This window comes from Bombina bombina, chromosome 7 (genome assembly GCF_027579735.1).
Source record: "Bombina bombina isolate aBomBom1 chromosome 7, aBomBom1.pri, whole genome shotgun sequence".
NCBI lineage: Eukaryota > Metazoa > Chordata > Amphibia > Anura > Bombinatoridae > Bombina > Bombina bombina.
Window position 1 is genome coordinate 300848502 of NC_069505.1, and position 62064 is coordinate 300910565.

Below are 62064 nucleotides of genomic sequence, written 5' to 3' on the forward strand. Positions count from 1 at the left end.
GGAGCAGCTTTTAATTTTTTAGGAATATTCATTTGTCAGTTAAAACGTTAGCTTCAAGCAAAGTTTGCACACATTACTGGCTGCAGACTGGGGGACGAGGCTTGGTGTGGTTACCTAGGCAACCAGAAAGCGTCCCCCTAGTATCAAAAGTCAGTTATCAGAGTGCTTATACTTTTAATTAAAAAAACTTCATGTGTGTTATGTTCTGCAACGCTCCAGACCCCATTCCTGCTTCTGTCCCCCTCATATCATACCTTTGCTCAGTGGGGGGAGATGTCCCTCTTTTGGATTTTGAAATGTTGGGAGGTATGGGAACATTGAGATGAGTTCAGCGCCACTGCCCACACTTCATGCAGGGAATGGAGTCAGACCACCACGTTCAGTCACGTGCACCAACAAAAACATGTGACTGGTATTTACTGCAAATATTGGTTACAATTTTGTCACATGACAATGTAGTAAGGAAGACACAACACAAATTTAAAACAAAAAAGGCAAAAACAGTGCAGCGTGCCGGGGGACAATTCGGGACAGACAGCACTCAACCGGGACAACGGGACAGACGCCTAAAATCGGGACTGTCCCACAAAAATCGGGACAGTTGGGGGGTAATACATGTGTGTTGTGTGTATACATGTATGTATATATATGTGTGTGTGCCTGTGTGTATATTTGAGTATGGGCTTATGTGCTTGTATACATGTGTGTGTTGTGTGTATACATGTATATACATTATTACATGTGTGTGTACCAGTGTGTATATGTAAGTGTGTGTATGTTCTTGTATAGTGTGTGTGTTGTGTATATACATGAGTGTGTACCATTATGTATATGTAAGTGTGTGTATGTGCTTGTATAGTGTGTGTGTTGTGTATATACATGAGTGTGTACCATTATGTATATGTAAGTGTGTGTATGTGCTTGTATACATGTGTGTGTTGTGTGTATACATGTATATACATTATTACATGTGTGTGTACCAGTGTGTATATGTAAGTGTGTGTATGTTCTTGTATAGTGTGTGTGTTGTGTATATACATGAGTGTGTACCATTATGTATATGAAAGTGTGTGTATGTGCTTGTATACATGTGTGTGTGTTGTGTGTATACATGTACATACATGTGTGTGTGTATGCGCTTGAATATGTGTGTATACATGTACATGCATGTGTGTGTGTGTGTGCTTGTATATGTGTGTGTGAGTTGTGTGCATAATACATATACATGAGTGTGTACCATTATGTATATTTATGTGCTTGTATACATATTTGTGTGTTGTGTGTATACATGTACATACATGTGTGTATGTGCTTGTATACGTGTGTGTGTGTTGTGTGTGTGTGTATACATGTACATGCATGTGCGTGTGCTTGTATATGTGTGTGAGTTGTGTGTATACATGCATATACATGAGTGTGTACCATTATGTATACGTAAGTGTGTTTATGTGCTTGTATACATGTGTGTGTTGTGTGTATACATGTATATACATTATTACATGTGTGTGTACCAGTGTGTATATGTAAGTGTGTGTATGTTCTTGTATAGTGTGTGTGTTGTGTATATACATGAGTGTGTACCATTATGTATATGTAAGTGTGTGTATGTGCTTGTATAGTGTGTGTGTTGTGTATATACATGAGTGTGTACCATTATGTATATGTAAGTGTGTGTATGTGCTTGTATACATGTGTGTGTTGTGTGTATACATGTATATACATTATTACATGTGTGTGTACCAGTGTGTATATGTAAGTGTGTGTGTGTTCTTGTATAGTGTGTGTGTTGTGTATATACATGAGTGTGTACCATTATGTATATGAAAGTGTGTGTATGTGCTTGTATACATGTGTGTGTGTTGTGCGTATACATGTACATACATGTGTGTGTGTATGCGCTTGAATATGTGTGTATACATGTACATGCATGTGTGTGTGTGTGTGTGCTTGTATATGTGTGTGTGAGTTGTGTGCATAATACATATACATGAGTGTGTACCATTATGTATATTTAAGTGTGTGTATGTGCTTGTATACATATTTGTGTGTTGTGTGTATACATGTACATACATGTGTGTATGTGCTTGTATACGTGTGTGTGTGTTGTGTGTGTGTGTATACATGTACATGCATGTGCGTGTGTGTGTGCTTGTATATGTGTGTGAGTTGTGTGTATACATGCATATACATGAGTGTGTATCATTATGTATACGTAAGTGTGTTTATGTGCTTGTATACATGTGTGTGTTGTGTGTATACATGTATATACATTATTACATGTGTGTGTACCAGTGTGTATATGTAAGTGTGTGTATGTTCTTGTATAGTGTGTGTGTTGTGTATATACATGAGTGTGTACCATTATGTATATGTAAGTGTGTGTATGTGCTTGTATACATGTGTGTGTGTTGTGTGTATACATGTACATACATGTGTGTGTGTGTATGCGCTTGAATATGTGTGTACACATGTACATGCATGTGTGTGTGTGTGCTTGTATATGTGTGTGTGAGTTGTGTGCATAATACATATACATGAGTGTGTACCATTATGTATATTTAAGTGTGTGTATGTGCTTGTATACATATTTGTGTGTTGTGTGTATACATGTACATACATGTGTGTATGTGCTTGTATACGTGTGTGTGTGTGTGTTGTGTGTGTGTGTATACATGTACATGCATGTGCGTGTGTGTGCTTGTATATGTGTGTGAGTTGTGTGTATACATGCATATACATGAGTGTGTACCATTATGTATACGTAAGTGTGTTTATGTGCTTGTATACGTGTGTGTGTTGTGTGTATACATGTACATACATGTTTGTGTATGTGCTTGAATCTGTGTCTGTGTGTGTGTGCTTGTATATGTGTGTGTGAGTTGTGAGTATGCATGCATATACATTAGTGTGTACCATTATGTATATGTAAGTGTGTGTATGTGCTTGAATATGTGTGTGTGTGTTGTGTGTATACATGTACATACATGTGTGTGTGTATGCGCTTGAATATGTGTGTGTGTGTGTGTGTGTGTTGTGTGTGTGTATGTGTTTGTATACATGTGTGTATATACATGTACATGCATGTGTGTGTGTGCGTGCTTGTATATGTGTGTGTGAGTTGTGTGTATACATGTATATACATGAGTGTGTACCATTATGTATATTTAAGTGTGTGTATGTGCTTGTATACAAATTTGTGTGTTGTGTGTATACATGTACATACATGTGTGTGTACCCTGTCATGCGTTAGTGCTTTGTAGCTGACTTTAACAATGTAATTAAGCCTCATGTAGCACTCTCAGTAAGGGGTTAACATATGAGTATAATTACATATTTGTATAATACTGAAACTTGAGGATCAATTGGTCACTGGATGAATAAAACACAAGTCCTACAGCTGCACATATTCAAATAATTCAGAAATGTCTCCATATACTTAAAGAGGTGACTTTTCATAAAAATGTGAGAGGAGGTGTAACAATGAATTAGTTCAGACAGACGTCAGTGATAAACAGAGAGTGGTTCATTCCATTGGATGTAATGACAAAGAGCACTGAGCACGTTTACATGGAGACAGCAGCAAGGAAATTCTGTTTATTATTCAGCCTTTTGCAACAATGATAAATGGAATAAATGGGTGAATGGGAGAGGCAATTATGAGATTGTAATTGCAAATGAGTTTTCTTATTTATATATTTTTGTCCATGTAACATTCAACAACACAAGATGCTGTGTCTCTAATGTTAGATAGAACCTTTCAATTAATCTTTTATGTATTAAACAAAGTATCTATTATCCCACTAAAAAAGGTTTTAAACTTTAAATATTTGTTTCTGTTTATTGTTTTTTTTCCTTCCTCTTGTGATTGATGCAAAATGTTATAGGCTGTTTCTTAGCAAATGAAACAAAACAAAAAAAAACCATAGGAAGGTGACAAATTTAGATTTTGGGTATCAGTTTCAACCAATCACATGTTGCATTCAGTGTGTTATTAGTAAATATAGCTCACTTTACATTATTTCTCTAGATTAGTTACAGAATAGCCCCTCAGATTCCCATAAATTGTTACAATATTCCCCAATTGCTCTTTCATTGCTACAATATTTAGCAAATGAGCCCAACTGAACAACACAGAAAATGATTACTTGAGAAACTAGCTGACTTCCTAGGAGTAGTAAATTTGTGGAATTGAAGAAAAAGGATTTAAACATATATGAGTAACATATTTTTCAGTGACGCATTGACTTCCGTATGTAGTGACAGATCCTTGAGATAACTGATGTAGTATAACTGTAAAAAGCTGACAGGAAAATATCACCTGAGCATCTCTATGTAAAAAAGGAAGATATTTTACCTCACAATCTCCTCAGCTCACCAGAGTAAGTGCTGTGTACAAAGTTATACTTCAGCTGCTGCCCAGCTGCAGCTAAAAAACAAAACAAATGAAGAAATGAACAGCAGCCAATCAGCATCAGCAGTGCTGAGGTAATTAACTCTTTTACTGTGATCTCATGAGATTTCACTTAACTCTCATGAGATTTCATAGTAAACTTCCTTAAACTGAATAGGGAAATAAGATGAGAGTGCACAAAGCCTGCTCCTTTGCCTGTCCCAGGACAGACATACTGATTTGCTGCTTAGAAGTCCTTTACAATGGGATGTGGCTACTGAGTAACTTTTGAGGTAAAATATCTTTCTTTTTTACATAGAGATGTTCAGGTGATATATTCTAGTCAGCTTTTTACAGCTATGCTGCATCACTTTCAAGTGTTTCAACATTTGGGTATCATGGCCCTTTAAAGAGGGTATTTTAAAATATATATTTGTTTTGTTTGTTTGTTTGTTTGTTTTTGAAAACCTAATGTTCCTGTCCTGCATAAATCAATGTTTTCTTGTCACACTTGCAGGTGTTTCTGAATACATCAGTAACGTTGAGGCAGTTGTCCTTAAAGGGACATAAAGCCCTCAATTTTTCTTTCATAATTTATATAGAGAATACAATTTTAAACAACTTTCCAATTTACTTCTATTATTTAATTTGCTTCCTTTTCTTGTTATCCTTTGCTGAAAGGTTATTCTAGGCAAGCTCAAGGGCAGCAGAGAACCTTGGGTTTAGCTGTTGATTGGTGGTTGCATATATATATTGATTGTGATTGGCTCACCCATGTGTTCAGTTAGAAACCATTAGTGCATTGCTGCTCCTTCAACAAATGATACCAAAAGAATTAAACAAATTAGATAATAGAAGTAAATTAGAAAGTTGTTTATAATGAAAGAAATGTTTATCATGAAAGAAATGTTTTGGGTTTCATGTCTCTTTAACAGTCAATGAGGTTTAGAACGAAGTAAAAAAACAATACTGCAGTTTCAATTGAATTGAATTAGCTTCTACTTCATGTTATTTCAAGCAAAAATAAATGCAGCTCTTTCACAGTCATGGTATAATTGTTTGGGTACAATGCCCCTTTAACTCAGCCATTGTAAAATGTACAGGGTCTTGTTACCCCTCATTGGAACTCTGAGAATCCCTCTGAGAATAACTTGGCTAGATAGCATTTTAGACACCAAGTTTTGGAGTTATAAATAAGGGAGGATCTGAATATGTGACTCTTATTAAAGGAATAATCTCCTCTTTCAAATGAGGCATCACTCAACCCTTAACCCCTTAATGACTACAATTTACCCTATATGTCACTGGTCGTTAAGGGTTTTTTCAGGACATAATAGCACAAGTCTAACAAGAACACGCTATTAATTCCCTCCCTCCAGCAGGCTTTGTGGAATAGAGCAGTCTCAACGCTGGTGGCAAGACCGCGATATAAAACAATCAAGTCCCAAAAAAAGGCCAGCGACATACAGGGTACGTCGCTGGTCCTTAAGGGGTTAAATTTCATGTGGTCACTATAAAAATGTTAATAGCATGAAAAAGGAATCCTATATTTTGTGCAACTTTTAATAACAGGCACAAATAAAGTACAAACGTATGGTGAGATAGCAAAAAAATTTCAGCTACCCCAAAATAATTTCTATGCCTTCCTGCAAGCTAGAAGTTTTATGACAGCACTTGACCATCCAAATGAGTCAGGTTGGGACCTACAAGAGATGGAGGCGGGACTTACCTTGTATAAAGCAGGTATTAGATCATTAAGATATTGGTATAACATCCTATTTGACAGGCTAGGCTCTAACCATATCAAGGTAATCACACAGAAGATGCAAAAATATGTTCCTAATGTGAAGGAAGAAGATGTAATGAAAAGTATCAGTTTAAGTACCTCAGTGACGACAGTAACTAGCTGGAGGGAGACGCATTGGAGAATCATTAACAATTATTACTTAACACCGGATAGATTAAATAAATGGGCTACTACAAATTTGAATACCTCTTGCTATAAGTGTAGTGCAGGGAGAGCTGACCTTTTGCATTGTTTATGGTCATGTCCCAAAATTAGACAATTCTGGGCAAAGGTAAATTATTGGTTAAATAAATATATTGGGTCACGGATTGAATTTACCCCTTTTATAATCTTTTTCTTGTACCAAGGTCGTTTAGAACCAGGTGAGAGTCAGTTAATACTGGTATAATGGCAGCTCGAAATCTGATAGTTAGGAACTGGATAGGAAGAAGACCCCCTGTGTTAGGGGAATTTATTAAGCTAATGTATTGCCAGATGAGAGCAGAAATTTATGACCATAATTTAAGAAAGGAGACAAAGCTTAGGAAGTATTTTAACAAATGGTTAAAGGTACTTCGGCAATGGCCGCTAGATAAACAAAGACAATTTATCTCCCCTCTTAAGAATTTAGTATCCTTCTTAAATCTGATAGCAGAGGAGAGGTTACCCTACCAGTGGGGAGAGGTTAGGGAAGGAGTCAATTAAGTTAGGTAAATGTGTTTGGGGTTTGTTTTTTTTTTTGTTTGTTTTTTTGTCGTTACGAGTGTGGTGCGGTATGAGTGGGTGTATGTTTAAAAAAAGGTGTTATGAAAATAGTAGTGTGTATAAAGAACATTAGATTTTTTGGTATAAACAGGAGTATAAGAATGTTAAACAACCTATAAGGTTCCCTTTGGTTTCGACATGTACTCTATTTTTCGTTTAAATTTTGAATGGGTGCGACGTACAACAAGAAAATGTTGTCCTGACATACTTTGTTTTTTTTATAGAACTTTACCATTGGCCCTGCGTGGCGCAAAACAAGTAATATATTGTTGTTTGACATTATGACACATTCTTGCTTGTAATATACACTACTGGTTATAAATAAACAATTTAAAAAAAAAAAAAAAATGTTAATAGCTTAAAATGATGCTAAACTTTAGCTAATCAAATGCCATATAAGTAACCTTTGCCATTTAAAAAGTATATGTGTACCTTTTTAAAAATAAAATCAATCCATAAAAAGGTTTAAATCCATGCCTATAGTAATGATTCTATCACAATATTATTCCATCTCACTACCACTGGGATGAACTCTTTTTTTCTTTTATGACAATTCCAATGAAGATCCAATCAGTGTGTGTGTCATATGACACTTGAAGTCCGGCCCTTTGAAAGCCCTTAGGAAACCTATGTACAGAGTGGGTGGGACTGCTCTCTATGTCACAGCCCAGCCAAAAGAGGAAATGAAGTTGGGCGAAGGAACAGAAGATACCAAGTAGGATTATAAATCTGTATTATAAAATTGATAGAAACTTTTTAGAAAAAATAATGGTGCGGTTTTGCTTGTACATTAATATATTTTTCATTGCAACATTCTTAAAGTCTGAAATTTACCATCATTTTAACCCATTATATACCAGGCTTAGAGAGTAATAGATGGAGTAGGGTGTTGAAACTGTCTCTTTCTCACCAAATTAAATCCATACACCCTAGTTTTATCCATGCCACTAAGTCCCTAGTGATACAGGGTAGAGACATCTCTTTCAAATGAGGGCATTAAAGGGATAGGAAAGTCAAAATTAAACTTGCATTAATCAGATAGAACATGTCATTTTAAGACACTTTTAAATTCACTTTTTTTTCAAATGTGCTTCGATCTCTTAGTATCCCTTGTTAAAAAATTAATATGCCCATATCATACACTAGTGGGAGCTGCTGCTAATTGGTGCCTGCACACATTTGTCTCTTGTGATTGGCTAAATAGATATTTTCAGCTTCCTGTCAGTAGTGCAATGCTGTCCCTTCAGCAATGAATACCAAGAGAATGAAGAAAATTTGATAATATAATTAAATTGGAAAGTTGTTTAAAATTGTATGTTCTATCTGAATCATAAAAGAAAATTTTGGGGTTTACTATCCCTTTAAACACTTTTAGGTATTAATATAGAATGTTTATTATATGTAGTAAAAAAAACTTTGCATTATATTTTCATTATTTATTTTGTTCCATTTCCCTTTAATTTAATTCTGAATGTTGTGGACTTTACAGTTCCTGTTAAAAGTAAAAGTGCAGACACAGCTGTATTACACACAGCCATTGGTTGCACACTCTAGTGAGATATTTATAACCGTCCCTAATTGGCCTAAGCAGAAAAGGAAACCTAAGTTACAATAAGGTGGCGCCCAATGCTTTATGGACATTAAAATATCACCCTTTTTTTATCCAGTGATTACATAAGCAATATTATTAGAAAAAATACATGTGCATATTAGTCTCAGGCTAATCTTTGGTCTTAATACACAATTCTATCAAATACTTATTTAATGTATTTTTAAGGTTAAAATGGGGTGGGTGCTACAGGGACACTCAAGTCAAAAATAAACTTTTATGATTCAGACAGAGCAGCAGTTTTAAGACACTTTCCACTTTACTTCCATTATCAAAGTTTGCACAGTCTTTTTATATTCACTCTTTCTGGGGAACAAGATCCTACTGAGCATGTGCACAAGTATACGTATAAACGTATACTAGACTGTGATTGGCTGATGTCTGTCACATGATGCAGGGGGCCGGAAAATGGGAGAAAAATACATTTGCCAGAATAAAATATACTGCTTATTTGAAATTCAGAGAATTCAGGCTCGCTGGAAACAGCAGTTATGAAGCAGCGGTCTAAAGATAAAGTAGAGAAAATATACATTCACTTTAGCTGCTTGGCTGCCAGAGAGGAGACGTTTACTGCTATAAATTAGGGGGTTAAAAATATTTATTTTTTTGTCCTTTTTTTCAATTTCTAAATTATTACCTTATTTCTGCTCCCTGTATTGCCACATAGAGCCTGTCTGTCGGGCAAATCTGGGATCCGAGGACTCAGCCATCAGTATTACAGATAGAACCAATACAAACCCACAAAGGATGCTCTCAGTGAATAAAGCAAAAGATGCACTTTATTCTATAAAAGAGTAAAGCCAAACCAGCTTATTTCAGTACAATATATAACAGGACAGTTATTTGCATTAGGGATTATCTCCAGCCGAAGGGGAACTTGCTGTTATAACACAGAGCATAATATCCAGCTTTTACAGTTAGTTTCCAATGAGAAAAGTCCAGTCTGATACCCAATTCTCTGTTCCTGATGTTCAGATCACTGCTGCTGCTGCTGCTGCATTACATAGAGAACATGGGCTTGAAAACAAATGCACTGTGTGCAGTTTCAGCAGACAGACACCAAACAAGCCCCAAGCACAACACAGCTATAAAAAAGCCAGTGTGGGAATTCTCTCCTCTAGCTGGCCTCAGCTGGATTAGAATAATTTGAGAGCTGCAGCACTTTAGTAGGGAGCCTTAACTGTTTCCCTGCCAGTCTGTCTCATGATTATTCACTCACCAAGCTCCTCCACAATCTTGTAAAGGGACATTGTACACTAGTTTTTTCTTTGCATAAATGTTTTGTAGATGATCTATTTATATAGAGCCCATCTGGGAATGTTTTTATAACAATGTCTAGATTTGCTATTTTTTTCATAACATTGTGCTGATTTTCAGACCAACTCCCAGATGTAGACTCAAGCCTACAGATTCCTACTTTCTCCTGTTTGTCTAATCTGTCTTTTCGTATGCAGGGGAGGGTGTGGGGAGGGGGGGGAAGGATCTGATCTTCCTGTTTTCTCAGCCCCTTTCACTAGGTGTCCCATCCTAACCTCATCAACAGTGCTAAACTGGGAGCTTCTAGGTACGTTTTTAAAAGGTTTTCTACTGGATTTTTAGATCGGTATCTATGCATATTCTTCTTTATAGTAGAATATTAAATGCATTTATATGAAAATTGGTGTACACTGTTCCTTTAAATCTGGCATACTAGGGGTCTTTGAGGACTGGGAGTCAGAAACATTGAATGTGAGTGATTTTATTTAGAGGTGGCCCTAGACACCTTTAATATCAGACTTGGGGGCTTTATCTGGTCCTACACATAAACAAAATATAGTGGACAACAAAAAGCTGATCTGGAGAAAGTGATAGGTGGGGTGTTTGTATATATGTGTGTATGTGTGTGTATATATTCTATAGAGCTGAGGTCAGAGCTTGGGGCAAGACACTCAAGTTCCTCCACACTAAACTAGTCAAACCATGTCTTTTTATATTAAGCGATTGCACAAAATAAATATCTGAATGAATGCACCAAAGATAGATCATTTGTCAGTATTCATTATTTTCTCTATATTACCTTTAAGGGGTTAAATACCTTTAGTGTGCTGGATAGAAGGTTCTTTAGTGCAGGTCCTGGGAGGCTTAGTGCAGATTAGCGGCCCAGGGAGGCTTAGCGGGTTCTGTGTATTAAAAGGGTTAGAGCAGCTCTCCAGCGCCCTAAAGGTGAGTATAAGCTGAAGGTTAACTTTTTCATACTTTAGATTAGGAACCTGATGAAGTAGGAAGGTATCCTACGAAACACGTTAGGCCACGCCCACCATTGCCACGCCACGCATATCAGCTGTATCAGAGCCGGCATTTCATCAATCAGCTGGTGCAGTACAAGTGGCGTTTTTATGCTTTCTGCTATCTTAAAGTATTATTGTTTTTATGACTTTACTGGTGACTCTTTGCTGCGGATATTAGTGACTCCATTCTCAAGTGGGACAATTGCTATTGATTGGAGGAGATCTGGTCCAAGCCCAATATCTGACCTGACTTAAACCACTGCAAGCTGATCACATATTTGTACTTGTTTTTACCATACTTCATATGTTTGAGGGATATAAGTATGAGTGTGCATTTGTGTCATAATAAATTCAAGCTGTTGTGATGTACTTCACTTAGAGGGGTTTGCGCCTTTCTTTTTCTGTGTCTTTATATTTAGCTGCATCCAGCCTCCAGTGCTGTGTTTGGTGAAGCGGTAGCAACCCTGTATTGTGACTACCTTATCTTGGATATCCATTAAGAAGCCATATCCTTTTTTCATTGTGATTTTAGTCATATAGGGTGCTCCTATCTATTGTTCTTTTAGATTAGGAACATTTGCATTTGTTTAGTCTAGTCAAAATTAAACTTTCATGATTCAGATAGAGCATGCAATTTTCAGCAACTTTCTAATTTACTCCTATTATCAATTTTTCTTCATTCTCTTGGTATCTTTATTTGAAAAAGCAAGAATGTAAGCTTAGAAACCGGCCCATTTTTGCACCTGGGTAATGGCTACATTTAGACACCAATCAGAAAGTGCTACCCAGGTGCTGAACCAAATATGGGCCGGCTCTTAAGCTTCCATTCTTTCTTTTCAAATAAAGATACCAAGAGAATGGAGAAAAATTGATAATAGGCGAAAATTAGAAAGTTGCTTAAAATTGCCTGCTGTATCTGAATCATGAAAGTTTAATTTTGACTAGAGTATCCCTTTAATAGAAAAAAATGTAAATGTTCTTTGAATATTCAGTATTAGTTTAGTTTCAAACAAAACTAATACTGAATAGTGCAGTCAACGAATATTCAGGGAAACAAATATATATATACATATGTATATATATACAGTATATATATATATATCTAACTATACTATAGAAAGCAACCAAAACTAGCTACTCATATACAAGAATACTAACTATAAACAAATGAGGTATGTGCACACATTACAAAGATGTGTACTGTGTTCTTAGACCCTTATTACTTTAGCACTACATTTGAGGGTTAGGACAGCCCACTTGGATGGTTTTCAAGCTGTCATGGAACAAGAAGTTTCACCTTGCACTGTCAATAAAGCCACACCTGATGTAACAGAAACACTGAAACTGCTTGTGAATGGATGACAGATCATAGCCAATTTTAAAAAAAGTGGGTAATAAACATGCTGCACTATAGCTGAGAAGAGATAAAATATATCATGATTGGTATCTACTAAAAACACCAAAATAAGATTATAAAACTTGGTATTATATTACAAGTTATAAATAATGCAAGGAATTTGTATTGGATTGGAATTTAGCTCTTGAAGACACTAAATACTTTGGGCTAGTATGCAAGTGGAATGGCAATGTTATTGCAGTATTTTGCACTTAAAGTATTAGCGCTCCTGAAGACCAAGCTTAAAGTGTAAGGGTAAAAGAAAAGTTGCACAAACACATTAAAATAAACTATCACACACACATATATACACCTTCTGATAAAAAAATTATAAAAAAATTACTAAAATATATTTTAAGAGTTAAAAGGGATATGGTATATGACAAGGTATTTGACTGGGATGGGCTAAAAATGTAAAAAATGTATGTGTGTATATGTACATGTGTTTATATACAGTATGTATATACATGTGTATTTATGTGTTTACATACATATATACATATACACACACACACACATATATATATATGTATACTCTGTTGAGCCCTTTACAGCTCAATACTTTCAAACATATAATTTGTATTCAATATTTTGAAATGTGTTTTATTGAGTTATTGTGAAAATACTTTACATTTGAATGATTAAACTTGTTCACCTGATGGTACCTCAGAGGTATAACACGCGCTCTGGGGGAGGTAAAGTAAAACCCCAATCTGTGTAAAGTTATTTCCTTATGGAGTATGGCAGAAACTTGTCCTTTCAAAACCACAAACTTCAATAAATCCCAGGTGCAGCAATAAATAATTTATTTGTTTCGTATTTAAAGACTTTTTTGTTCCTTGGGTCTATCCCACAACTCCTGGAAAAAGGAGTTCAGAGGAGGATAAGGGTTCAAGACAGTGTACTGTAAACCGGTTTCAAGGATTCAACAAAGGCAAAGTACCGGTCTTATAATAACGTACCCTTAATCTAAAGCCTCTTTAATGAAGATGTCATAGGTCATGTACAGAGGATCCGATGTAAAGCGTCATTATCGGCTCTTCATGACGACACTCGTAGGTGTATCCCTAGAGAGAGAGAGATAGAGAAAGAGAGAGAGAGAGAAAGAGAGATATAGATAGATAGAGAGAGAGAGAGAGAGAACGAGACAGATAGATAGATCAAGATAGATAAATAAATAGAGATATATAGATGATTTATAGATAGAAAGATAGATGATAGATATATTGAGAAAGATAGAGATAGATAAATAAATAGTTAGACAGACAGAAAGATAAATGGATGATAGAGAGAGAGATAGACAGATTTATAGATCAAGATAGATAAATAGAGATAGATGATAGATTGAGATAGATAGAGATAGATAAATAGACAGACAGACAGATAGATAGAAAGATAAATAGAGGTAGATAGAAAGTTGAGCATGAAACATGCAATAATAAAAGGCTCCCCTGCCCTAGGATAGTACACATTCTACACACACCATTGTATAGCCTGGCTGCTATGCACTTAACTGCACCTGCTGTTCCGCCACTGTTCTGCAGTCTTCCAGAAGAGTAACCTATCAGCAGAGTCTGAATCTTAATAGAACAGAATAACATCTTGTTTGATGCAATTTTTTTCAACTTGACTCTGGAAATGACAGGACTTGCCACTGCCATTCTGTTAACAAGATCTCCACTGTTTCAGCAGAAGTGATAGGAAAATAAACTGTGATTTAGAGACAGATATGCGTGAAGGTTATCCTTGAGAAGCCTGCCATGTTCTCGTTCAGTTTTCAGGACTGGAAAAATACACTTTGTTTTAGGAAAAGGGGGCAAAGTAAATAATGAATATATATTGCAAAGTTGTTTTATTATGTATAAAGAAGCATTTTATAATACAATCTCAAAGTTTTTAGTGTCCCATTAATAAATAAATAATACAAGTATACTGCAAAGTTGTTTTATTACATATAAGTAAACCTTTATATTACATTCTAAAAGTGCTTACTGTTCCTTTAACTGTTCTTAGAGATTTATTGATGACTAACATGCAGGGAGAGTGGTTAAAATGAAGTCTGTGATGAGAAATCTTTTAACAAACCTTGTGTGAACTCAGTCATGAAAGGTGAACTGCAAAATAACTAGATTTCTATTTGCTTTTGTCTGTATCATGGCTCCCTGCAGTTAATGCAGTCCCCGCCGGGAGCTCTCACCCCTGCATATAGCACAATAACATTCCTTTTGGTAACACAGCTTCCTACACCGTGCTGGAACCAGCTTAGTGTTAAATACATTTTATTTCATGCTATCGTTTCCCATTAATAGCACATTAAAGGGACATTAAATTACAGGGTACAACTATAGTAGCATAATTACTAGTCCCCCTGATATTGCTTTTCATCCCTTACCCACAGCTCTGTTTAAATTCTTTCCTTTATTTATTTTTTATTTTTTATTTTTTTTCAGATAGAGCATTCTATTATTGTTCTGTTGCTTGTATATAGCTATGTTTTGTTTGTGGTTTTTTTTTTAATAGTTTTTATTGAGGTGCTTTAACATACAAAATAAGATTTAAAATAGGACATTGTCTTGCCATGAAATAATTTATGAAACCTCAAAAAAAAAAAATTCCTTATAGAGATACCTTCTCTTTGCAATATCATGGGGCCAAAGGCGTAACTAGAAACCACAGGGCCCAGGTGCAAGAATCTAAGAAGGCCCCCCCCGCCAAAAAAAATGAATTTGATACATATGCTTTTTTGTTTTTTGTTTTTTACATTTAATACAGAAAAAAAATGTGAATCAGATTACGTCTGCAAAAGGAGGCACCCTGTGCCCACAGTCTGTGAAATGGTCTGACCACCTATTACTGTATATAGTGACACTGTTTAACCCACCAGTACTGTATATAGTGAGTCAGTGACACAGCCGCCTTGTGTTGTCAGGCCCCTCACGCTTATGAATGAACCCTACCTGGTCAGGACCTATAAGGCACGGAAGAAGCTTTCCAATACGGTTAGCAAGAATTTTAGAATAGATTTTCACGTCCACATTGATCAAAAAAATTGGCCTATAACTTGCACAAGAGGAAGGGTCTTTTTCGGGTGTAGGCAGGGTAATTATAGCTGCTTTTAAAAATTCCTCTCTCATGGAGCCCTCTTTACTTGCTAAGGCAAAAAACCTCTGCAAATAGGGAGATAGTTCATGATTAAACACCTTATAAAACTGGGCAGAGAAACCGTCTGGTCCTGGGGCCTTAAAGGGTTTGAGGTATTTTATCGTTTGTTTAATTTCTACAAGGGATAGAGGGGCTGTAAGTGAGTCTTGTTGCTCGGTTGTAAGTGTCGGAAGATTAGCTGAGGATAAAAAAATTCTGATGTCTTGACTCGAAGTAGGGGTTGGAGTCTCAGATTTTTTAATATTGTATCATTTAGAGTAAAAATCAGCAAAGCTCTCTCCAATTAGAGAGGGCTTCTTGTGTGTTTTACCATTGTAGTTAATCTGGGAAATGCGGGAAGTACTATATTTATGCCTAAGTCTATTTGCAAGCATAGTGTCAGGTCTGTTACCTTTGTAATAGTATAATTGTTTTAATTTGCTAAGGTTATTTTGTGTACGGCGTAGCTCTAAATGGTTAATGTGCTCCTTAACTGTAGTAATTTGTGCAGCCAAATCTAAGCTGATGGAAGAGCGATTAAGGGATTCTAGAGATCTGAGTTTCGTGTGTGCCTGTGCAAGAGTAAGGCCTGCTAACTTTCTCAGGTGACCCTGTTTACGAACGATAAGGCCCCTGACTGTTGCCTTAATCGCACCCCAAAGAATGTCATCTGAGGTCTGGCCATTGTCATTACGACCCAGCAATTCAACCAAGTCCCGTCTCAATTCTTCCCTGAATTCGATGTCAGCCAATATGTGTCTAGGAAGAAACCAATTGGAATTAGATGGTAATTTGTCTGAGGGGAATAAATCTGCCATGACTAGATCATGATCTGACCAGGAGCTGAGTGAAATGCTGGATTGGGAGACTGAATCTAGGGATCCTGCCTGGCAGAAAATGTAGTCCAACCGGGAATAAGTTTTGTGGGGGCAATTTTTTTTTTAATTATTAGCCCAGTAGTGGATTATCCACTGCTGAGCTAATCATTTAAAAAAATGAAATAAATTGCAATATGTGAAACTGGACCTAAGAAGTACTAATAAGTAAATAAATATATAAATTCCTCCACTGTGGATTCATTTAATATTCTTTTGAATGTGATTCTGGTGTGAGGTTAGCTGGTTAAAGAGATTTAGGGCAGCCAACAGGAGCAAAGCACGGTAAAGACTGAGGAGGAAGCATGGAGGTGCAGTATAAGTTTACTGACTGTAACAGCAGAACTACTATGGGAAGCTGTAAAATCTGAGACAGAGAGAAAACAAAAACTATAAAAATAAACCTTACATTAATGTGTGAAGTATCAGCATGACACTATACATCAGCCACAGCAGCACATGTCACTTCTTTGCTAGGAACAAGTTCCCTCTCACCTTGCACTAGACAATGCTGCATGGGGAGGGGTGTGTGTGCACTCACTTATTCTTCCCACTGACACCTTTCTACAAAGCACTGTTCCCCTAACAAACTTCAGTTAGTTGATCTTAGGGCCACAGCAGAAAGAGCAGGGCTAAGGGGACCAGCAGACTGAATGCTGTCTGTCCAAGGCTGCATGGATACAGTGTGAGATGAGTCACACAGCCTCAAGACTGAAGAGAGCAGTGTATGCAGCTGCACAGATGCTCAAATCCTCATGTGCCTGCCGCTCCAGCTTTCTGCTGCATGCGCTTACAGTCAGCCCTAACCAGAAACAATCCCTACCACCAGAGCAGTTACCTGGTAACAGTGGTAAGCCCGGTAGGACCTTTTATGATGCAGTGGGAATGGCTGGATGCCGAGTTAGGGCTTTGCATTCAGTGCTGCACAGTGCACATCTAAAACAGCACATGGCACTAGCTTGGCATGTCACATGACACCGGCATGGTCTGGCACAGTTTTTTTAGGACTCTTGGGCCCCTAAACAGAAACTGGGCCCTGGGCAGCTGCCCCTTTTGCCCTGTGTTAAAGACGGTCCTGCCGGTTTTGGACCTTAGTAGAGCTCGATATAAAAGTATGTGTGTGAAAATAATCAAATAAAAAAAAAAAATCTGGCTGATGGTATACTAACAGATGAACAATAAACAGCAATGATATTAAGGTTGTTTAAGGTATAGAACAATATAGTAAAATATTCAGGTATGAATTCTGCAACACACATTTCAGTCTCAAAGGAAATTACAGGAAACATGAGCAAATAAATAATGACATTGCTTTATTTTTATTTAGCTAAATTAAATTAAACCTATAAGGAATTCATTTTAAAACTTTTTATCATTCACCTCAATTTACTGTCTCAATTCTACTGCATAATGTCGCCTGCCATGCCCCTAGGGACAGATTATCAAACGTTTGTCGGGTCAGATGAGAAAAATAACACAGGCACTCGCAGGGGCTGCCCTCAGGGAATTATCTAAAAAAAGTTGCAAGATTTCTCCCTTAGAAAATATTGGTGCTTGCTGGAAAGGGCAACATCGCTGGGGAGAGTGAAGATAGCAGGGGGCGCATATTAAAAATAAAATTCTGCAGCCAGTAGAAATCAGAGCATACCGCATCATACAATCACCTCTATTTCCTTATGCAGATGTTTTTCTATTAGGGGAATAACCTTTGTCAACATTCAGTGATATCTATGAACTCATAAACTTAATACAATGGGGCCGATTTATCATGTGTCTGGAGGACACCCGCTGTAGCGATCATGTCCGCCAGAAAATGATGGTGAACTGCTTGTACAATGCTGCCCCCTGCAGATTCGCAGCCAATTGACCGCTAGCAGAGGATGTCAATCAACCCGATCTTATACAATCAGGCGGATTGCTGTCCGCCGCCTCAGAGCAGATGGACGAGTTGCTTCTTAATACCTGTTTCCAGGGAGCCTGAAGGCTCGCATGGAAACAGGGGTATACGGCCCCATTCGGGCCATGATAAATCGTACCCAATGTATATATTTCACCATCACATAAACTCACTTCTGATATTACGCCCCCCCCCCCCCCCCAAGAGCGGGGCCCACCCATGGAAGCCCCTGTTCAGCCCATTAGCAGAAGTGGTCTTTGCCCCAGGGAGTGAAACAAATATACCTATTAGCACTAAAAAAGGGAGGACATGCTGTGAAATAATATGACGTTTATAGAAAACATATGCTAGAACAAAGCAATACTTCACTTTGAGTATGATCATTAGGTAGGTACAGTAGGTAGATCACAGTAATCACACACAGAAGGAACCTCATCTCATCAGGTGACAAACACTTGTGAAAGATCTCATCCCAACAAGAACACAACACATATACATTTCCACAGAGACTGTTTGCATAAGTTTATGTTGAATACAATCATTTCAGCTTGGACTCAGAAATTTATCTACGCTGCTCTTCTAATAAGAATCAATCTGATCTTAGTTTTGCTGTGATGAGCCTATCTCTGTTTAGTTTTTCTGCACTGTGTCTTGGTAGACTACAAATTATACTTGTTCAACAAAACAGTGACATAGCCGCTACCCTGCACATTGTATAAAAACGTATACGAAACAAATATCTGTCATAATAACAATTAGTCCTCATAATGCAGTTACATTGCTGAAATGAAAAACAAGTCTTATAAATTAATTAAAATTTATGGCACTAAATATCTTTCAAGACCGAAGGTAAACAAGGCTTTCTCTTTGTTACCAAGTGACCAAGGACATAGCCAGCTTACATTAACGGTTTCATTTCTACTAAAAGCAAAGAAATAAAGACCTAGATTTAGAGTTGGGCGGCAGCCGTCAAAACCAGCGTTAGAGGCTCCTAACGCTGGTTTTGGGCTACCGCTGGTATTTGGAGCCAGTCATTAAAGGGTCTAACTTTCCAGCCGCGACTTTTCCATACCGCAGATCCACTTACGTCAATTGCGTATCCTATCTTTTCAATGGGATCTTTCTAACGCCGGTATTTAGAGTCGTGGCTGAAGTGAGCGTTAGAAATCTAACGACAAAACTCCAGCCGCAGAAAAAAGTCAGTAGTTAAGAGCTTTCTGGGCTAACGCCGGTTTATAAAGCTCTTAACTACTGTGCTCTAAAGTACACTAACACCCATAAACTACCTATGTACCCCTAAACCGAGGTCCCCCCACATCGCCGCCACTCTATTACAAAATTTTAACCCCTAATCTGCCGACCGCACGCCGCTGCCACCTACATTATCCCTATGAACCCCTAATCTGCTGCCCCTAACACCGCCGACCCCTATATTATATTTATTAACCCCTAATCTGCCGCCCCCGCTATCGCTGACCCCTGCATATTATTATTAACCCCTAATCTGCCGCTCCGTACACCGCTGCCACCTACATTATAGCTATGTACCCCTAATCTGCTGCCCCTAACACCGCTGACCCCTATATTATATTTATTAATCCCTAATCTGCCCCCTCAACGTCGCCTCCACCTGCCTACACTTATTAACCCCTAATCTGCAGAGCGTACCGCACCGCTACTATAATAAATGTATTAACCCCTAATCCGCCTCACTCCCGCCTCAATAACCCTATAATAAATAGTATTAACCCCTAATCTGCCCTCCCTAACATCGCCGACACCTAACTTCAAGTATTAACCCCTAATCTGCCGATCGGAGCTCACCGCTACTCTAATAAAATTTTTAAACCCTAAAGCTAAGTCTAACCCTAACCCTAACACCCCCCTAAAATAAATATAATTTTATTCTAACGAAATAAATTAACTCTTATTAAATAAATTATTCCTATTTAAAGCTAAATACTTACCTGTAAAATAAACCCTAATATAGCTACAATATAAATTATAATTATATTGTAGCTATTTTAGGATTAATATTTATTTTACAGATAACTTTGTATTAATTTTAACTAGGTACAATAGCTATTAAATAGTTAAGAACTTTTTAATAGTTACCTAGTTAAAATAATTACAAAATTACCTGTAAAATAAATCCTAACCTAAGTTACAATTAAACCTAGCACTACACTATGAATAAATAAATTAAATAAACTACCTACAATTATCTACAATTAAACCTAACACTACACTATCAATAAATTAATTAAATAAAATACCTACAAATAACTACAATTAAATAAACTAACTTAAGGACAAAAAATAAAAAAGAACTAAGTTACAAAAAATTAAAAAATATTTACAAACATTAGAAAAATATTACAACAATTTTAAACTAATTACACCTACTCTAAGCCCCCTAATAAAATAACAAAGACCCCCAAAAATAAAAAATGCCCTACCCTATTCTAAATTAAAAAAGTTCAAAGCTCTTTTACCTTACCAGCCCTGAACAGGGCCCTTTGCGGGGCATGCCCCAAAGAATTCAGCTCTTTTGCCTGTAAAAAAAACACATACAATACCCCCCCCCCAACATTACAACCCACCACCCACATACCCCTAATCTAACCCAAACCCCCCTTAAATAAACCTAACACTAAGCCCCTGAAGATCTTCCTACCTTATCTTCACCATGCCAGGTTCACCGATCCGTCCTCGGAAGTCTTGATCCAAGCCTCGGAAGTGTTGATCCAAGCCCAAGCGGGGGGCTGAAGAGTGACGTCCATCCTCGGGCTGAAGTCTGGATCCGAGCGGCGGCTGAAGAAATCCATCATCGGGCTGAAGTCTGGATCCAAGCGGCGGCTGAAGAAGTCCATCATCGGGATGAAGTCTTCTATGAAGCAGCATCTTCAATCTTCTTTCTTCCGGAGCCATCATCTTCCAGCCGACACGGAGCCATCCTTCTTCACCGACGGACTAACGATGAATGACGGTTCCTTTAAATGACGTCATCCAAGATGACGTCCCTCGAATTCCGATTGGCTGATAGGATTCTATCAGCCAATCGGAATTAAGGTAGGAAAATTCTGATTGGCTGATGGAATCAGCCAATCAGATTCAAGTTCAATCCGATTGGCTGATCCAATCAGCCAATCAAATTGAGCTCGCATTCTATTGGCTGATCGGAACAGCCAATAGAATGCGAGCTCAATTTGATTGGCTGATTGGATCAGCCAATCGGATTGAACTTGAATCTGATTGGCTGATTCCATCAGCCAATCAGAATTTTCCTACCTTAATTCCGATTGGCTGATAGAATCCTATCAGCCAATCGGAATTCGAGGGACGCCATCTTGGATGACGTCCCTTAAAGGAACCTTCATTCGTCGTTCGTCCGTCGGTGAAGAAGGATGGCTCCGCGTCGGCTGGAAGATGATGGCTCCGGAAGAAAGAAGATTGAAGATGCTGCTTCATAGAAGACTTCATCCCGATGATGGACTTCTTCAGCCGCCGCTTGAATCCAGACTTCAGCCCGATGATGGATTTCTTCAGCCGCCGCTTGGATCCAGACTTCAGCCCGAGGATGGACGTCACTCTTCAGCCCCCCGCTTGGGCTTGGATCAAGACTTCGGACCCTCTTCTGGACCGATCGGTGAACCTGGCATGGTAAAGACAAGGTAGGGAGATCTTCAGGGGCTTAGTGTTAGGTTTATTTAAGGGGGGTTTGGGTTAGATTAGGGGTATGTGGGTGGTGGGTTGTAATGTTGGGGGGGGGTATTGTATGTGTTTTTTTTACAGGCAAAAGAGCTGAATTCTTTGGGGCATGCCCCGCAAAGGGCCCTTTTCAGGGCTGGTAAGGTAAAAGAGCTTTGAACTTTTTTAATTTAGAATAGGGTAGGGCATTTTTTTATTTTGGGGGTCTTTGTTATTTTATTAGGGGGCTTAGAGTAGGTGTAATTAGTTTAAAATTGTTGTAATATTTTTCTAATGTTGGTAAATATTTTTTTATTTTTTGTAACTTAGTTCTTTTTTATTTTTTGTACTTTAGTTAGTTTATTTCATTGTAGTTAATTGTAGGTAGTTTATTTAATTAATTTATTGATAGTGTAGTGTTAGGTTTAATTGTAACTTAGGTTAGGATTTATTTTACAGGTAATTTTGTAATTATTTTAACTATTTTAGCTATTAAATAGTTATTAACTATTTAATAGCTATTGTATCTGGTTAAAATAATTACAAAGTTGCCTGTAAAATAAATATTAATCCTAAAATAGCTACAATATAATTATAATTTATATTGTAGCTATATTAGGGTTTATTTTACAGGTAAGTATTTAGTTTTAAATAGGAATAATTTATTTAATAAGAGTTAATTTATTTTGTTAGAATAAAATTATATTTAACTTAGGGGGGTGTTAGTGTTAGGGTTAGACTTAGCTTTAGGGGTTAATCCATTTATTAAAGTAGCGGCGAGATTTGGTCGGCAGATTAGGGGTTAATAATTTAAGTTAGGTGTTGGCGATGTTAGGGAGGGCAGATAAGGGGTTAATACTATTTATTATAGGGTTTTTGAGGCGGGAGTGAGGCGGATTAGGGGTTAATAACTTTATTATAGTAGCGGTGCGGTCCGCTCGGCAGGTTAGGGGTTAATAAGTGTAGGCAGGTGGAGGCGACGTTGTGGGGGGCAGATTAGGGGTTAATAAATATAATATAGGGGTCGGTGGTGTTAGGGGCAGCAGATTAGGGGTACACAGGGATAATGTAGGTAGCGGCGGTTTACGGAGCAGCAGATTAGGGGTTAAAAAAAATATGCAGGTGTCAGCGATAGCGGGGCGGCAGATTAGGGGTTAATAAGTGTAAGGTTAGGGGTGTTTAGACTCGGGGTACATGTTAGAGTGTTAGGTGCTGACGTAGGAAGTGTTTCCCCATAGAAAACAATGGGGCTGCGTTAAGAGCTGAACGCTGCATTTTTGCAGGTGTTAGGTTTTTTTTCAGCTCAAAATGCCCCATTGTTTTCTATTGGGATATCGTGCACGAGCACGTTTTTGAAGCTGGCCGCGTCCGTAAGCACCGCTGGTATCTAGAGTTGCAGTGGCGGTAAATTATGCTCTACGCTCCCTTTTTGGAGCCTAACGCAGTGAAAACCCAGCCATTCTGTGAACTCTAAATACCAGCGGTATTTAAAAGGTGCGGGAGAAAAAAAGCATGCGTAGCTAACGCACCCCTTTGGCCGCCAAACTCTAAATCTAGGCTATAGTTTTAATGTGAACTGTTTGAATAATTATTTGTGTATGAAATCATGAAAGTTTTCTATCCCTTACAGGGGGGGAAACTGATTTTAAAATTATTTTTTTTTTTTTTGCATGTGCAGTGTAGTTTTATAATGATCTCTACTATGCGTTTTTTTCCTGCTTAATTTTAATACAAATTGTAATTTCCCCATAAAATATGATTTTTCAGACCAATTTCATTACAATTTTTAATTAGATTAAACAATGCAATTTTATTTGTGTAGTGTATTTCAATACTTCATTTATCATTAGGATTTTTAAATTATTTTTTGTGAGCCCTATTATAATATAGGCATCGCCTTCGCGTACTTAAAAGCAGGTCTAACTCATTGCGAGACACAGTGCTCTCATGGTAAAAACTGCCTTTAGAGAATTAGGACAGGAGTCTCATAGTAGTGATTTATAGACTCTCAAAAACTCAGAGACCTTTAGATAATTGCCCCTGACTCTCTTTTTTGTGCCTCCTCTCTCTCCATTTCTCCCCTCTTTTTCTCCTCTCCCCATCTTTCTCCTCTCCATCCCTCCCAATCTCTATTCTCTTCATCTTTTGTCTCCACACATGTCTATCCCCTAACTCTCTCTTCACTCCATCCCTCCTATGTCTCTTTTCTCACTTTCACTACATGTCTCTCCTCTTTATCCCTCTCCACTTTTCCTCTCTCCCTCCCTCCTCGAGTCTCCCCTCTCCATCCCACCTTATCTCTCTCATCTCTATCCCTCTCCTCTCTCCATCCGTCCTACCTCTCCCTTTTCCATTCCTCCATGTGTCTCCCCTCTCCATCTCTCCCCATCTCCCCCCTTTCCATCCCTCCACCTCTCCCCCTTCTCCATTCCTCCCCATCTCCCCCTTCTCCATCCTTACCCATCACTCTCCTCTCAATCCCTCCCCATCTTTCCCTCTTTAACCCTCCCCATCTTTTTCCTCTCCTACCCTCACTGTGTCTCCCCTCTACATATGCCCATCTCTCTTATCTCCATCTCTTCCCTCTCCATCCCTCTCCATCCCTCTCCACCTCTTCCCTCTCCATCCCTCCTACCTCTCCATCGCTCCTTCCTCTTCAATCTCCATCCCTCCTACCTTTTCACTTTTCCATCCCTCCTAGTCCTACCGCTCCCTTCTCAATCCCTCTCCACTCTCCATCCATTCTACCTGTCCACTCTCCATCCCTCTCCACCTCTCCCCTCTCCATCCCTCCTACCTTTCCAATCTCCATACCTCCTACCTCTCCACTCTCCATCCCTCCTACCTCTCCCCTCTCCATCTATCCTACCTCTCCATCCCTCCTACCTCTCTCTTCTCCATCTCTTCCCTCTCCATCCCTCCTACCTCTCCATCCCTCCTACCTCTCCCTTCTCTATCCCTCTCCATCTCTCCCCTCTCCATCCCTCCTACCTCTCCTCCGTTCCTCCTACCTTTCCCTTCTCCATCCCTCCTACCTCTCCCTTCTCCATCCTTCTCCATCTCTTCCCTCTCCATCCCTCCTACCTCTCTATCCCTCCTACCTCTCCCTTCTCCATCCCTCTCAATTTCTCCCCTCCCCATCCCTCCTACCTCTCTCCTCTCCATCTCCCCATCTTTCTCCTCTCCTTCTCTGCCCATCTCTATCTCTTTCGTGTTTCCCGTCCACATCTCTCCCGATCTCTTCCTTTTGCATCCCTCCCCATCTCTCTCCTCACCATCCCTCCACATGTCTCCCCTCCTCATCCCTCCCTATCTTTCTCCTTACTATCTCTCCCCTCTTTCTTTACTACCAATCTTTCTCCCAATTGCTCCTTATCAGTCTCCTTCCTTATTAAATCTCAACTTGCCCCCATTCTCTCTTCTTAAATTTATTTCAAGTTGTGTCTTCTCTCTCACATCTCGGTCTCTCCCCTTATCTTTCTTTCAGTACTTAATCTTCTGCATTATTATTTCTGTCTCCCCCAGCTCTCCTGTACCTTATTCATTGCTGTAGCGTTTTTCACAAAAGTATGCACATTTAGGGCCAGATTACGAGTGGAGTGCAAATATATCTATATATATATATATATATATATATATATATATATATATATATATATATATATATGTGTGTGTGTGTATAGCTATATATTGTACAAAAAACCCATCAGATATAATGTAGAAATATGTAGTTATGAATAAATAGAACATAATCTTGTATGTGCAGAACATTGGAATGTAAAATATACATTTTATATATGTCAGGTTAGCACACATGAGAATATGTGATCGGGTTTGCGCGAGAGTGAGTTTTTCTCCTACTTTTTTTCTCCATTAGCTGCTATGGGGGAATATGTCAACGTACTTGCAAATTTCTAACTTTGGCTTTTTGCTCTCGTTGGGTAAGCGCAACAGCGAAAACAGTTTGCAACTACAGGTTGCAAAAAAGCTTACTTCTAGTGCAACTAACACTCGAGTGGGAGTGCTCCACTTGTAATCTTGCCCTATATAAGTACTAAGAGAGTTCATCAGGGAGCAGACAGGTTAAGTTCCTATCTAACGTAAGTGAGCATATTCCCTGTTTGTGAGGGTATCCCTCTTGATGTAATGAACCAGGAATAGGATAGATTTGTCTTGCTGAGAACTTGAGGAGTTGTCACAATATTTATTTGAAATAAAGTCCCTCAATGTATCTCTCTCCATCTATTGTTTGACATTTTGTGTATTGAAATTCTAGTTCATGTATGTCCTATAAATAACACTGTGCTCACGCCCATGGAGTTATTTATGAGTCAGCACTGATTGGCTAAATTGCAAGTCTGTCAAAAGAGCTGAGATAAGGGGGCAGTCTGCAGAGGCTTAGATACAAGGTAATCAGAGAGGTAAAAAGTGTATTAATATAACTGTGTTGGTTATGCAAAACTGGGAAATGGGTAATAAAGGGATTATCTATATTTTTAAACTATAACAATTCTGGAGTAGACTGTCCCTTTATGTTTTCTTCCCTATTATCTATCCATCTTTCTCTTTTTCTCTTTCTTTCATCTCAACCTTGTTTCTTTCACCAGTTCTCATAATTAAATATACACAGTTTAATACATTATCTTGAAACTATAGCAACAATGTTGTTGGTAATATTTTAAAACATCACATACTGGTTTTATAATAACACAGGTGAATGCTACTTTCAGTAAATACCCTATTTTTGTCTTTACTAAAAACCCACAACAGATACAGTAAATGTGTAAATTATAATAGGTTGTTATGAGTCAGAGCTGTGTGGTGCTCACTAAATAGTCACTTAAAGAGACATTAAATCCACTATGCAAAATAGCATGCACACAGCAAAAATATGTTTCTAAACATTTGTCAAATATACTTTACATATAAATGCTATGATTAAAAGATTTAAAGGAATAGTCTAGTCAAAATTAAACTTTCATGATTCAGATAGAGTAGCAATTTTAACCAACTTTAAAATGTTGTAAAAAATTCCTATTATCAATTTTCCCCGTTCTGTTGGTATCTTTATTTTAAAAAAGCATGAATGTAAGCATAGGGGCCGGCCCATTTTTGGTTCAGAACCTGGAAAGCACCTTGTGATTGGTGTCTAAATGTAGCCACCAATAAGCGCTACCCAGGTGCTGAACAAAAAATGGGCCGGTTCCTAAGGTTAAATTAAAATAAACATTCCAAGAGAACGAAGAAATTTGATAATAGGAGTAAATTAGAAAGTTACTTAAAATTATATGCTCGATTCGAAACACAAAAGTTTAATTTTGACTACTCCTTTAATAACCCCTTTCCACACTTCTACTCTGAACTAAGTATATTTGTGATGTGGGGTAAATTGTGTTCAGGACTTTTGTCTCCACTACATCTGCAGAGTGCTGGGGATGTCACATGAGGTTACTGGCTTGGATATGTAGCCAGGCACCCCCCTTTGTCACAAGTATGCTACACAGTCAATTAGTGTACACTCAGCTTACTCCAATATTCAGTATTCACTAGGTGCACAGTGGGAGTGTGGAGGGGGGTAATTTAATCCGTTAAGAACTTTTTAATAAAAGGGACATGAAACCCCAACGTTTTATTTCATGATTCAGATGGCACATACAATTGTAACAACTTTCCAATGTACTTCATTATCTAATTTACTTTGTTTTTTGGTAGCCTTTGTTTAAAAGCATACCTAGGTAGGAATAGGAGCAGTAAAGCACTACTGGGAGTTAGCTGCCTATTAGAGACTGCATTTGCCTCTTGTAATTGGCTCACCAGATGTGCCCAGCTAGCTCTCAGTAGTGCATTGCTGCTCCTTCAACAAAAGATACCAAGAGAATGAAGCACGTTTGACAACACGCAAAACAGGAAGTTGTTTGAAATTGGTTGCTCTATCTAAATCACAAGAGAAAACCGTTAAGTTGCATGTCTCTTTAAAGGGACGGTAAAGTCCAAATTAAACTTCAGATAGGGCATGTCCTTTTAATCAACTTTCCAATTTACTTTTATCATCAAATTTGCTTTTTTTTCTTGGTATTCTTTGTTAAAAGCTAAACCTAGGTAGGCTTATATGCTAATTTCTAAACCCTTGAAGGCCCCCTCTTCTCTGAATCCATTTGACAGTTTTTCACAGATAGAGGGAGTTAACTCATATTTGTCTTATTGATAACACTGTGCTCACGCCCGTGGAGTTATTTATGAGTCGGCACTGGTTGCTTGAAATGCAACTCTGTCAAAAGCCCTGAGATAGGGGGGCAGTCTGCAGAGGTTTAGATACACAGTAATCACAGAGGTTAAAACTATCACCGAGATTACGAGTTTTGCGTTAACAGGGGTGCGTTGCTAACGAGCATTTTTTTTTTCACCGCTCACTTAAGACAACGCTGGTATTACAGGTTTTTTTAAACCCGGCATTAGCCGCAAAAAGGTGAGCGTAGAGCAAAATTTAGCTCCACATCTCACCTCAATACCAGCATTGCTTACGGTAGCGGTGAGCTGGAAAAACGTGCTCGTGCACGATTTCCCCATAGGAATCAATGGGGCAGAATCGGCTGAAAAAAAAACTAACACATGCAAAAAAGCAGCTCCATTGGTTCCTATGGGGAAACAAAAGTTATGTCTACACCCTAACATGAATCCGAGTCTAAACACCCCTAATCTTACACTTATTAACCCCTAATCTGCCGCCCCTGACATCGCCAACATCTACATAATATTATTAACCCCTAATCTGCCGTTCCAGACACCGCCGCCACCTACATTATCCCAATGAACCCCTAATCTGCTGCCCCAACATCCAATGCCAATTGGAATTAAGGTAGGAAAAATCCTATTGGCTGATCCAATCAGCCAATAGGTTTGAGCTCGCATTCTATTGGCTGATTGGAACAGCCAATAGAATGCGAGCTCAATCCTATTGGCTGATTGGATCAGCCAATAGGAAATTTCCTACCTTAATTCCGATTGGCTGATAGAATCCTATCAGTCAATCGGAATTCAAGGGACACCATCTTGGATGATGTCATTTAAAGGAACCGTCATTCGTCGTGTAGTCGTCGGTCTGGATGGATGCTCCGCGTCGGCTGGCTTCAAGATGGACCCCCTCGTCTGGAGGTCCTCTTCTGCCCGGATCGGATGAAGACTTCTGCCCCTCTGGAGGACCCCTTCTGCCCGGTTGGGTGAAGACGTCTCAAGGTAGGGTGATCTTCAATGGGTTAGTGTTAGGTTTTATTAAGGGGGTATTGGGTGGGTTTTAGAGTTGGGTTGGGTGTATGGGTGGTGGGTTGTAAATGTTGGGGGGGTATTGTCTTTTTTTTTCAGGTAAAAGAGCTGATTACTTTGGGGCAATGCCCCGCAAAAAGCCCTTTTAAGGGCTATTTGTAATTTAGTATAGGGTAGGGATTTTTATTTTGGGGGGCTTTTTTATTTTATTAGGGGGATTAGATTAGGTGTAATTAGTTTAAAATTCTTGTAATTATTTTATTATTTTCTGTAATATAGTGGGGGGTTGTACTTTAGTTTATTTAATTTAATTGTAGTTAATTGTAGTTAGTTTAGGGATTTAATTTAATGATAGTGTAGTGTTAGGTGTAATTGTAACTTAGGTTAGGATTTATTTTACAAATAAATTTGTCTTTATTTTAACTAGGTAGTTATTATATAGTTAATAACTATTTAATAACTATTCTACCTAGTTGAAATAAATACAAACTTGCCTGTAAAATAAATATAAACCCTAAGATAGATACAAATGTAACTATTAGTTATATTGTAGCTATCTTAGGGTTTATTTTATAGGTAAGTATTTAGTTTTAAATAGGATGATTAGTTTTATTTAAATTTTATTTAAGTTAGGGGGGGTTAGACTTAGGGTTAGACTTAGGTTTAGGGGTTAATAAATTTAATATAGTAGCGGCGATGTTGGGGCGGCAGATTAGGGGTTAATAAATGTAGGTAGGTGTCGGCGATGTTAGGGACGGCAGATTAGAGGTTAATAAAGTTTAGCTAGTGTTTACGAGGCGGGAGTGTGGCGGTTTAGGGGTTAATATATTTATTAAAATGGCGGTGATATCCGGTCGGCAGAATAGGGGTTAAAAACTTTATTTAAGTGTTTGCGATGTGGGGGGGCCTTGGTTTAGGGGTTAATAGGTAGTTTATGGGTGTTAGTGTACTTTTTAGCACTTTAGTTAAGAGTTTTATGTTACAGCGTTAGCCCATAAAACTCTTAACTACTGACTTTTAAATGCGGTAGGAGTCTTGACAGGAGAGGGTCTACCGCTCACTTCTTCCAAGACTCGTAATACCGGCGTTAGGCAAATCCTATTGAAAAGATAGGATACGCAATTGACGTAAGGGGATTTGCGGTAAGCTCGAGTCGCGGAAAAAAAGTGAGCAGTACACATGTACCTGCCAGACTCGAAATACCAGCGGGCGTTAAAAAGCAGCGTTGGAACCTCTCAACGCTGCTTTTTAAGGCTAACGCAAGACTCGTAATCTAGCCGTATGTTAATATAACCATGTTGGTTATGCAAAACTGTGGAATGGGTAATAAAGTTATCTATCTTTTTAAGCAATAATATTTTTGGTCTTTACTGTCCCTCTAAGCATTTTTGTTGAGGTGTTTTTTTGGGCAAATACCTTGCATTTTATTCAAATTATAAATATATTATTTGTTATAGTTGACGTAGTGATTTTCATATCCTATTTATAGATTGTATAGCTTCTGTTTTATCACTCACAGTTAATTTTTCTCCAAGCTATACATGTCAGGATACATGTACTTATCTGCTCACCTGTAGCACTGCAAAGGTTAATTGTGTTTGGCTCAGTTAAAACATAGTGGCGTCTCTCTGCCAGCTGTCCTGCCCAGATAGTCAGCCACATTCAGGTGTGAGCGTGCAAGAGGCGGCTTCAGATCCTGCTTTTCCTGTTTTGTATTATTTGTCCTGTCAGTGGGCACCATTCACCTCCTCTCTTCATAGGTGTGAAACTAATAATACAACCAGGAAGTGCACACAGTGACTATGTCAGATACACATTTATACACACACACATACACACAGTACATACTACGGCTGCACGATTAATAGCATGATGAGATTTTAAATCGCCGCGATATGAAACCGAAACAGTATGCGATTTAAAAAAATAAATAAATCCAACTCTAGAGCGCATTTTTATAGTCGCCGCTTGAATCTTAAAGGGACCTTAAACCCCAATTTTTTTCTTTCATTATTCCGATAGAGAATACAATTTTAAACAACATTCCAATTTACTTCTATTATCTAAATTGCTTCATTCATTAGATATCCTTTGTTTAAGAAATAGCAATGCACATGGGTGAGCCAATCACATGAGGCATCTATGTGCAGCCACCAATCAGCAGCTTCTGAGCCTGTCTAGATATGCTTTTCAGCAAAGGATATCAAGAGAATGAAGCAAATTACATAACAGAAGAAATTTAGAAAGTTGTTTAAAACTGCATGCTCTTTCTAAATCATGAAAGAAAAAAAATGGGTTTAATGTCCCTTTAAATGCAAATATGGTTGCTCTGCCCACATGCAGGATGTACACGTTGTGAAACATAGTACTTCACGAAAAATTTAGACATTATTGTAGCGGAGTGGTCAGAAGAGGAAGTGAGGTTGTGCGGCCTCAGGGCTGCAGGCTGCCCTCTTTCTTATGACTATTTTAGTCACATGTCTACGTTAACTGACGGACACTGGTAAACTTTCCCGGGAACAGAGCTGGGTAGAAGAGACAAGTGTCCTGTATTGGGAGATGGGAAACGCTATGCTACTTACACTAAACTTGTGCGCAGGAGGTTACTTTGTGCGGGTGTCCTGTAGCAGGTGACTTTCTCTAAACGTTATCTATTTTGCACTAATAAGGCTATCAGCCCATCTTTTACCGCAACTGGATAATCTAGAAACGGCTATGCAACATCAGATGATGCAGCTTTACGTCCGGACCCCCTCGGTAAGGTTCCGGCACAGAGTTCAGACGTAGATGTTCCCAGCATTCTGTTGCATTTGCGAGGCAGGCGTTAGACTGTTGCATCAAGCAGAACTATGCTATTGCTTAGTATAAGAACTGGTTAAAGAGCAGTGGGTCATTAGTTGCTGAGGGCAGTTAACTTTGAGTCTGAATTTTCCCTCTTTTTTTTTTTTATATATAGTCCTCCAGCCTTAAATCAAGTAGGGGTTTACTCTAGTTATACTCTCTCAAATATAAGTCCATCCTTTACTCATATTCTGTACTTATAAAGCACCTGCTACTATACTGTATTAACTGAAAGGCATATACATGTCCTGTCCTATTGATTACTGCAACAATGGTATACTATTTGAAATGTTATATTTAAGTTTCTTAGAGATGCCTCTGTATTTACAGAAAGTAATTCCTAGCTTTTACTATGATAATATTCTTGTCACTGTATGGGATAATGATTTCCTTTAAAGGGACACTCCAAGTCAAAATTAAACTTTCATTATTCAGATAGGACATGCAATTTTAAACAACTTTCCAATTTACTTCCATTAACAAAATGTGCACAGTCTTTTTATATTTAAACTTTTTGAGTCGCCAGCTCCTACGGAGCATGTGCAAGAATTCACAGAATAAAATGTGTATGCATTTGTGATTGGCTAATGGCTGTCACATGGTACAGGGGGAGTGGAAATAGACATAACTTAAAATTGTCAGAAAAAAATCTACTAGTCATTTTAAGTTTAGACTAAGGGGCATATTTACCAAGCTGCTCCATAACCTGTCCGTCTGCTCTGAGGCGGACAGAAATCAGCAAAAATCAACGCAATCGAATATGATCGGGTTGATTGACACCCCCTGCTAGCAGCCAATTGTGAACTGCTGTGCAATAATAAATGCCGAGAGTGTATGCTGTCTGCATTTATCGATGTGCAGCAGAAATGATCCGCTGTATCGGATCATGTCCGATCGCACCATCTTAAATAGGCCCCTACGTGCTATTGCATTTAAAGGACCAGTCAACACAGTAGATTTGCATAATCAACAAATGCAAGATAACAAGACAATGCAATAGCACTTAGGGCTCGATTTATCAAGCCCCTACGGCTGCAAGTTCTCACAAGAACTTGCTTGCCATGATTTATCAAGCAGCGGTCACCAGACCGCTGCTTCCCTAAGCTCTTCGCCACCACTAAACTGGCGAAATTCAATCTCCTCTGTCGAGTCCGACCGAGGAGATTGACAGCTCCTGCCCGCGCGAGATTGGCTGTGCACGGGCAGGGGGCGGGATTGCCCGCGAGCGCAAAATTGCGCTCGTGTGCAATGCCAAATACCAGCGGGTAATTTCGCCCCACCACAGGCGAGCTGAGGTGTACGCGCCCCTGTACGCCTCCGCTATAATAAATCTAGCCCTTAATCTGAACTTCAAATGAGTAGTAGATTTTTTTTCTGACAATTTTAAAAGTTATATCTTTTTCCACTCCCCCTGTACCATGTGACAGCCATCAGCCATTCACAAATGCATACACGTGCCATGTTACAGCAATCAGCCATTCACAAATGCATACACACTTATTCTTGCACATGCTCAGTAGGAGCTGGTGACTCAAAAAGTTTAAATATAAAAAGACTGTGCACATTTTGTTAATGGAAGTAAATTGGAAAGTTGTTTGAAATGGCATGTTCTATCTGAATCATGACAGTTTAATTTTGATTGAGTGTCCCTTTAAAGGGACAGTCTAGTCAAAACTAAACTTTCATGATTCGTATAGGGCATGCAATTTTAAACAACTTTCCAATTTACTTTTATCATCAAATTTGCTTTGTTCCCTTGGTGGTATTTTTGAAAAGCTAAACCTAGCTAGGCTCAAACTGATTTCTAAACAGTTGAAAACCGCCTCCTAGCTCAGAGCATTTTGAAAGTTTTTCACAGTTAGACTGTGCTAGTTCACATGTGTCATATAGATAACATTGTGCTCACTCCCGTGAAGTTATTTAGGAGTCTTCACTGATTGACTACACTGCATGTCAGTCAAAGGCACTTAGATAAGGAGGCTGTCTGCAAAGGCTTAGATACAAGGAAATCACAGAGGTAAAAAGTATATTAATATAACTGTGTTGGTTATGCAAAAACGGGGAATGGGTAATAAAGGGATTATCTATCTTTTTAAATAAGAAAAATTTTGGTGTAGACTGTCCCTTTAAGTTCTATTAACTGCATATCTTGTATGTTTTATTTTTAAGCAATATAAAGTTTGCTTTTCCTTTGCTATATTATAAAATAGGAGATAATTAATGACAAGCCAGATAGGTATTCTGCATACCACTCTTTCTAGTCAGTGATCTTCACATTACTTTGTTATATGTGTTACTCTACTGACTATGTAGCAGATCCTTTTGTTTATGCATTTCTCTTAATAAAAATAATAAAAAGAAAAAAAAAGGTCAGTGTATTTTACAATTCTGTACAGTTAAATGCATTATTGTTATTGACAAATGTATGTTTAATAGTGATTTTTTAAAAATCGTGATTAAAATCGCAATATTTTATGTCCAAAATCGCGATATTCATTTTTTCCCATACCGCCCAGCCCTAGTACATACACATATACAGTACACACACACATATATATATATACACACTTTTTTCATATTTCATTGATTTTACAGCAATGTGACAACCATAGCTATATTGTACTGACATTGCTCACTGTAATTAATCATTATAGGTAGTGTTAGGTATAGGTATAGACTATTGGTAGTTTAGTTTTAAATAGGGCTTTTTTATTGGGGGTTAAGGGGTATTAGAATAGGATTAATTATTTTTCTTTTTTTTTTGGTTATTACTTTTTATTTTCTGTAATGTTAGATTTTTTTATTTTTTGTAATGTTAGCTTTTTGTTTTTTTTGTAATGTTTTAAAGGTAAGATTAAGTTTTATTTTTTAAGGTAGTTAGGATATATTTTGTAATTTTTGTTTATTTTAATTTGGGATAAGTTAGGGGGTGTTAGGTGATGTGGGGGGCTGGCGGTTTAGGGGTTAATAATGTAGTTTAGAATTTGTGATGTGGGGGGTGGAGGTTTAGGGGTTAATAGTGTGTTTAGGTACTTTGCGATGTGGGATGGCAGTTTAGGGGTTAATAGTTTATTTAGGTAGTTTGAAATGTGGGGGGATGGTGGTTTAGGGGTTTATAGTGTTTAGTGTAACTATTTCCCCTAGACAAACTCTTTACATGAACTTTTAAGTCGCGTTAAAAGTTTGATTGGTAAATGCAATTGAGGTTGCACGAGCATATTTACTTTCTACTTGAAATACAAGCGCTAGTGTATTGCACTTTCATAAGAAGAAATCTCTTTTCGAGACGAATGCCGGGAGCAGCCGCCTTTTTCTGCATTTGGCAACTAGTAAAACTTCTGAAAGTACTTGCCTACTGCATTCACCTGTCTATTCAAAACACTGCAAAATAGATGTTTTGCAGTGCTGTGTTTCACTGCAGATTTATACAATACATAAAGATAACTGTAATGCCCTATTAAATGATTGGATGCATTGAGAAGGAGCGGAGAGAGAATGAAGGAGGGAGTATTGAACAGAGAAGTGAAAATAAAAATTAGAGAAAAAGGGGTGAAGACTAACCGGAATGAGAGACGATGGAGAGAGTAGGTATAGATGAACAAAATGTTCCCCTTGACATTTGTTCTACCATTAAAATATTTCTCTAGAATGTCTGTTACATTTTAGTATATTGAACTAAACATTCTTTTTAATAAAATATTTTCTTTCAGTCCTATAAAAGTGTACAAATGCTCTTAATATTTTAGTATACAAGAAAAAAACATTTTAAATAGCCAAATATAACATATGTACATAAATCCTCAGAGTTTCAGTGTATGCCTAAAATGTATTTATTTTTAAATTCTGACACAGGGGCATATGTATCAAGCTCCGAATAGAGATTGATGCCCCGTGTTTCTGGCGAGTCTTCAGACTCGCCAAAAACAGCAGTTATGAAGCAGCGGTCACAAAGACCGCTGCTCCATAACCTGACCGCCTGCTCTGAGCAGGCGGACAGACATCGCCACAATACAACCCGATCGAGTACGATCGGGTTGATTGACACCCCCCTGCTGGTGGCCGATTGGCCGCGAGTCTGCAGGGGGCGGCGTTGCACGGCGTATTGCTCGCCGTATTCAGCGAGGTCTGACGGACCTGATCCGCAGTGTCGGATCAGGTCTGTCAGACCTTGATAACTATGGGCCAAAGTGTTTAAATATAATGTTACTGCCATTTAAATCCTAAAAACTGTATTTTTTCCATTTCCCCAAGAGAGGGTGGAGTACATACTGTGGAATTCAGAAATGTAACCCAGAAACACACTACAAAATGTTTGATTGTAGGCTTTTCAAGGAGTATGTCCATGGACTGCAATTTAAATGTTGCTAAATAGCTTTAAATCATTTTAAAACATTTATATTGTATATTTTGCAATGCAGTGTTTTTTGCAATAATTTTGTATTTATAACAATGATATCAACAAGGGAAAATCAATTTCAACACAAAGAGAAAAGGAAAAATAAGACAAAAAGGAAAGAGCAATTTAAAGGGACACTAAACCCAAACTTTTTCTGTGATGATTCAGATAGAGCATGCAATTTTCAGTACAGTAACGTTCTAATTTACTCATATTATCGATTTTTCTTTGTTCTCTTGTTATCTTTATTTAAAAAGCAAGAATGTAAAACTTAGGAACCAGCCCATTTTAGGTTCAGCACCCTGGATAGCGCTTGCTTATTGGTGACTACATTCAGCCAACCAATAAGTCAGCGTAACCCAGGTCCTGAACCAAAAATGGTCCGGCTCCTAAGCTTTACATTCCTGCCTTTTAAATAAAGATAGCAAGAGAATGAAGAAAATGTGATAATAGGAGTAAATTAGAAAGCTGCTTAAAATTGCATGCTCTATCTGAATCATGAAAGAAAAATTTTGGTTTTAGTGTCCCTTTAAGTATTGATACTGAAGCACCTCTGATTATCACATACTTATAGCAAGCAATTAGTCTTTAAAAAAGGACACTTTATTTATCTCTTTAAAGATACATCTAAGGCATTAATATAAATTTAACAAAAAAATAAAAATAAATCATCCCCATTTTTTCTATTTTTCACAATGAATCAAACTGTTCTATTACTAATTGTAAGATAATTTGATGTTTTGACTGTGTCACAGTTGGATATTTAATTTCAATCTATTTTTGTAAGATAATTTTCTCTGCCAAAATCATTATATTAGTCATGAATACAGAATATTTTTTTAAAACATTGTGCTTGAATACAACTGTGTTTAAAGGGACAGTCAACACTAAAATATTTATTGTTTAAAAAGATAGATAATCCCTTTACTACCCATTCCCCAGCTTTGTACAACCAACATTGTTATATTAATATACTTTATAAAATGTAAACCTCTAAATTTCTGCCAGTTTCTAAGCCACTACAGACAGCCTCTTATCACATGCTTTTTTTTATTAGCTTTTCACAACAGGATACTGCTAGTTCATGTGGGCCATATAGAAAACATTGTGCTCACGCCCATGGAGTTATTTAAGAGTCCGCACAACACAGCACTAATTAGCTAAATTGCAAGTCAAAAGATAATAAATAAAAAGTCATTTGATCAGGGGGCTGTCAGAAGAGGCTTAGATACAAGGTAATCACAGAGGTAAAAAGTTTATTAATATAACAGTGTTGGTTATGCAAAACTGGGGAATGGGTAATAAAGGGATTATCTATCTTTTTAAACAATAACATTTTTTGAGTTGACTGTCCCAAAAAAGGGTAAATACAATGTAGAAATAAATTCCAGATATACAATACACTGTTGATCCTGAGCTGAACACCTCTGGTAATCAGTGGCGATGTTACCTTGGATTGGCTCAGTGCCCGTATTCAGCTCAGAACCAGTAGCACATTGCAGATCTAGAATCGACTTTAACTAAGAACTAGATAATAAATGCAGCAAATCAATAGTGCAGGGTGCATTGACTTGTACTCAGTCTTGCGCTATGCTATGAATAGCGCATAATCAGGTAACACGAGCGGATTTTTAAAAAGGCTAACACGGCCGGCATTTTTTTAGCACCCTATATTTTTAATGGGAGTGCAGGGAGCATTACTAGTTGGTGTTCATATTACAAGTGTTGAATTAACATTTGTGTTTGAGTGCAACACAAAATATCACTGTTTTTAGAGACATGAAGTAAACCATTATCAATTGATAGTTTTATCAACAAAACACATGTAAATTATTATCAGAAAATACAATATTTTAGTTATATTTGTACTTATTACATCAAAAATAAAGTTTTTTTTAATGAAAAAAAATATTTAAAGGGATATGACAAGGTATAGGATTGGAAAGGGCTCACATGTGTATTTGTATATGTGTCTTCACTTTGACTGCAGGTTCGTATAAGCGAACCTGCAGTCAGGATTTATCAAGTAGCAGTCATCAGACTGCTGCTTCCCTGCCCTGTTCTCAACCTCTAAGGGGGAGAATTTCAATCTCCCCGGTCACTTCTAATGCAAGATATTCAGATGCTCCAATATGCAAAGAAATAGGTTCATAAGACCAAAAAAGACTTCACAGTCATAGACATCCATGATAAACCCACACCTTAGGATACATTTTTACAATGTGGGACAGACTCCATGAACAATACTTTTTTTTTTTTTTTTTTTTTTAAATTTTCAAAAAAGCTTTATTCATATCAAACAAAAGTACACGTCATAAAATGTATGTACATATCACACATCAGAAATGTTATAATACAATATGTCATTGAATAACTGAATTAATCCCCTATCTTGATTGCTAGAAAACATGGGTCTAATAATGCATAATGTTGTCAGTCTGCAATATATACTTAAAGATGGGGACCGGTATTTGAAAGCACGTTTTCTGATTCAGTGTACTTCTTTCTAATCCCCAGATTTAGCGTTTCAGACCTCTCTTGGGTCTTAAGCAAAGTCTCTTATAAACAGTTTTAGGGATATGCCGGGATAGGATTTAACATAACAAACAGAAAAAACAAAACAACACATAAGACAAACTCAAATAACCAGAAAACAGAATTTATGTTTACCTGATAAATTACTTTCTCCAACGGTGTGTCCGGTCCACGGCGTCATCCTTACTTGTGGGATATTCTCTTCCCCAACAGGAAATGGCAAAGAGCCCAGCAAAGCTGGTCACATGATCCCTCCTAGGCTCCGCCTACCCCAGTCATTCGACCGACGTAAAGGAGGAATATTTGCATAGGAGAAACCATATGATACCGTGGTGACTGTAGTTAAAGAAAATAAATTATCAGACCTGATTAAAAAACCAGGGCGGGCCGTGGACCGGACACACCGTTGGAGAAAGTAATTTATCAGGTAAACATAAATTCTGTTTTCTCCAACATAGGTGTGTCCGGTCCACGGCGTCATCCTTACTTGTGGGAACCAATACCAAAGCTTTAGGACACGGATGAAGGGAGGGAGCAAATCAGGTCACCTAAATGGAAGGCACCACGGTTTGCAAAACCTTTCTCCCAAAAATAGCCTCAGAAGAAGCAAAAGTATCAAACTTGTAAAATTTGGTAAAAGTGTGCAGTGAAGACCAAGTCGCTGCCCTACATATCTGATCAACAGAAGCCTCGTTCTTGAAGGCCCATGTGGAAGCCACAGCCCTAGTGGAATGAGCTGTGATTCTTTCAGGAGGCTGCCGTCCGGCAGTCTCATAAGCCAATCTGATGATGCTTTTAATCCAAAAAGAGAGAGAGGTAGAAGTTGCTTTTTGACCTCTCCTTTTACCAGAATAAACAACAAACAAGGAAGATGTTTGTCTAAAATCCTTTGTAGCATCTAAATAGAATTTTAGAGCGCGAACAACATCCAAATTGTGCAACAAACGTTCCTTCTTTGAAACTGGATTCGGACACAAAGAAGGCACGACTATCTCCTGGTTAATGTTTTTGTTAGAAACAACTTTCGGAAGAAAACCAGGTTTAGTACGTAAAACCACCTTATCTGCATGGAAAACCAGATAAGGAGGAGAACACTGCAGAGCAGATAATTCTGAAACTCTTCTAGCAGAAGAAATTGCAACCAAAAACAAAACTTTCCAAGATAATAACTTAATATCAACGAAATGCAAGGGTTCAAACGGAACCCCCTGAAGAACTGAAAGAACTAAGTTGAGACTCCAAGGAGGAGTCAAAGGTTTGTAAACAGGCTTGATTCTAACCAGAGCCTGAACAAAGGCTTGAACATCTGGCACAGCTGCCAGCTTTTTGTGAAGTAACACAGACAAGGCAGAAATCTGTCCCTTCAAGGAACTTGCCGATAATCCTTTCTCCAATCCTTCTTGAAGAAAGGATAGAATCTTAGGAATCTTTACCTTGTTCCAAGGGAATCCTTTAGATTCACACCAACAGATATATTTTTTCCATATTTTGTGGTAAATTTTTCTAGTTACAGGCTTTCTGGCCTGAACAAGAGTATCAATAACAGAATCTGAGAACCCTCGTTTTGATAAGATCAAGCGTTCAATCTCCAAGCAGTCAGCTGGAGTGAGACCAGATTCGGATGTTCGAACGGACCTTGAACAAGAAGGTCTCGTCTCAAAGGTAGCTTCCATGGTGGAGCCGATGACATATTCACCAGATCTGCATACCAAGTCCTGCGTGGCCACGCAGGAGCTATCAAGATCACTGACGCCCTCTCCTGATTGATCCTGGCTACCAGCCTGGGGATGAGAGGAAACGGCGGGAATACATAAGCTAGTTTGAAGGTCCAAGGTGCTACTAGTGCATCTACTAGAGTCGCCTTGGGATCCCTGGATCTGGACCCGTAGCAAGGAACCTTGAAGTTCTGACGAGAGGCCATCAGATCCATGTCTGGAATGCCCCACAATTGAGTAATTTGGGCAAAGATTTCCGGATGGAGTTCCCACTCCCCCGGATGTAATGTCTGACGACTCAGAAAATCCGCTTCCCAATTTTCCACTCCTGGAATGTGGATTGCAGACAGGTGGCAGGAGTGAGTCTCCGCCCATTGAATGATTTTGGTCACTTCTTCCATCGCCAGGGAACTCCTTGTTCCCCCCTGATGGTTGATGTACGCAACAGTCGTCATGTTGTCTGATTGAAACCGTATGAACTTGGCCTTTGCTAGCTGAGGCCAAGCCTTGAGAGCATTGAATATCGCTCTCAGTTCCAGAATATTTATCGGTAGAAGAGATTCTTCCCGAGACCAAAGACCCTGAGCTTTCAGGGGTCCCCAGACCGCGCCCCAGCCCATCAGACTGGCGTCGGTCGTGACAATGACCCACTCTGGTCTGCGGAAGGTCATCCCTTGTGACAGGTTGTCCAGGGACAGCCACCAACGGAGTGAGTCTCTGGTCCTCTGATTTACTTGAATCGTCGGAGACAAGTCTGTATAGTCCCCATTCCACTGACTGAGCATGCACAGTTGTAATGGTCTTAGATGAATGCGCGCAAAAGGAACTATGTCCATTGCCGCTACCATCAAACCTATTACTTCCATGCACTGCGCTATGGAAGGAAGAGGAACGGAATGAAGTGTTTGACAAGAGTTTAGAAGTTTTGTTTTTCTGGCCTCTGTCAGAAAAATCCTCATTTCTAAGGAGTCTATTATTGTTCCCAAGAAGGGAACCCTTGTTGACGGAGATAGAGAACTCTTTTCTACGTTCACTTTCCATCCGTGAGATCTGAGAAAGGCCAGGACTATGTCCGTGTGAGCCTTTGCTTGAGGAAGGGACGACGCTTGAATCAGAATGTCGTCCAAGTAAGGTACTACTGCAATGCCCCTTGGTCTTAGTACCGCTAGAAGGGACCCTAGTACCTTTGTGAAAATCCTTGGAGCAGTGGCTAATCCGAAAGGAAGTGCCACGAACTGGTAATGCTTGTCCAGGAATGCGAACCTTAGGAACCGATGATGTTCCTTGTGGATAGGAATATGTAGATACGCATCCTTTAAATCCACCGTGGTCATGAATTGACCTTCCTGGATGGAAGGAAGAATTGTTCGAATAGTTTCCATTTTGAACGATGGAACCTTGAGAAACTTGTTTAGGATCTTGAGATCCAAGATTGGTCTGAACGTTCCCTCTTTTTTGGGAACTACGAACAGATTGGAGTAGAACCCCATCCCTTGTTCTCCTAATGGAACAGGATGAATCACTCCCATTTTTAACAGGTCTTCTACACAATGTAAGAATGCCTGTCTCTTTATGTGGTCTGAAGACAATTGAGACCTGTGGAACCTCCCCCTTGGGGGAGGCCCCTTGAATTCCAGAAGATAACCTTGGGAGACTATTTCTAGTGCCCAAGGATCCAGAACATCTCTTGCCCAAGCCTGAGCGAAGAGAGAGAGTCTGCCCTCCACCAGATCCGGTCCCGGATCGGGGGCCAACATTTCATGCTGTCTTGGTAGCAGTGGCAGGCTTCTTGGCCTGCTTTCCCTTGTTCCAGCCTTGCATTGGTCTCCAGGCTGGCTTGGCTTGAGAAGTATTACCCTCTTGCTTAGAGGACGTAGCACTTGGGGCTGGTCCGTTTCTACGAAAGGGACGAAAATTAGGTTTATTTTTGGCCTTGAAAGACCTATCCTGAGGAAGGGCGTGGCCCTTACCCCCAGTGATATCAGAGATAATCTCTTTCAAGTCAGGGCCAAACAGCGTTTTCCCCTTGAAAGGAATGTTAAGCAATTTGTTCTTGGAAGACGCATCCGCTGACCAAGATTTCAACCAAAGCGCTCTGCGCGCCACAATAGCAAACCCAGAATTTTTCGCCGCTAACCTAGCCAATTGCAAAGTGGCGTCTAGGGTGAAAGAATTAGCCAATTTGAGAGCACGGATTCTGTCCATAATCTCCTCATAAGGAGGAGAATCACTATCGATCGCCTTTTCTAGCTCATCGAACCAGAAACACGCGGCTGTAGTGACAGGGACAATGCATGAAATTGGTTGTAGAAGGTAACCTTGCTGAACCAACATCTTTTTAAGCAAACCTTCTAATTTTTTATCCATAGGATCTTTGAAAGCACAACTATCTTCTATGGGTATAGTGGTGCGTTTGTTTAAAGTAGAAACCGCCCCCTCGACCTTGGGGACTGTCTGCCATAAGTCCTTTCTGGGGTCGACCATGGGAAACAATTTTTTAAATATGGGGGGAGGGACGAAAGGTATACCGGGCCTTTCCCATTCTTTATTTACAATGTCCGCCACCCGCTTGGGTATAGGAAAAGCTTCTGGGGGCCCCGGGACCTCTAGGAACTTGTCCATTTTACATAGTTTCTCTGGGATGATCAAATTCTCACAATCATCCAGAGTGGATAACACCTCCTTAAGCAGAGCGCGGAGATGTTCCAACTTAAATTTAAATGTAATCACATCGGGTTCAGCTTGTTGAGAAATTTTCCCTGAATCTGAAATTTCTCCCTCAGACAAAACCTCCCTGGCCCCCTCAGACTGGTGTAGGGGCATATCAGAACCATTATCATCAGCGTCCTCATGCTCTTCAGTATCTAAAACAGAGCAGTCGCGCTTACGCTGATAAGTGGGCATTTTGGCTAAAATGTTTTTGATAGAATTATCCATTACAGCCGTTAATTGTTGCATAGTAAGGAGTATTGGCGCGCTAGATGTACTAGGGGCCTCCTGAGTGGGCAAGACTGGTGTAGACGAAGGAGGGAATGATGCAGTACCATGCTTACTCCCCTCACTTGAGGAATCATCTTGGGCATCATTTTCAGTGTCACATAAATCACATCTATTTAAATGAGAAGGAACCTTGGCTTCCCCACATTCAGAACACAGTCTATCTGGTAGTTCAGACATGTTAAACAGGCATAAACTTGATAACAAAGTACAAAAAACGTTTTAAAATAAAACCGTTACTGTCACTTTAAATTTTAAACTGAACACACTTTATTACTGCAATTGCGAAAAAGTATGAAGGAATTGTTCAAAATTCACCAAAATTTCACCACAGTGTCTTAAAGCCTTAAAAGTATTGCACACCAAATTTGGAAGCTTTAACCCTTAAAATAACGGAACCGGAGCCGTTTTTATCTTTAACCCCTTTACAGTCCCTGGTATCTGCTTTGCTGAGACCCAACCAAGCCCAAAGGGGAATACGATACCAAATGACGCCTTCAGAAAGTCTTTTTTATGTATCAGAGCTCCTCACACATGCGACTGCATGTCATGCTTCTCAAAAACAAGTGCGCAATACCGGCGCGAAAATGAGGCTCTGCCTATGATTAGGGAAAGCCCCTAGAGAATAAGGTGTCTAAAACAGTGCCTGCCGATATTATTTTACAAAAATACCCAGATTAAATGATTCCTCAAGGCTAAATATGTTATATATGAATCGATTTAGCCCAGAAAATGTCTACAGTCTTAACAAGCCCTTGTGAAGCCCTTATTTACTCTGTAATAAAAATGGCTTACCGGATCCCATAGGGAAAATGACAGCTTCCAGCATTACATCGTCTTGTTAGAATGTGTCATACCTCAAGCAGCAAAAGTCTGCTCACTGTTCCCCCAACTGAAGTTAATTCCTCTCAACAGTCCTGTGTGGAACAGCCATCGATTTTAGTAACGGTTGCTAAAATCATTTTCCTCTTACAAACAGAAATCTTCATCTCTTTTCTGTTTCAGAGTAAATAGTACATACCAGCACTATTTTAAAATAACAAACTCTTGATTGAATAATAAAAACTACAGTTAAACACTAAAAAACTCTAAGCCATCTCCGTGGAGATGTTGCCTGTACAACGGCAAAGAGAATGACTGGGGTAGGCGGAGCCTAGGAGGGATCATGTGACCAGCTTTGCTGGGCTCTTTGCCATTTCCTGTTGGGGAAGAGAATATCCCACAAGTAAGGATGACGCCGTGGACCGGACACACCTATGTTGGAGAAAATATATCATTCTTATATTTGGTAATACCCACAACTATTATATTCAGGTGGAGAAGGTAATACTTAGGTAAATAGACGGTATAAACGGCCTTAAATGCTTTTGTATAGGCCTCACTGCAATTTTATTCAGACCGTCTGTAGGAAAAAAAGAAAAATTGCATTCCAAGAGTATGTAGAAAGGTGATTGTGTCCTGTAATGTCAGAACCCTGTAGCATCTAAAGTGGGTTTGTATCAGTGGGTTATAGGAGGCATCGTTCAGTGGACTAATAAAATAGGAAGGGTGCTACAAGCACGGGAAGATTCAGTGTTGGGGCTGTCAGGAGTGTTTAATGACAAATAAGTGACGGCACCCCGTCTATATGATATATACACATCCCCCACCCGCTACTGCGGCCGCCAGCCACGAGTGAGGCAACAAAGAGTGTATTTATTCTGCGCGCCATTAGCATGGTTGATAATACCATATATAACCTGAGAGTTATGAACTAGAAAAATGGTTGTCTCCCTCTGCCTCCAAACAACCTTATATGTCAGGGGCCTCTAAAGGATGGTATTAAAATTAATAGTGTAATATGGATGGCCTCCCCTACGCTGCCATTACAACTACTACGTGGTGAACTAGTTAAATAGACACACTTTGAGTAAATATTCAAATCCATAAAACATCAACACAAACAGTCACTGCAAAACCAAACACAGCAAATCTTTCCTTTGAGTCATCAAAGTTGTCCCATATAGAGTCTATTAGTAAATGTGCAGTGAAGGGGTACTATCAGCCCCCAGAACATATCGGTATGCCCAATAGAGCATTAGCACCTGCATAAAAAGTAGCTGGGCAGGATTGGGATTCTCCCTTCGTTAGCTTTGAATGTCTGGTCGTGATAGTGTCAGGGGATATTATGGGGTAGTTCATAGTCCCTAGAGGGTGATACCAGAAATCAAGTTCCTCCACATACCACGTACAGTCAAGTTTACCATCTGGAATCGTGATTGAAGTAGATGAGTGTAAAGTCTCCAAGTTTGCGTCCTCCCTCTGGCTCCCCCAAAGCCCACGTGGCATCCACGGCAACTCTGAGTCCTGTCTTACCCGAAGATATGGTCTTATTGAGCCGGTGGGGTCTTTGATCATAAGGGCATTAGGAGGATTTTTCTGCTTGCTGACATTGGCAATCATATATGTTAAGCCTAATTTCTCCTTCTGAGGATGGTTCATTTTTGCTCCGGGCGCCATCTTAGAGTAAGTGGCGTTATGTCTCCTGTTTGGCAGTTCCGATTTTGGGAAGAGGCATATAGCATGTACGTTATGCCGATTCCCTGTTTCCACTGCTCTACATTTATTGTCTGCGGTTGTTGGTGAGTGTGTTATATTAGAACGTCCGCCTGGCTGTATAAGTACTCTGTTCCTCAGCATGGTGTTTTGCCTAACTTCCCCGGGCTTCACACTGAGATCGGTCTCATTCATCACGGGTTGCTGTATCGCCGGTTCCGCGGCTTTAGTAGTTCCTACTCTTTTCATGAGCGATAGTATGTCTTGCTCTGAGGGAGCTTTATCAATCATTGTTTGCAGCAGGGCTTCTATTCTAGCTAGTCGGAAGTCCATAGCAGTTGAAGAGTCACTGACCCACATGGTAGCTAATTGATATCAGCTTCTGCACTCACTGTGTGGCTGCGTTGCCTAATGGTTTATGCCTATTTTTAATAAGTAAGGCTGTTAATAATCTGCGGTATTGCTGTGGGTATTTGAGATTACCAGATCTGGTTAGGCACCCCTGGGATCCAGGGGGGGGGAACGTTGCCTGAAAGTTCGCCGCCGCTACAGGCCTTGATCGTCCTATTCCGCCTCCGGGATCATAAATACAGCAACTAAAGTTGTAACCTTGGTTGTGAACGTGATGCAGCTCGTAATAGTGGTAGAAGCTGTAGGGTTAAAGCAATAACCGGCGGATTACTGACTTATCTCCCGGAGCTACAGAAGAGTGCGACTGCACAGAGCCGCTGCCTGGACACGCCCCCCATGAACAATACTTTTAACACAATACAGGGGGCCAAAAACTGAGACTGTCCCAGAAGAATAGGGACAGTTAGCAAGTAAACTGGTACGTTATGTTATGCCAATAATGCTGGTTTGAATTTGAATCTGATTTGAAAAACAACTTGATGAGGCACCAGTGAGAGAAACAGATAAGCAAAAGGTTTAAGAGTGACCAAGGGTCCCATGATCTAAACTTTGCCAGATAAGAGATGGATTTTCTTTCTGACCTTCGCAGGGGCTGCCCTCGTGAAATTATCTTAAAAAAGGGGCAGTTCCAGTGACTGGTTAGATGTCTCCTATAGAATGTCATGGAGCTCATTGGTAAGGGAACCTTCGCTGGGCCTGGGTAGATCAAAGTTAGCAGTAAGGGGGGGCACTTTAAACATCAAAAACAAATCCCATTGCACTGCTTTCTGTGTATTGCATCTGGCAATTGTTTCTATTTTCAAATGCATGTGTTTTTCTATTAGGGTAGTATTTCGCATAATTTGTCCCAAAGTGTCACTTTTAAGTTAGCAAAAGAAAAGAGTTTGATCTAAAGGGTGGGAATGTTTAGATAATTACACTTGGATTTTAGAGACAATTTCATACAAGCCCATGGAACGCACTTGTTCAGTCCATTTTACGATAAAACAACAATTACGCTTTGTATTTTGTACTTTAAAGTACAAATTTCTATGTGTTTTTTGCACATCCAGTGTACACTGTGCATATTTACTACAATGTATTCCTGTGTAATTTACATACAAATTTTACGTTTTTGTTACGATTTTTGAAACTCCTTAGCAATACCGTTTTTTTCTGCGTATTTTTGTGTGAATGGTTCCACTACTTGTTTAGTATGGTTTATAAATTACAATTGTCGTTGTACACTTTTGTAAAATATGCTTCTCCTCATACGAAAATGCAGTATACACCCCTTAGCAAAACACCCTATTTTCAGGGTAAAAAGGGACTTTAGATCCTTCCACCGGGGAAAAAGTAGTACTGCCCAGCATTATTATAGAATCTCACTAGCCCAGAGACCTTTTGATTATCGAGCTCCAAGTGGGATAGAAAGGAAAAGATGCTCATTTACGCTGGAAGAAAAGAATTATAGAAACATCTAATGTATTTCAGGTTTCCTAATTCCCATGTAAGTGGCCAGCTGATCACTATAATCTCCAAGGATTCCTTTATTAGCAGTGCAAGTCAAATACCTGTGTTTAGAACCCTAATGAGCTTACCCCAGAACAAATTTGGCTTCCAAACTTATCAAATTAAAACCTTTCAATATATGTTCTTGCTTTTCTTTCAGAGATGTAATTTTTTTTGTGTGTGTATCCTCAGGCTGGCAATTACTAAGGCTTGTACGGAGCCTAATTGATTTGAATGTCTCTGTGCCCTGCAGTGTGCATGTCAAATTGATTCTGATTGATCCAATATGTTAAATACAGCAAACATAAGTATAAAATTTGCCTTTTGATGCAATCAGCCCTTCACTGTGCAAGGTGGCCCCTATGCCTTTGAAAAGATTAATGAAGCCACATGGTTCTCCATTGTTAAAGGGTAATTCATTATTTATGTATCTAAAGAACAAAACAGAGGCTAAAATATTATCTTCTAAGAGCTGCGTGTTTTAATCAAAACTGTAATATCCCGTTCACGAATTAGTGACAACACTTGTATGTTAATGTATAAAGCAGCCCCATGAATAGTGAATCCCTCTATCCTACATAGGATTGCCACCTCAGCCATGTTTTCCTGGACACTTATGAGTTACACATGCTGCAGGTTGTGAAGGGAGGAACAGGTATAGTGCTGTCCAGGGTCACTATTTGTGTGCTGTTTAGGTGCGCAGTGCATGTTGCCCTCTGCACACCCTGTAGCATGTGTAACTCATAAGTGTCCGGGAAAAAATGGCTGAGGTGGCAACCCTAATCCTACAAAGGTGCTAATATCTTTGAATTAGGCAAGGGAGACTGGTTTTATATGTCTTGTGCTCTACCTGGTTCTTTAAAGGGATTAAACACTTTCAGATGGTAATATAAAATGATAAATTGTATATATAAAAAAAAAACCTCTGGAATATATATTCATTATTTATTTTGTCCCCTTTTTCTGTAATTCCATTCTGAAATTGTGAGCTTTTCAGTTCCTGTTAGAAATGGAAGTGCAGAAAACTGTTATATTGCACACAGCGATTGGCTGCACACTGTAGTGACCTATTTATAACTGTCTCTAATTGGCCACACAGAGAATGTAACCTAAGTTACAACATGGCAGCTCCCATTGTTTTATAGACACTAAAAATTTATACTTATTTTGTCAACGTTTAAACAAATAATTAAACTTTAAAAACACACATCTACGTGTTATTGATCTACTGGTCAGTACAGGTTAAAGGGAAATGTAATAAAACTCAAATTGTAATTACACATTTGTATGCATATCAATAAAAAGCAACTTTACAATGTGTTTTTTTATATATTTATATATACTTTTTTATAGTGTGACCACTTTATTGGAAATTTAAAGAGACATAAATCCCCTTGTAATTACAAGACTTTTGTGTAGTGTTGAACTAACTTAACATTCCAGTCTTGAGAAAACACTTTCTGAATACATTAACACAGTGTTTGCTGAAATTGTTTTTCAATAGCCAAAGTTCCCTGTCTTATTTGGAGAAGCCAACCCAGTCTTGTAACTAGTATAGGCAAGGTCTGTAACTCTCATTTTGTTAGCATTATTTCTTATCTCTTCTGTTGTGGCCAATTGCGGATAGATATAAATAACTTTCTAAAGTGATTGTACAGTAACTGTGTATGTATCAGGGTTAGACTTGTGAAATGGGGAATATGTACTTGCAGATGTTGTAAGAAATGGAAAACACGCACATTTCAGAGTTTAACTACAGAAAAAGTAAGCACAATAAATAACGAAAGTAAGTATATTGCAAAGCTGTTTTGTTTTTTTACTACACATGATGAAACAATTTATATAATAATCTCAAAGCCTTTCTGGTCCTTTAAACTATCTAAATGATTTTTTATTAACTGCTCCTTGGAAGCTGGAGTGCACCCTGCATACTTCAGACCTCTGGTGTAGGAATATTCTACAAAGTGATCAGTGCAGGAGCTTATTATAAATGTAAAAGAAAAGGGATTACAGAAAACCTACCTTCTGTATAGTGAATTACTGTTTATACACCACTGTTTACTGATATATATACATGTGTTTCCTAGGACCCATTACTGGCAATACACCTGCCCACTTTGGGCAGATTACAAGTGGAGTGATATTTAGCGCTCCCACTCTCACAATAACTCCGCTAGAAGTAAGCTTTTTGAGCGTCGGGTAGCAAAAAATCTAGGGGGGAAAACCTAACACTCTTTATGAACACAAACCCGATCCCATATTCTCAAGTGCGCTAACCCAACATGAACATGAAAATATGAATATTTCACATTACAATGTTCTTCATATGTTCTATTTATTCATAAATACACATTTTCTTCTTAAAAGGGAAGAGTCCACAGCAGCATTCATTACTTTTGGGAAATACAGAACATGGCCACCAGGAGGAGGCAAAGACACCCCAGCCAAAAGCTTAAATACCTCCCCCATTTCCCTCATCCCCCAGTCATTCTTTGCCTTTCGTCACAGGAAAGGAGGGTAGTACTCTTCGCAATGGAACTGAAGTTTTAAGAAATCCTGTCAGCCTCTCAGTGAGAGCATGGATGAAAGTTAGAGTCCGGAGATGCAGGGAGAGTTTTCCTGCGAACCCATCCCGACTCATATTAACAGCTCCTTGGTAATCAGCGTTGACGAGTTTCGCTGCCTACCTTTCTTCACTCAAGTCCATGTCAGAAGTGAGGCTACTATCTGTCACACTTGAAGGGCTGTGTTCCTGTTCCACGGCGTAGATTCCAGTAAGATCATTTCAATTTATTTCAATATGAGATGTATTGTTAAAAAAACAAGGTAGGGTCCCAGTGGGACTCCTTTAATCTTAAATGTGGAAACATGGGTTAATATCTCCTGAGGGGGGATATTGAACAGGGGGGGGCTTTAATCATGTTTGTTATGTGGTTCTATCTGCAATGTGTAGCTATACTTAGGCTCACAACCTTTACGGAACAGCCTTTTTGCGACTGGCATGGTGCACCTCATGACGGGTCCGATTATGTTGTTTTTTTTCACTTCCGTATGCTGAGTGCGACAGAGAGAGTATGTTTACAGGAGGTGGTGAGTGCCCCAGCTATTGGGGGTGTCAAATTGTGCCAGTTAGTTTTGTCTTTTTGTAATCCCAAGATTATCTGATATACGCAACACGGATGCCTCCGATACGGAGGATGTGTCTTGTGATGAATATGAAATGGCCTGGGTAATTAATGCTCATCAGTTATGTTCCGGGTGCCGTTCTAGAGTACTGTCTTCTCCTGAATCTGGGAGCTTAGAGTGCGTTGAGCTATCCGCCTCCGAGGTTTCCATGACCCGTTAGGCGCGTGCCCAAGAACCTTTCCCGGCTACGCAAGCAGGTGTCCCTATTGCCTTAACTCCTTCTCCGGGGAGTGGCTTGTTTCAGCCGGAGGTTACGGCATGGTTCCGCATGGCCATTTCTATGGTGCTGTCTCATTTATATCTCCCAAGTGAAGTATTTATCCGATACTGTCTGTGCTCCTTTAACCTAGGTCCATCGAGCGCGGGATCGCCCAATTCAGTTCGGTCTTCTGGGGAAATGTTGGCCGCTGAGGCTTCAGGGGCCCCGATCTCGGAGCCGAGGTCTCCAGTAGATCCAGCGAGGGATGATTTTGCCTTCCGTTATAGGCTGGTTCGCCTTCAGGTTCTTTTAAGACATGTGTTGGCAATGTTAGAGGATCCCAGTCCTAGTGGGCAGAGGGATCCGAGGCCTTAGAAGTTGGATGGCAAAATGGATATGACGTTAGGGGATGAAGCCAATCTCCTTATCATCTTCATTTTATGTTTTTTTTATGTTTTTCGGTTCCATTTCTGAGCTTGAGTGAATGGGGCCTCTACTCGGCTGGTCCTGTTGTCATTCTCATTCACCTTGGGTGTTCACCCGATGGGTGCTGCCTTTCATTTTCTTTTTGATACAGATGGATGTGTTTAATTTGTTTTTTCCTTGTGCTCAGGTCTGTAGATTTCATTTTTTTTTAATGTTCTTCTCTGGAACCGATACTTGCGACTAGTGGTCGCGTGGGCACTCCCTCGGGAGTTGCGCACTTGTTGAATATTAGAATTTTTAATTTTCTAGTTCATTTATCGATCCTTCGGGACAAATTTTCTTGGACCTTGAACAGTTCCAGAGTATTCTTATACCAGGCTGGTACTGGTTGGTCGCTTTTTCAGCTGTTACCAGGGTTCATGTCACCTTCGGGGTGCTGAGAATGCCTTTAGGACTATTCTATGGACTCCGGGCTTGGATCCTACTGAACTATGTGGCCTATGGTTTATATGCAACTTCTCCCGACAGAGGGTTGTGCGTACCACTCTAAAGGTGGTTGGTTCGGGCTACTCGTCTGAGCTATGAATCTGCTTCTTGCAGATGACTTCTAGGTTCTTCAGGTCCCTGGGGACTTAGAGCCAGTATCTCCATTAAATGGAAGTTGGGAGATGTGTGTGACCTTTTTGGTCTGGTGTGCCGGGTGATTAACATTTGGTTTTCACTCAAGGTTCTTCTGGACGCTGATTCTTTAGCCTATTGCACTCTTTCTTGCAGTGGGGGAGTATCATCTTTCCCCACTTTTGGGGATCATCTGGTCGGGTGTGCGGGCATGTTTTTCTCTGTTCTGAGTCATGTTACTCTGAGAGGTGGTGTGCAGGGGTTCCCTGCCTTATTTGGGAGCTGCGGCTCCAATGTTTGCCTGCTCAAGGTAGTTTTCCTTGAATAATAGCTTTTTCAAGCTCTCTGACTGTTGTCTATTCCATTCTAATACCCTCGGTCGGACTACGGTCTTTGATGTTCAGGTGTGTAGCATCCTCAATGTTACGTTAGCCTTGGGGCTTGTCAGTAGAAGTGTTGAGGTTAGGTATGGAGGGCCGCCCTTCGAGGGTCAGGTAGTTGTCCTTTTTTCCTCAATACTTCATTTGGGGTTTCATGGGCGGTGCCTTCCATTACTTCTCTGAGATGGCGAGCAGGGCCCTGGGTTATCATTTTCCTTTGGGTAATGATGTTACCCTGCCTCTGTGTGTATCACATGTTTTGCCGCTTGCCTATGAGATTCCTTGCGATCCATTGCACTGGGTGTGGATTCTCAGACTGTTCAGGAGCCCTTCGTGACTCTTGGGTTGGAGGCTATTCTAGATCGCCAAGTCTATGGACTTTAGAGGTGCGCTCCTCCTTGGAAGAGGCAGTTTAGGGTTCTCTCGGAGATTGGATCTTTTGATCATCCATTGTCGAGAACCCTGGCCTTGGTCCATGTCTCTTCCAGAATGGGTGTGGACGGTTTGGTTCACACTTGAAGTTGTGGTCCAGTGAGCCCCCATTGTAGGTGCTGGGGCTCTGTAAGAGATGCCTATCTGACTGTGGCTTAAGATTTAGGTCTTTTGGATGGGCCCCTACCTGTCTTCTGGTGCATTTACGATGTTCCTGTAGACTCCAGGTGTTTTTCAACTGGATTGGCGATGTGTCCGAGGGGTCCCGCCTATATGGTAGTTTTTTTTTCCATGGTTCATTCCCTTCTCTTCCAGAGTAGGGTTTGGGTTCTCCAGGTTCGGAATTAACTTAGAATTTGTGGAGTCCTGGGGTCCTTGGTCCTTCCTTGCAGGTTTTTTTTCCCTTCCTGCATTTCAGGTTCCTGGGAGGGGAGCTGTGATGTAGTGTCTGGTTTCTCCATTCCTGCAGCAGGGAACTGAGGGTTTGCTCACATGGGGGCTTCTGCTACATGTCTCCAATATATGGATGCTGAGGTTTTTGGGGGACTTCTTCTCTTGGGAAGTGTGCCCTTTTTGTCCACGGCTGCGTGTAGGGGGTCTTGTACCCGAGCACAATGGTTCTCCTGACTTCTGGTAGCATGCCGTTTGTTGCAGCGGTCTGACAGGGGACTTTTTCCATCGTTGATCCTCTCTTTCTTTTCCTGTAGTCTGGGACTCTTGTCTTTGGTCTTTTGACTAGCCTTTGGGCTGGGACTGTTATCCTGGAGGAAAGGTTGGGAATCGGTTCCTCTATGCAGTGTTGACAGTTTCTGCTGTTGGTCCTCTCCTTTGAGGGAGGACTTTGGATATCCTCCTTCTTTCTTCTGGCATCTGGTGCCAGGAGGGGGCGAACCTTGGAGCCGATATTCGGTGGGCTGTAAGCCCTTGGAGGTTTGCAGTTGGAACCTTCTACAGCGAATTGCTCAGTGATGGTGTATCCAGTTACAGCTAATTGCTTTTGTCTGGATGCTAACAAGCTTTGACGTGCCTTAAGGTGGTTTGAGTTATCAATAGGGTCATCCTTCCTTTTGGAGGCTGGTCTTTGAGAGTTCCTGTTCAGGCGGTTTGAATTTCTCAGGGAGAGCTCTGTTCTAGCTGCTGGGATGTTTATTCTGTTTCTGCTGTCTCCGCCTATGTAGCCTCCAGATCTGGGGCATCGAGGGACTCATGAATTTCCTGGAGTACCTTAGGGTATGGTATGGGATTAGGGACATGAGGGGCTCCTCAAGACTTTTTAGGGACATGTTCCCTGTGTATGGATCCATCTTTTTTGGGTCCTTGTGTTCTGGGGAGTTTGTCTCCCTGGGCGTTGCCTTTGTAAAGACAACCATGGGTTGTTCTCTAGGTGTTGAGTGGGAAAAGTTTCTTTGGATTTTCCTGGTCTCTGGTTCCCTTTTGGGGAGCAGATGCGGTCCTTATCTTTGGCCGGGTAACTTCTTGGGAGTCATGACCTGTGGGGCAGATGCCTCTGAGGTTGTTTGGGCCTGACGGACTATAGGTCTGAGTGGTCTCTAGTTCGGCTTTGCCGGTGGTGTAACTGATGTGCAGTTACCTGGGCTCAGGTTTTTCTCCCATGTCTTTTGTACTTAAATTATTTTTTGGTGTTGAGTAATTCAGGCTGTGGTGCCTTTTGAAGGTGCCGCCTTTTGTGCCCACCCATTTTTTGCATTTAGCTTGGGTATTGTTTATCCAAAAGTAATGAATGCAGCTGTGGACTCTTCCCTTTTAAGAAGAAAAACATAAATTATGCTTACCTGATCATTTCATTTTCTTCTGACGGGAAGAGTCCACAGCTCCCGCCCGTTTTTTTATATCTATGAGGCAGCTGTAATTTTTTGTTCTTCTGGCACCTTTTTTCACCCTGATATTTCTCCTACTGATCCTTGGATCTTCATGTAGGGTGACGGAAGGAGGGTGAGGGAGGGGGAAATAGGTGTTTGGGAAAGTGATCTGGAAGGTGGGGTGAGCTAGTGTATTGAGGGGGGCAGCTACACTACAGAAAAATGGGGTGTTTAATTTTTTAATAACATTTTGTAGCAAACTGGGTACTGGCACCAAGATGGCAACAAATAGGTAGAGGGAGAGGGTTAGAGAGCTGTTTTGGGGGGGGGGGGGGGATCAGGGAGGTTGGGAGATTAGGTGGGATCCTACACTGCAGAATATATATATGGGGGGGAAAGTAAAAAATAAAAAAAAAGCCTTTTATTTTAGTGCCAGTACTTAAGATGGCAGTGATAATTATGGGGTGGGGGAGGGAAGGGAGCTGTTTGAGGAGGGTCATGGAGGGATCAGGGGGTGGGATGTGTGAGGTGGGAGGCTGGTCTCTACACTAATGCTAAATCTACCTAATTAACCCCTTCACTGCTGGGCATAATACAAGTGTGGTGCGCAGCAGCATTTAGCAACCTTTTAATTACAAAAAAGCAATGACAAAGCCATCTGTCTGCTATTTCTGAACAAAGGGGATCCCAGAGAAACATTTACAACCATTTATGCCATAATTGCACAAGCTGTTTGTAAATTATTTCAGTGAGAAAGCTAAGGTTTATGAAAAAGTTAGTGAAAAAGTGAACAATTTTTTTTTTATTTGATTGCATTTGGCGGTGAAATGGTGGCATGAAAATATACAAAAACGAACAATACTTTGGGTTGTCTACTAAAACAAAATATATACATGTGAAGGCAGGGTTATTCATGGATTCCTAACAGATATCAGTGTTGCAATGTAACTATCGCTAATTTTTGGGGGGGAATTATTTGGAAATAGCAAAGCGCTACTTCTACTTATTGCTCTATAACTTGCAAAAAAAGCAAAGAACATGTAAACATTGGGTATTTCTACACTCAGGACAAAATTTAGAAACTATTTAGCATGGGTGTTTTTGGTGGTTGTACATGTATAACACATTTTGGGGGTCAAAGTTAGAAAAAGTATGTTTTTTTCCATTTTTTTCATCATATTTTATAAAAAATGTTATAGTAAATTATAAGAAATTATGAAAATAATGGTATTTTTAGAAATAATGGTGAGAAAAACGCTGTATAGCATGTGTGGCTACGGTAAATGAGTAAGAGGAAAATTACAGCTAAACACAAACCCCGCAGAAATGTAAAAATAGCCCTGGTTCCAAACGGTAAAAAATTGAAAAATGTTGTGGTGACTAAGGGGTTAATATACTTTTTACCTCTTTGATTACCTTGTATCTAAGCCTCTGCAGACTGCCCCCTTATTTCAGTTCTTTTGATTTTGGCCAATCAGTGCTGACTCATAAATAACTCCATGTGAGTGAACACAATGTTTTCTGCATGGTACGCATCAACTAGCGCTGTCTAGCATTTGTTTTTTTCCCTGGGGGCTACAAAAACTATGGTGCACCACACCTTTTTAGCTCTTCTTTTTCCTGAGACGCTAGTGCTGAGGGCCACATGAGGACCTTGGGCTACCTCTCAACTGTCCTTATTTGAGAGGGACAGTCCCTAATTCTGAGCTCTGTTCTGCTGTCCCTCAGAGACAGCTACATGTCCCTGTTTGCTGAATTTTCCTCGCCTGTAGACCATCCAGACACACTCACAAACCAACTAGATAGTCCTACAGACCAAGCAGACATACTCATGATTCCTTCCGCCCGCCCACTATCCAGCTGTGACCCCGCCCCCTCCCAAAATGTCCCTTCCACTACAAAGCAATGCCCCTTAACCTCCTGAGTCCCTAATACCTAACCACAAATGCTGGGAGATTATGCTGCTCTAATACACTCCAGCAAACAATTTTTGCGCTACTCTCAGCAGAACTCTGAAGTTTAAAAGGACAGTAAACACCTTCGCCTAGATTACGAGTTTTGCGGTAACAGGGGTGCGGTGCTAATGAGCAGTTTATGCTCACCGCTCACTTACAGACAGCGCTGATATTACGGGTTTTTACAAACCCGGCGTTAACCGCAAAAAAGTAATCGTAGAGCAAGATTTTGCTCCACATCTCACCTCAATATCAGCGCTGCTTACGTTAGCGGTGAGCTGGCTGAACGTGCTCGTGCACGATTTCCCCATAGGAATCAATGGAGGAGAGCTGGCTAAAAAAAAAAACTAACACCTGCAAAAAAATCAGCGTAAAGCTCCTAACGCAGCCCCATTGATTCCTATGGGGAAAATACATTTATGTCTACACCTATCACCCTAACATGAACCCCGAGTCTAAACACCTCTAATCTTACACTTATTAACTCCTAATCTGCCGCCCCCAACATCGCCGACACCTGCATTATATTATTAATCCCTAATCTGCCGCTCCGGACACCGCCGCCACCTACATTATACTTATGAACCCCTAATCTGCTGTCCTCCAACATCGCCGACACCTACATTATATTTATTAACCCCTAATCTGCCGTCCCCAATGTCGCCACCACCTACCTACACTTATTAACCCCTAATCTGCCACCCCCAACGTCGCCACCACTATATTAAAGTTATTAACCCCTAAACCTAAGTCTAACCCTAACACCCCCTAACTTAAATATAATTTAAATAAATCTAAATAAAAATAACTATCATTGACTAAATTATTCCTATTTAAAACAAAATACTTACATATAAAATAAACCCTAAGATAGCTACAATATAACTAATAGTTACATTGTAGCTGTCTCAGGGTTTATTTTTATTTTACAGGCAAGTTTGTATTTATTTTAACTAGGTAGAATAGTTATTAAATAGGTATTAACTATTTAATAACCACCTAGCTAAAATAAATACAAAAGTACCTGTAAAATAAACAAACAGTCCCAAAAGGTAAAGGAATTACACGTTGCACCAAACTTGGAATAAAAAATATCAAAAATGTATTGTTATATGTAAAAAACTGCAGACAAGTTTCTCTTTCTTATGGCACACACTAGCAAGTTGCATTCAACCTCAGCACACAGGTGCTGCCTCCGACGCGTTTCCTGCTTAGAACAAGCACTTCATCAGGCCAAAATAAATACAAAAGTACCTGTAATATAAAACCTAACCTAAGTTACAATTACACCTAACACTATACTATAATTAAATTAATTCCCTAAATTAAATACAATTATCTAAAGTACAAAAAACCCCCCACTAAATTACAGAAAATAATAAAAAAAAGATTTTTAAACTAATTACACCTAATCTAATCCCCCTAACAAAATAAAAAAGCCCCCCCAAAATAAAAAAAAGCCCTACCCTACTCGAAATTACAAATAGCCCTTAAAAGGACTTTTTGCGGGGCATTGCCCCAAAGTAATCAGCTCTTTTACCTGTTAAAAAAATTAACCAACATTAAAACCCACCACCCACACAACCAACTCTACTCTAAAACCAACCCAATCCCCCCTTAAAAAAACCTAACACTAACCCCTTGAAGATCACCTTACCGGGAGACGTCTTCATCCAACCGGGCAGAAGTGGTCCTCCACTGTTGCTAGGGACGTGGCGCCTACTGTTCTGCTCGTTCGGCTCCTGTGTGCGTGCGGCGGTGACCTCATCGCCGCACGCTCCCTCCATTCTGAAGCCGGTCAGGATCTCCTGTGGCGCGAATCCTGTGCCTATGTAAGTTGCTCACTTGCTACCTATCACTGCCCAAGTATAGGTGTTACTTTGTGTGCTCCTGGGTGTGATTGTTATTACTGTATACTGGATTGCCATAACGTTAGTGAACTCTGCCTGACTACTCTGCCTGCTTAACCCCTAAAGTACTGGATTGCCTCACTGTTAATGAACTCTGCCTGTCTGTCTACTCTGCCTGCTTAACCCCTAAAGTACTGGATTGTGTCACTGTTAAGGAACTCTGCCTGTCTGACTACTCTGCTTGCTTAACCGCTAAATACTGGATTGCCTTACCATTGCCAAACCCTGCCTAAATAACCATCCTAGTGGCCCACCTTTGGACTGCCTTACCATTGCCAAACCCTGCCTGTCTGACCATCCTAGTGGTTCACCTTTGGACTGCCTTACTGTTGCCAAACCATGCCTGCCTGACCATCCTAGTGGTTCACCTTTGGACTGCCTTACCGTTGCCAAACCCTGCCTGCCTGACCATTCTAGTGGCTTACCTTTGGACTGCCTTACCGCTGCCAAACCCTGCCTGCCTGACCATTCTAGGGGTTTACCTTTGGACTACCTTACTGTTGCCAAACCCTGCCTGCCTGACCATTCTAGTGGTTTACCCTTGAACTACCTTCCTATGATTCCCTGTTTGTTGTCGCCAAAAACTATCCTGCCTATAGTGAGTACCGCTTACTTCATCAATCTTTCTCTGCTCTGGGATATTCCCTATCATTCCGGCTCGACGCCGGGATAAGAAGACTACTGGCTGTGTTCAGTCTGATAGTGGACTATCCCACAAGCATTACAGCGCTCTAATGGAATGTTGGATGCACTAAAAATGCTCTGGTTATCTAGTTTTACCATAGACGTGTAATACCATTTTGCGCTTATCACCGCAGTCTTGCGACATTGATTGTGCACCTTGCTGTATCAATAGCACTCAGTAGCACTCCACTTGTAAGCTAGGCCTTAATATGTGGTTCAGTTAAATGCCTTGTTTAACACAATGCAGTGACTATCTGTATGTTTTCTGTTTTGCGTCTGATATAATCTGCCTTTGGTTATAAAACATACAGCGCTGCTGAGCAGTAACTGTTCTCTTGGGATATTTTGCAGGTCTCTAGGCCACAGGATTAAAAGCAAAGCACGCAGCGCCAGGTCTCGGCAGATCAACAGGGCAATGGAAAAGGAAAACATTTCAAAGCTCTTTGTACAAAGAAGGAAAAATACTTCATCCTACGCTATCAGGTTGCAATAAAAAGAAAAAAACTTTAATTGGCTGAGACTGAATAAAATCCCATTGCTATTAAAAAATATACATATCACTTGTGAGCAAATGTACCCAGGCATGTCAAAGATTTCCCATTATAAAATGAAGTGCCCAGGTGAGTGGTATATTCATTTTGTGCTGCTTTAGGGAAATATTAAACAACCAGCAAATAACACATTTATTTTAAAGATTTCTGGTTATATAAACAGTTTTTAATACCATTATAAATATATCTTAAAAGTATCAGCATCATAGCTGAGAAACCGTCAGTGGCAGAGAGGTAAAAGTGCTTGTAAAAGTGGAGGAGGTTCCGCGGGGGCAGGAACAGTGGAAGAATCTACTTATTGAGGAGGAGCAGGGAAATAGCAGCTAAGAGTAAGTGATATGTTATATTACATTAGGATCAGCTAGAGGGCATGAAGTCACTTAACAAAATACAGTTCACATCTAGATAAATGTTTTATCCATATTGTTTTTTTTGGGGGGGTTGTAGACTTTCATTTTTTGGGGCCTTTTTTCTTTTTTTTTTTTGCTTTTTGTCGTCCCCAGGATCGTTTGTCTTTACATCTGATGAAGACATCAGGATAACGAGTGTAAAATGATTTTTGGTTATTGGGCTTTTTTGTGCTGTGTTTATTGTGCTGTTTATTTGATTAAAATGTTTATTGTGTTATTTTGTTTTAGGGTAGTGGATTTAGGAGGAGTAGTTGGCTTTAATTGTTGTGTTACTTTGTGCAAGTTTGTGTTTAGTTCAGTGGCGACTTACTCAATAGAGGACCCTGGTGCAAGATTTTTTGGGGCATTAGGATTGTACACATTCTGCATACTGTAGAGACTGGCTTTTATGGGCCCCCTCCAGCTCTTGGGCCCCGGTGCCACTGCACCTGCTGCACCAATGGTAGTTCCACCCTATAGTTGTGGTTTATATTAATAGTGATTTTTTTTAATGTTTATTTTAGAGGAGTTAGGGTTGCAGTAGGGCTGAGGGCGTGTAAGGACTTAATGGTCTAGTGGAGTAAGGTTGCGTTTGGCTGAGGGCCCATAAGGGGTTAATAGTGTAGTGGGGTTAGGTCGCTGCGTGGCTGAGGGTATGTAAGGGGTTAATAGAGTAGTGTGTTAGGTTTTGAGAGGGCTGTGGGCACGTAAGGGGTAAATAGTGTAGAGAGGTTAGGTTGTGTTGGGGCTCAGGACATGTAAGTGGTTAATAGTTTAGTGAGGTTAGGACTTGAGGGCACATACGGGGTTAATTGTTTAGAGGTGCATTATATGTATATACAATGTTACATTTATATGCATTTTCTTATATAATGTATATTATTTAGACTATTGCATTGATGTTAAACAGCTTTTATTTATTTGTATTTGATTTTGGCGTGTTATTTTTTTTTTAAGGGATATGAAACCCAAAACTTTTCGTTTATGATTCAGATAGAGCATGCAACTTTCTAATTTACTTCTATTATCAATTTTCCTTGTTCTCTTTGAATCTTTTATTGAAAAGCAGGGACATATGCTTAGGAGTCGGACCATTTTTAGATCACTGTATGGCTGCAGTTATGTAAGAGTGTTATCCATTTACAAGAGCACTAGATAGCAGCACTATTAACTGCCATATAGTGCTCAAGACTAATACCTAGGTATCTCTTCAACACAGACTATCATAAGAACAAAACAAATTTAATTATAGAAGTAAATTGGAAACCTTTTTAAAATGTTATGCTTTGTCAGAATCTCAAAAGAAATTGTTTGTGTTTCATATCTCTTTATGCAATAATATTTATGTTTGTTATATAAATATCTTATAAAAGACAGTAGCAGCGACTTTAAAGTCGTAAAACTATAAAGTCACCACTACTGTATTTTATAACATCTTTATATAACAAAACATAAATATTATTGCTTGAAAAAAATATAACTTGCAAAAAATAAAAATAAAAGTTGTTTTTAAAATC

At 39.5% G+C, this 62064-nt stretch overlaps 1 long non-coding RNA gene across 1 annotated transcript; it reads left to right on the forward strand.

Moving 5' to 3' along the window:
* Window positions 1–31514: 31514 nt before the first annotated feature.
* On the forward strand, window positions 31515–60117 carry LOC128635873 (uncharacterized). The gene is made up of 2 exons (XR_008398606.1): window positions 31515–31833; window positions 59959–60117. It is a non-coding gene; the product is annotated as an uncharacterized LOC128635873 (long non-coding RNA).
* The last annotated feature ends 1947 nt before the right edge of the window (window positions 60118–62064 follow it).